This window comes from Lycorma delicatula, chromosome 7 (genome assembly GCF_047948215.1).
Source record: "Lycorma delicatula isolate Av1 chromosome 7, ASM4794821v1, whole genome shotgun sequence".
Lineage (NCBI taxonomy): Eukaryota > Metazoa > Arthropoda > Insecta > Hemiptera > Fulgoridae > Lycorma > Lycorma delicatula.
The window spans coordinates 29422289-29494377 of NC_134461.1; the positions used below are offsets into that span (position 1 = coordinate 29422289).

A 72089-nucleotide genomic window follows, 5' to 3' on the forward strand; every position below is an offset into this window, starting at 1 on the left:
TGTGACATTAGAGGAAGAGAGCTTAAAGTCTGATGGAAGTAAGGAAGAAAAAGAAACAGATTCTGGTGATACAACTTTTGAACAAAGCGTTTCATCTGAGCTTCATTTACTGACTCAAGAAAACTGATCTCACTGATTTACTGATCTCATATGAGATTTAAAGTTATCCAAAAAACAGTTTGAAATGCTTGCTTCCTGGCTAAAAGGATGGAATCTTTTTTAAAAGAATACAAAGGTATGTACGTATTGTAATAGTCATTCTGAATTTAAAGACTATTTTTCTGAAGAAAATGGCATAGTGTTTTGTAATGACATTTCTTCTCTTATGCGACACTTTGTAATGAACATAACCCAACAGAATAGCACTTGTTCATTATTTCCTCTAAAGTTAGTTTAAAAGCTGTGCTTCTGCATAATGGCAATAAATTCCCATCTGTACCTGTAGCTCACTCTGCTAATATGAAAGAGACATATGTAAACTCAATTTATATTGGAAAAGCTTCAATATGCAGTATATGAATGGAATATCTGTGGTGATTTGAAGGTAATTGCACTTATTCTTGGTCTGCAGCTTGATTACACAAAGTAATGTTTTCTGTGTGAATAGGATAGTAGGGACAGAAACAACCATTTCATTAGAAAAGTATGGTCTAAACAAACGCTAATCACTCATTCCTGAATAGAAAAATGAAAAATCTACTTCTGTTATATATCAAATAAGGATTAAAAAAGAATCTTGTCAAGGCCATGGAAAATACTTCTGGTTTCATGTATTTAAAACAGAGTTTCTAAAATTAGTGATGCAAAAATTTATAGAAGGAATATTTGTGGGTGCACAAATACGATTACTAATGCATGATGAAAATTTGAGGAACTATTGAATCCACTGGAGAAGAAAGCAGTTTGGCAAGCATTTAAAAATGTTACTCAGAGTTTTTTGGGAAATCGAAAGTGTAAAATTACTGTGATGTTGTCAATGATCTTATAAAAATTTGGGTTGTAGTATGTAAAAAGTACACTTTCTGCACCACACTTAAAGTTCTTCCCAGAAAATCTTTGTGCAGTGAGTGATGAGCACAGGGAACACTTTATCAGGGATTTCAGCTATGGAAAAGAGGTACCAAGGCAAATGGAATCCTGATATACTGACTGGTTATTGTTGGTTGGACCATCATAGGGATGCTCCACAGGCGAAGTATAGCAGAAAATCATCATTTCTTACTTTGTAGGTGAGTCGCATGTCTGAATAGAGAAAGTATTAAAATATTTGAAATTATAAATCCCTATTTCTCAGAAACCTTGCTTGATGGGGAAAAACTGATATCATATTTGAATTCAGGTGAAAAAATATTAACAGAATCACATATTTTTCTTACCGAGACAAAAAATAATTATTTTTTGTTCTCCAGTGTTATAAGCAGTTGGACATACACCAAAATGTTGATTTCATTAAAATTTTAGAATAATTCTCTGATACAGATATTATAATTATCTTACTGTGTTTGTTATTTAGTTTGCACTTATTGTTGTAATCTTCAAATCATACTTAAGAGCTGTATTCTCCCCTGTTTGGCTCATTTCTTAAAATTTGCTTATTGTTTGTCACTTCTTCACTTTTTGTGGAGGAAGTTTAATGCGAGTTTTTGGTACTTAATTATTATAATTGATTTTAATGTTTTTGACTATTAGTTAATGTAATGTGATGAAATTTATTCAAGATGAATTACTTTTTATAAATTGGAGATTCTTGGATCTTTGTATGTTTTAAAGGCTGAAAATATACTAACATAGACATACTATGCTGTAATTTAGATTTATTTGTAATTTTTATTTAGTCTTTAATTTTATTTTATTGGATGCTTGTGCTTTAGTTTATTTTCCATCTTATAATTTCTGTATGTTATATTCTTTATTTTCCAAGTTTATTTCATTACTAAATTTTACTTGCATAGTTAATATTCTCTTCTTTTATTATAATGGGTTAAATAAGTAATTTTTTGTAAATTTATAGTCTACTGTGGTTTACTATCTTCAAAGACGTGTTAGAAATCTAAGAGATCAATTACAGAGAAGAGATCTTCATTTAGATTTGCTAAGAAGAAAAGTTGCATTACGTGAGGATTGCACTCGTATGCGATCACTTTTAGAAGCTGAATGTGATGATGCAAACCTTAGGTAATTTTAGTTATTTATTGAGAATAACGAGTTCCTTGGTTTCTGTTTTATAAAACAAGATAATATTCTAAAACATAATAATCTTAACAAAATAACTTAAATTCTCTTATGCTGTCTTTATTTTATGATTGCAAGGGTTTTGCGGTTAAAAAAAAAGAAGAAAAATCCTTACAATAAACGTAAATAAATAAATAAAGAATAGTATTTAAATTAAATAAACAATTCAATTGATCGCTACATAATTTTTAAAATATTGAAAAAAATTTTCATCTGATTTGAATAGTGTAAACTTTCTTTAAAAAGATTCAAAAAGTTATAGAAAATAACAGCCTGGGTGTTGGGTACCACCTTGGACTAGTGCTTTGGACAATAGCATGTGTTTGCAACTCGTTGTCGGGGATGGCCAGCTGCAATGTCTAGGGATGTTGGTTACCCCTTAGAACATTTATTGACAACTCCAGCACTTTAAAAATCAAATATCCCTATTACAGAGGCCTGGTAGTCAGAAATGTTTGCCTCATTATACCTGACATAGTTCTGCTTCCTGAGAAGGTAGCAGATTCTGCTTGCTAGGAATTGAAAACCAGCATGGTTTTTTTTAATTTCATGATTTAATAATCTGTACTGCAGTCAGAGTTGATCTGTCTTGAATGTGTTGTAAGGAGACCTTACAATACATTCAGCTCTTTAGTCAGTGGAATAAGAATTATCAGAACCTACTGAATCGAGGGTATAGCATGCAGAAAGGATATAACAAAGGATCATCTTGTTTATCGGTATTGTAGCAAACATGTTAACACATTTTTATGATGTACTTGTTTTTAGGATTAACAAGAAATGACAACATTTTTTCCAGCCAACTTTTTATTAATGGTCTGATGATGTCTAAAAGTAGTCACTGAAAGTGCTTTAAGTACCTTTATTTTATATAATAATAAAGCTTTTACATTTTTTTATCTGTTAATAATTATTTTGTTTAATTTTATAGTTGTATATTCAGACATACAGATGCGGTTTGTTCAACCATTCCTTTATTAAATCTGATTATGATAATTTACTGGCGTGGCTTCATTTGCTTAATTTGACAGTAATTATTTTTTAATGATTATAATTAACTTGGTTTACCTTTCTCCATTATATTTAAAAACAAAAATTTTTTTAGACATAGGTTGGCTTAGAATATTGATGCACCACAAAACAGCTGGTTTATAATGATTCTAACCTCAACACCATTGGTGGATATAAGATTCCCTTGTGTTTTGATATACTGCATTTTGACATTTTCTAGAAATAGTGAAATCATTGTGTTTGAGGAAGGTACAGTAAGTTTAATTCATTTTTGGTACTTTTTAGGAATTTGACAGAAAAAAAAATAAAATAAAAATTTGTTTTTAATTAATGTAAAATAACAATAATTAACATTATTGAATTTAGTTTACAAATTACTTTTATTAATAAGCTGTATGTAATTCGTGTATTTAGCTTAAATTAGATGAGGTTAGCGAGTGAAGCAAGCATAGGTTATGTTTTGTTAGCTTATGTTGATATTTGTTTATTAGGTGTACCATTAGTCACTACACATACATAACCTACACTAACTTTTGCTTGCTAGCCTCGTTTAATTAATGTTAAATATACAAATTATATAGTGAGGTGGTGCTATCAGCAAGACGCTGATAGTAATGGTATCTATCTTGGTCATCATTGTCTAACTGAGAAATTAAAAAATTTTGAAGCCTATCCAGATAAACTATACTATTTATGATTACCTTCTGGAAGAAGAACGGGCTGTTGTGTTTGGAAGAACTTTTCAACTAAGGTCTGGTGCCATGAGTAAATTGTATGCCTACTAGGAGGCTCTTTTGTTCTCTATGAAAATTACACTGAACTGCAGTTGCTGAATGCAAATCATGAAACCAAAGCACACAGCGAGTACGTTCTCCACCAGTAAACATATCCATTTTTACAACACTTAACAGCACTGGTGGCTGAATTTAGTACTAATAAACTACGTGAGTCAAAACTTGATGTGTTTTGCTATGAAATGAGACTTCAACCAAATCTGTAGATTCTCAGTAAATTTTTATATGCTTTTAAAGTTAATTCCTTTTTGATCCTGGTATTTTTTCGGTATGGTAACTTGTAAGGCCATAAGACTTATCTTATTGCTTAAGGCCATAGGAAAGCAGAAAAGCTTGTTATTTAAAGCTATTACTTAGGTTATTAATTATATTATAATGTAATAGCTAAAGGTAATTAATTTATGACAATAGATTTTTAATTTCATTTCTTGTATTATTTATCATTTTTCTTTCTTTGTTGAATAGAGTAAAAAAGTTGAATAAACAGCTCGATAAACTTCAATTGCAACTTGCAGAATCCAGGTCATTAAGTACAGATTTAAAAGTTCAACTTACTGAAGCCTGTGATTATAAGATAATAATAAAAAGTAAATACCTCATTGAATTTAATTAATAAGTATTAAAATTTTCAGTAATTGATTTGTGTTACTAATACCGTAAAATGTATACAAGATATATTTCTTCAAGTGTTATCATGCCCTTTGCCTTTATTATTAAAATTAATAAATTAATTATGCTTGGAAAGTGAAGGTTTGAGTTTGCTTTTTATTTATTTTCTTAAATCTGAATTTTTATATACGAAGAAATTTATTCAAGGGTAGTAGTTGATTTGGGATGTTAATATATGGGAAATATTCCTGTAAACATAAGTTAGGAATTGCTTTGTTTTAGGAATGTAACTAGTGAAATATTTCACTCTGATCATTGCACCAAGAATGAAATTAAGCTATACTAAACAGTTCTTGGGATTCAAAATTAAGGGGTAAATTAGTTGGTTTTCATTTTTTTTTGGCCTGAAAAATTGAATAAAACGGATCCCAGAACTACATCTTGTCGTTTTCAAGAAAACTTTCACAGTCTAAAAAGTTTTATTTGAAAAGAACTTTTTTTTTGGTTTGTTGAGATTAATTTTGGTAAATTACAACTGATAAATAAAAATGTAATAAATAAAAAAAGCAAAACTTGTTCAAAACTCTATTCTGAGGAATTTTACATAAAATGAAAAGAAAACATTTGATGATAATGGAAAAATTGAAACCTTGAAAAACGGTAGGATTATTCTTCTTTTGGAGAAATCTACTGATAAGGTGTTTTTTTTGCTCACTCCTACACAAGTGAAATGAGGAGCAAACCTATTTTTATTTATTTTTTTTTTATACGAATGTGTTCATTTGAGTCGAAAACAACACTAAAGTTTGTTAGGAATACTTTTCCAAGAAGGTTAACAGAGTATTGAATTTACTGTCTCATCTTTTAAATCACTTATGATAGAAGATGTAAATTCAGCAAAAATGATAATTCCAACATTTTATACATAAAATATAATATGTTGGATTGTTTTTAACCACCTCTAAAAGGGGGAAACTGGAATTAGAGTATATTTGATATTTCCATTGATGTTCTGGTCTGGTTGTCACCAAAGCATGAATTCAGTTGTGAAAGTAATTTAGCCTTTGGAAAGTAAATATTATGAAATCTTGTAATAGGCAAAATAGGAAGGCACACTCTAATTTCCATGGTTTCAAGAATTCCCTTTTATATTTTCACCCAAGTGAGGTAAATTAGTTAAAGGGGTTTTGCATTATCAATTAATATTCTATAAGTGCTGGGAACATTTAAATTGATATTTTCCTACTAATTGTTGAGGTACTAATTCTATGTACATATGAAGAATAAGCCAACTAAATTGCCCATTACAATTTTTTAGTTTCAGCCATTTGTTGAATAGCTTGATTGTAAGAGTTTAGTGAAATTATTTATGAAGAGTTATTTAGGAAAGGAAAGAAAAATTAGTTTGGTTAACCATTTCCAAAGGATTATAAAAGAGATTTAAATTAAGCATAACATTTGTTTATCCAAAAAACAAATAATTCAGCTAGTTGTAAGTGCAACATATTGTTCATTTACACTTATAAAATTTTTAATGTAAAATGGTGCATGCTTATATTGTTCTGATGGATCTGTTTGAAAATTCCAAGTTTTCAAAATAAATGGTTATTTTCTGTGTAATTTTACTTAATTAAAAGTATTTTACAGATGACAGCCTTGGAAATAGGAAAGAAAATAAATGAATTGCGAAAGAGGTTACTTGATTCAGAAATGTTACGGAATCGTTGTACTCATAAAGACCAGGTGAGTTAAAGTTTTATTATTTTTCTTCTCTTGTCATAAACACATTGAATACAGTTAAAATTAATATTAACTTATTGCAGGTCATTGGTAAATAAATCATTAGGAAAGTAGTTCCTTAGAAATGCTTACTTCAATTGATGGTTGAAGTTTTTTGATAGAAATATTTGGTGTACTCTATAAACATTTATTTTAGTAAGGCTGTATTATAATGTTTGGATTTTGCAGCTGAACCTGTATCATAGTGAGGGTTATTACAAAACAGATTTTCATTACAATATAGATGATCAACCGATCAGAAACTACTCTTTTCAATCAGTGACCTATCAGAAGTGGGTATTATTTAATTTATCATCTGTTTTTTTACTTTGTTTTTAATCCACTTTAGTAGTTAGCAAGCAGAGATTAATTTGAAATTACATCAGTAGGTAACTGTGTTTCTGTGTTATACTGTTTGTACTTTTGTTAATTATGTTGGTTCTGAACAAAAACGTCTTTAATACTAATCGATATTAAAGAAAAGGCAGAAATTATGACAAATAACTTATTACCACAGAAATGTATATTTAATGTATTTTTTGAAAAATTAAAAATAAAATTCTGTAAACAATGATCCATCATTACAATAATCCTACCTATTCTACCAGCCTGTTATACTATGCTACCTATCCTACTACTCTACCTACTCAACTATTATGTGTACGTATGTATCAAAATAAATTTTGATGTGGTATGAAATATTTTTATTTTTTTTATATTGCACTGATAGACAAAATAATTTTTTTTAATGTTTCCCTAAGTGTGATACCATTTCTTGAATTGCTTTTTTGAGTATATTACGATCTGTAAATACAATTTTTCTATCACCCTTAGTTTTAAATAAATTATGTTTTGAAAAAAATTAAGGGAAAATGTAGTTAAAAATCTGTAAAATTTATAATTTTGCATGGCCAGACCTGTATTAGAATGATTTCACTGATTCTTTTCTATTAAACAGTTTTTCTAATTAATAGCCTCAGGCACATCCTGAGTTAATGTTCTACAGTAATTAGCTAGCATGTTAGTATTCCATTTCTCTTTATGACGGCTTTCAATCACTGAAATATCTTGGTGGAAACGTTCACTGTGTTCGTCACTTATGTCTTCGAGGTTGTCTGGGAAAAAATCCAGATGCAAGTGGAGGAAATGTGTTTTCGAAGACATTACATCCGATAGCTCTGTATGAAGTAAGAAGTTGATTAACAATATCGTGGAAATTGTCGGATTTTTGTTTGCCATGAAAATTTTTGCAAACATCCTAAAATGAAGCCCAACTTGCACTTTCTATATTAATTAACATTGATTGAAATACATCGCTTTGACCAAATCTTCTCTTAATTGAGGACCAAAAAAATATTCCTTCTTTAATTTTTCCTTTACTTACATTCAGAAATTTATGCCTTAACTACAAAAATCCGGGACTATTCTTCTTCATTGCTTTTACAAAATTTTTCATTAGTCCTAGCTTGATATGGAAAGGGGGTAAAAATATTTTTTTTGGGTTCAACTAAGGGGTCGTGAATAATATTTTTCCTATTTGGAGTTAATTTCTCTCATTTCTTCCACTCTTTGGTAACATAATGTTTATCCCTAGCAGCTCGGCTGTCCCATTCACAAAGAAAACAAATGTACTTAGTATATAGCCTAACTGCACGCATAACAAAGTAGCTATAACTTTCAAATCACCAGATATGTTCCAGCTATGTTTTTTATAATTTATTTTTTATATTTAAAATATATTTTAAAATACAGCAAATACTTATTCGAAAAGATTGTTATAAAAACTGCGCCACGCTTTTATTTAACTAAATATTTTCATTACTTTTAATTTTAAAATTTAATAATTATTACATTTATTTATCGGTTATTTATTAGACATTTATATAATTCATTTTTTACTTTCCAGTGCATTTTTATATTTGTTAATATATTATATTTTTTTGTTTAAAATTCTCAGTTTGATTTAATTTTCTTATTTTTTACTTTTTAGAGGGTTGTCTAATTTGTTTCCTTTATTTTATTAATGTTAATATTAATATTAGTTAAATAAAAGCTTTTTTAAAAAATAATTTTTTATATGTAATCAAATATATTATTGTAATTTTTTATTTTATTTTTACTTTTTAGTCTTAATGAACAAAAACTTTTTACATCCAAAAAAAAAATATTCTTAATATTTATATCAGAATATTATTGTTTGTTCAAGCTTGTTTGGTTTTAATATTTGAAAACATTACTCAAATGTAATGTACATGTCACTCATGTACGATGTGAAGTTAAACTTAATATAAAATCATAATGAGGCTTTAGATTCATTCAAGATCAGCATTATTTGAGAAAAAAAAATGTTCAAGAAAACACATTTAAACTTGTGATTTGTACAAGTCTCACTTGAGAACTTTACACAACTTTTTTACACCAAATTTTCTGACTGCCATGGTTCTGGGCTTAAAATGTTCATAAACATACTCATCATATATTATAAACTACAGTAATATACAAATCTGCGTTTGAGGCAAACAAGATAGAAATTCCCGGCTGTAAATTGTAACATACAAAAATGAGAAAAATGTTACACGTTACATTATAAACATTAGAAAACTTTTGTCATACTAGTTATAAATTATACACATATGAAAGAATGCTATTACTTTTTTCCTTAATCAACTTTCTTAAAAGGTCATAATGATTCTCTAATAAGGATATTGTTAAGATGTCTTTCCAAAATATAAATCTGATTGAAAGATTTTTGATAAATGTTACAAATATTAATTTTTTTCTTTATGTGGAAATTAATGTGTTTTAAAATCACAACTGCAATTAAAAAACTTTGGCAAAATTTACATACATAAATTTTCCTTTCGGGATGTAAATTAATACGCAACTTTAAATTAGAAAAACGATTAAACATCAGAAGTTATAAATTAATTTTTCTCTTTTATATGAATATTAAGATGTCTCACTAAATTGTATTTAACATTAAAAGACTTCTGACAAAAGTTACAAATATAATTTTTCTCTTTTCTATGAATACTAAGATGTCTGTTTAAAGAGCTTTTGCGATTAAATGACTTTTGACAAAAATTACAAATATAATTTTTCTCTTTTTTATGAATACTAAGATGTCTGTTTAAAGAGCTTTTGCGATTAAACAACTTTTGACAAAAATTACAAATATAATTTTTCTCCTTAGTATGAATATTAACATGTGATTTTAAAGTAGAACTTTGACTAAAAGACTTCTGACAAAAGTTACAAATATAATTTTTCTCCTTAGGATGAATATTTAAATGTGATTTTAAAGCAGAACTTTGATTAAAAGACTTCTGACAAAAGTTACAAATATAATTTTTCTCCTTAGTATGAATATTAACATGTGTCTTTAAAATGTCTTTACGATTAAAGGACTTCTGACAAAAGTTACAAATATAATTTTTCTCCTTAGTATGAATATTTAAATGTGATTTTAAAGTAGAACTTTGATTAAAAGACTTCTGACAAAAGTTACAAATATAATTTTTCTCTTTTCTATGAATACTAAGATGTCTGTTTAAAGAGCTTTTGCGATTAAATGACTTTTGACAAAAATTACAAATATAATTTTTCTCTTTTTTATGAATACTAAGATGTCTGTTTAAAGAGCTTTTGCGATTAAACAACTTTTGACAAAAATTACAATCATAATTTTTCACCTTAGTATGAATATTTAAATGTAATTTTAAAGTATAACTATGATGAAAAGACTTCTGACAAAAGTTACAAATATAATTTTTCTCCTTAGTATGAATATTAAAATGTGTCTTTAAAAGGTCTTTACGATTAAAGGACTTCTGACAAAAGTTACAATCATAATTTTTCTCCTTAGTATGAATATTAACATGTGTCTTTAAAAGGTCTTTACGATTAAAGGACTTCTGACAAAAGTTACAAATATAATTTTTCTCTTTTTTATGAATACTAAGATGTCTGTTTAAAGAGCTTTTGCGATTAAATGACTTTTGACAAAACTTACAAATATAATTTTTCTCTTTTTTATGAATATTAAGATGTCTCACTAAATGGGATTTACTATTAAATGACTTTTGACAGAAGTTACAAACATAATTTTCCTCTGTTGTATTAATATTATTAAGATGTCTCTTTAAAACATTTTTAAAATTAAATGACTTTTGACAAAAGTTACTATTATTTTTTTTCTGTTTAGTATGAATGTTAATGTGTCTCTTTAAATAACAGTTACATCTGAATCTTTCATTGCAATATTCACAAACCAATTCTTTTCCTTTTTGCTCGAGCAACTTGTTTTCACTACTTATATTCTCTATTAAATTTTCTATTGTTACATAACCGTATGTAGAATTACATTCAATGGAGTTTTCACTTATAATTCCATCATTTAACGAATTATTTATTCTCTTATAAGTAATAAAATTATTGGTACTTCCCTTGGTTCCTTTATCCATAGCAACCTGCAAATTAAGTTATTTTTTGTTATAATTATGAATTAATAAAAAAATTACAATAACATTAAGAAGTGTTATCTTTCAAAAAGCCACAAAATATGTTGAATAATTTAAACATATATTCATAATCAACATGGTATTGAATATTAATTAATCATTGAGTTAACTTTAGTATAATAAGGAACTTTACTTATTTTATAGTATGTTTATAATCTTGAGTGAAACTTTATTATGAAATGCATGTTTTAGGAAAACCAGCAAAACTAACTATTTAGCAAATTTATAACAGGTTATATATTTATTACACACATTTTATCTATATACATGCTGATCAGACCTACAAACCCATACATTTTATATACAGGAAGTCTGGGCTGAAAGCATCCAAAACTAATGGCCTACAAGAAAACAGTCACTGTTATCTCTTAAATGTAGGCTCAAACGACAGAATATATCTCAAAGATTTGTTCAGTATACTCTGTCACCAGAATATGCATGTGCAGACAAACCGAATTGAACACAATTGTAGTCCATCAAGATGCAGACCCCCCACAAAAAATGTTCAGTTTATGCTTTGCTTTCAATCAGTTATGTATGTTCAACAGCTTGTATGAACTGAATTGAATGTCAATTCTCCTACATCCAAATCTATTGTATTCCAAGGATACGAATTGGAGACTAGAAGATGGGTTTCACAAACTGGAAATCATCAGAAGGTTTCAGTTAGTTAAGAGACTGTGCATAAAGTAAGCGATACATTCACTGCCAGATAAGTCTATTACGCGATCTAGTTATGGACTGAAGATTCCTCCTTTTTAACTGTTCACGACACCGGTCATAAGCGCTCCATTTGCAAGAATACATTACAGCTGCTTCTTCATATTAAACCAAATGATTGCCGCCCATTATATCAGTTTGCTGCAAAGATAATCACCACATTGAAAACAATCTTAATAATATTTTATTTAGTGATGAGGATACTTTTTATACATTTGGGATAATTAAAGACAATGTCAAATTTCTTATACCGAAAACTCCATACAGTAATCAAGAATGAAAGGAACATACTGAAAGTAAGTGTCGGCTATGACGGGAAAAAATGATGTTATTTTTTTTTTCATAAGAGTCCACTGTGACAGGGCACACATATGTCAACATGTTTCAAAATTTGCTGTTCCTCACATTCCTGGAAGATAGTTTTCAAAAAAATGGTGCTCCATTACACTTTTATGAAGACGTTAGCATGTTCCTGGAAAACACTTCTCCAGACATTCGATCAGACGAGGAAGTCCAACTCAACTGCATGGCCACCTACATCTCTCAGATATCACTTCTCTGGATGTTTTTGCTTGGGGTTTTATTAAAAATTATACCAAAGAAAATATTGAGATTTGAATGATTTAACAGAAAAAATTTTAAAGGTGTTTGGTCCAATAATGGCGCAGATGCTCCCAAACACCTAGCAAGAGTTAGATTATTGTCTAGGCATCTGACCAGCTAAAAAAAGTGCATACACTGAAGTTGACTAATCGACATTAAAACATGACGAGTTGCTAAGTTTAGTAAAAAAAAGAAAAAAGAAAGTTATTAAGTTATTACTTTTGGTTACTTTTAGTCTGGACATCCTGTAGATTATAAAGTGTGTGTATATATATATATATATATATATATATATATATATATATATATATATAAGAAAACAAAGAAAATATTATTGATAATATATAATTATATATTAAAATTAATATAATATATAATTAATATATAATAAATATAATATCTTATAAGATATAAATAATGCAATGATAATAAATTTATAATAACTAAAATAAAAACACCTCATACTGCATGAAATTTTTTTAATTCTTACAAATTAGCACTTCTATGGTACACACCTTTTCATCAATGTATTTAATGGGTTTTAGTAAAGTTTTACATTCTTTTAAAAGGTTTTTAATACGTCTCATGAAATGCATACTGCAAAAGCGCTAATACGTATATTTTCACATATAGGGTGAGAAACAGAAAACTAAACTGAGAGAGCTTGAACTGCAGTTATTTGAACGTTACCTTTAACACTTCTATTAACATCATTATTGGTTGTGAATGATACTACTCTAATCTACTGCTGTCAGTTATAAACTATTCATGGTTCACTGCAATAAGTTTCGTTCCTTAAGTTGTGCTCTGACGCCTTAATAGCTCAAGGAATGGGTTACTATTTTGGAAGCTAATCACTGTTCTTAAATCCTTTCCAGGAACACATCAAATATTCAGAAAAAATAGGCAAAAAAGAAAGAAATTGTTTTAAACAATTTTCAATTGTTAAACAACTGATTTCCAACGACTTTACTATTAAATCCATAGTGGGCGAAAAAAAAATATATATACACAAACAAGTTGAGATACTGTATGTAATCCAAAATTTACATAATGAAAAGTTAACACGTGGAACACCAATTTTCCAGATATCCAACTAACTACACTGCTTAAATTCAGATACTATTTAAATACATATTTTCTTCAAAAGGACTTTTTTATCAATCTTTATTTTACTGGATTTTTTAACTGAATCTTTGTAATTTGTTTTAGTTAACTTTCGTTAAAGTAATCATAAAAGAAAATTTCTACACATTGCTTTTTTAGTACCACTTTACAGTATTTCCTTATACTGTACATATATTCAAAATTTTATTTTAAAATTACTGAAATACATTTATTTTTCTTTATACTTTTTTCTGTAGCGTGTTACCTATAAAATATTAGAATATGTACAGTATGTATAATAGCAGTTTTTTAAATTACCCTTTCCAATTATCAAGCTTTGGCCTTGCAAACATCAATCTGGGTAACTGGTGTTCCACTGAATATAAAATCTAATACCCTTACCCTTTTATTTTCAATTTTTAAATTTTCCGATTTAACCAAGTAGGTCTCTTCAATTGCTAAAGGATCTTTTTCAATATTACCATTAATAACATCTAGCCATTCCTCTTTTAGTTGTTCTAAATCTACTTCCTGTAATAAAAAACAAAATATGAATGCTATAAAGTAAATATGTTTATGATTATTTGTATAATTTATAAAATTAAAATAAATGTATTACTAATTCACTCACCATACACATTAACAGTGCAACCACAGTTAAATTATTATTAGGCGAGTTTAATGTGCAAGGTTTTGTGTGGGAAAATCAGTAAAACACTTGTAAAACATTACCTAATATATTTACCACAGTTTCCACAAACGTTATTCCATGTTAAATCAACAAAACACACAACTTGAGCAACTGGTTTTTTCATAAAATTTTGTATGAATTAACTGCTAGCGTTATGAGAAAATATTGAATTTCAGATCTCTCATAAACTGTTTTGTTTTTACAGATCTTCACATTTGCCGGAAAATGGCAAATTTTGACTCCTGGTAGTAGTGTTAGTACAACATAACTTTACTATTTGTTAAGGTAGAATGATAAACTTGCTCTTATTTTAAAGCTTATTTGATGCTCTTTCATACGATATAGAAATCTATATTTTCATAAATTATGATTTAAGTGTCACCAACGTTTGACCTTGAATTTCAGAAAATCCAGTCTTTAATTATTTAAATATATATATGCTACTTGACATTATATTATGAAGCAGTTGAGAAAATATGAAACAGGGACTGCTTTGGGATCAGGATAAAAAAAAATGTGTCAATGTTTTAGCAAAATTTACTTTTTTAAAAAATTGTAGTTTTATCACAAGACTACAATAAATGTTAATTACGTCAAAATTTTATTGAAAATCATTTCACTTTATACTTAATAGTGAAATTAAGTTAATAATTGTAAGTAAAACTATAAATTTCAAACATTTTTAATTGATCATAAAAACACAAGTATAAAACATAATTATGTATAAAATATAATTTTCAAGACTTATCTCTTCTAATAGAAGATACAATATAAATAATAACTGTACGACTAATAATTAAAATATAATAAAGCACATCTTTAAATAATTAGTTACATTTGTGATTTGTACATTTTGACAGTCTTAAAATCTTGCACATGTACATCCTTCATACATTAATTTCACGTTCTGATAGATAACATACACATGTACACTATGAGTTTCACTGCCACCAACTAAAACGCAATATTTAGAATGTAAAGCAGCAAAGGTAGAAAACCCAATTTTAATACCTGTATGAGTTTCTTTACTGTTGATATATCTCTTTCAGATTAGCCAGTACTAGTTTTTGTTTAACATGAATGTTTGCATAAGGTGATTTGATTGTAACTCAGTCTTTTTTGCCTGGCATTACACAACTTACATCCGATTTATAAAACACCTGAATATATCGAACTATATTTTGATCCAGATACTTTCCAAGTTTAGAGTTCGATAATGACAAAATCCCTTGTTCTTTAATTAGTGGTTTTGCCTGTTGTATCATGAAATTTATTGTTGCTGGGAATTCATCTTGCACTTTTTTTGATGCTCTGACTTCGTTCGTGTAAGAATTTTGATTTTAAGACTTCTATCTGTTGTACAATTAAATTTTTCTTTCAACTCTTCAAAGATTTCGATATCAGGTTCAACTTGAAATGAAGTTTCAGAGTTTTTAGTAACTACATTAAATAATTTTTTAAAAATTGATGACTCAATTTTTGCAATCTTTTTGGTAGGATGTTTTCTCTTGCAACCCTTTAGATTTTACAGCTGATTCCCCAATACTCACTAGACTCTCAATGAGCCTATCTAATGCATAATTTGCTTCATCATAAAGGGCTTCTTCACTATCATCTGCTGCTTCTTCTTCTTCTAAAGCTTTATTACTAACTGAGGCTAGTTTTTTCTGACACTTATCACAAATCTACCAATCACTTTCTAAACTTGGATTTTTTTCAGTCATCCAAGCTAAAACTTCTCTTCAATTTTTAATAACATTATAATGACTTACTTCTTGAAATGGATTAATTTATTACTGTAAAAAGTTACCACACTTCAAACGATAAATAACTTAAACTTCACCTTTTCAGATCATGTAGCCTTGGAACTGGTTATGTACAGCGTCAGTTTTAAAACGCTGTTACAAAATCATTTTATATGGCATCTAAGTCGGTTATTTTGCTTTATATTCACAAAGGAATCAGTTTTATTACACAATTTGAATGACGTTTATACAATGTAAAATATTTTATTTAGACTAGAAAGAATATGACCATTTTTTTCTCAGAGAAATGTGCTTGGGTGTATGTGTGACTTGTGTGTTATAATTGCTAAGAGGATTATGGATTTATTTATTATTTACAAAAATAGCTTATCTTACTAGTAACATATCGATGTATTAAAACACATAATAAATTATGATATACGGCACACAAAAAAAAAAAAGAAGGAATTTGTGGTCATAAATACGTCACTTTTACTTGAGGTCTATAAATATCTTTTCAGACAAATGATATGGGTAAACATGTAACACATATCGATTCGTAATGAATAACAGTATACAATAAAAATGGTTTTTTGTCAATCTGAATAGCCTTTTGAGTGGTGGGGATTTTTATAAAACGTAGTTTTCTGAATCTACTTTCACTTATACTAACATATGTTACTAATCTGTGATTTATGACACAGGTTTTTCATCATATTTTGCCCAATTTTCAACAGATTTTCTTGAAAGTATTATTATTAAATCAGCAAACTATGTTTCATAAACACAAAGCAAAAAAAAAAATGTCACTAATAAAAAACGTGATAGAAATGCGTAAAAAAAAATTCTGCAATTAAATTATCATAATTTTTGTACAGTTTCAATTTTTTTTGTTACAGGCATAAAAAATATAGAATCGTAACGTTTTTTTTTGTCAGAATCTGTTAAATCTCTTTAATATACTGTATGTTTTGAATTTTTTTTCACAAGAGGGTATCATAAGACTATGAAGGGAGGCAATCAGATACAAACATATTTTCACGGAGCGCTAATCAACCGTGGATCATTGTGATGGGAAAAGGTTAAAAATAAAAACCTGTAATTAACCACACAACACTTAGCAATCAATAAATGAACACTGAATATCTTAACTTCATGGCAGGTACATCTATAAGGTGTTCATACTTTCTTACATGATGTTATTCCAAAAATAAATTGTTTAAATTAACAAAATATTTTAGGTCATATTTAATATTGTTTACATTAAAAAAATGGACACAGATTATGACTAAACTGATGATGTAGTAAGCTTCAGTACATTTTCTTTCACAATTTGTATTAATTATACTGACTCACTGCATTACATCATCATTAGCCAATTTTTTTAGTTGAAGTATACTATTTCTTATTACAAGAAAAAACAAATGAGGTAAAACAAATATTACCTCATTACTTTCAGTTTCTTTTTGAAAGACGTTTTATTTGATTTTGCAAGTTCAGACAACAAAAATTTAAGTATTTACCACCTAAAAACCCCCAAAAAAGGTTTTTTTTTGATAAAACATTGATACACATTCTTTTCTCCTAATCCCAATCAGTCCTGGTTTCAAATCTGCACAGATATTTTATAAAATAATGATAAATAAAATATATTTTTCATAAAAGATGGAGGACCTGTTTTTCTGAAATTTAAGGTCAAATGCCAAACACAACAACATTGAAATAAAGATTCATGTAAACATAGGCTTGTTGTATATTATATGAAAGAGTATCAAATAAGCTTTAAAATAAGTTAAGTTTAACATTCTACCTTAATAAATAACAAAGTTATTTCAATCTAACATTATTGCCGCTAGTCAAACCATTTTTCAGCAAATTTGAAGGGCTCTAAAAACAAAATGGTTAATGATAGATCTGAAATTCAGTATTTTCTCACAACTATATCAAAAGGTTATTCACATAAAATTTCTTGAACATCCCATTCGGTGGTCGCACCTAGTTGATTCAACATGGAAGGACCCATATTTTGAATTCTAATCTTATACCAGGTAAATACATGCCCGATTATAAAAATATAAATTTTACACAAAATATACCAAATGAATTTGATTTCAAATAATATATATATATATATTTTTTTTATATTGCCAAAAAATCTTGAAGCTTTTACACAGAACATGGAAATGGAATTTTGTAGTGTAAGAAAAATACCATGCTTGATTAGAATTTGATATTCATCATGATGAAGAAATTTTTCCAGAGGAATTACAACAATGGATTGTCATATACCAAAAGTACTTATACAAGAAATGCAATTTTCATAGTGTTTTTCTAGTGTACTTATTATCACTATTATTATTAACAAAATGTTCCATAAGCTCCCTAAAAAATATAAAACTACTTGTTATAAATAATTATTTCTGAACAAAGTGTGTGTAATACTCTTAGTTATAAAAATCTATTATTAAATTACACTTTTAAAGTTGAGGAATCTTTACCAAATGATTACAAACATTTTTAAATTTGCTAAAAAAAAAATGACGATAGGTCTTATCCACCTCATATGCTTTTGGAAAATAAGTATGCTAATACTGAAGAACATTTTGCTAAAAAAAAATTTGGGTGTGTACCAACAATGATTTTTCCTAGTGTAATGATCCCTGCAGTAAGATTATATTAACTGAGAATGATGTTGAAGAGGTCATCTGACGAATTAATGATTCCTCTTTTAGTGAAGAAATGCTCTGCCATTTTTGTGGTTTTTAACGAAGCTCTTCTCAACCATTCATTAAGCACTCTTCTTTTTCCTAGTGTTTGAAAAATTTGCTACATATGCCCATTATTTAAAAAATGTGCGACATTAAGATATCAATAATTATCACCTTATCAGCAAATGCAATGTGTTTACAAACCACACAGATAAGTTACCTTATAATAAATTACACCTTGCAAAAAAAATTATAGTTTCACTAAAGATGGTTTTTTTGGAAGGTAAATCTACACAAACAAACTTGTGTGTAATGGGAGATACTTGATGCGCTAAATGATTGTTATTTTGATGCAATTTATACTAATTTTTGCTGAGCATTTGATTTAGTTAACACCCAACAACTTATTTAAAAATTGCTGTGTGTGGACTGAACAAAATAAATTGTCATCTTTGATACATTCATTTCTTTCAAACAGAAGTCCGTATGTTAAAAAAATAATTTCATCTCTAAGCCTATTTATGATAAATCTGGAGTAAGACATGGCATTCATTCGGGTTCTCCAGGTTTCCTAATATTTATAAATAGAAGATGTAGATTCACATCTTTCAGTCACCATCATATCTAGTTAGTTCATTATGTATTTTTTATTAAATTGAATGATAACAAAAGTAAATAAGTAGAAACTTAAATTAGATTTTTCTCAAATTTCATTTCATCAAAGAAATATATGAGAAAAAAAATAAATGAGTAAAATTATAAAGATTTAGAGAAAAAATAAAGGGCATAATAATATTATTGTCCAATTAAATAAAGATATAATAAAAGATTAAAAACAGTATTTCAATACAATTAAAAAGCTCTGTCTAACTGCTAAAAATGAAAGGAATATCCAAGAATTCAGACAGAAATAGGCCAACAAATGAAGAAATCTTGTTTTCACCCTATCAGGAAATGCAATATTTTTGTAAACCTTGTAGATAAGTTATTTTATAATAAATTACACCTTGCAAAAAAACTTATAATTTTTTTTTTTCATACGAATTTATTATCTATGGAAAATTACAAAAGCTAATAAAAATATATACATTTTATTTTTTTAAATGTGTATGTTGCAATTTTTCCGACTAGTCAACAAACAATAAAGCAACTCTACCATGGCCTTTTACCATCTTTTACACTCAGGCCTACCATTCCTGTGACGTATGGTTAATTGAACCCCTACCACCAACGCAAATTATTAGTATGCACGGTTTAGTTTTTAAATCCATATAAAAGCAACTAACTTTTACTAGGTTTAAACCTGAGAACCTTTGACTTGGAAAATCAGCTGTTAAACAACTGATTTACGAGTAAACCACTAGACCAGCTTGGTGGGATAAATATATACATATACACATTCACGCACACTCGAGTTAAGAAATAAACTATATATAACCCAAAATTTATTATGTAATAATAATGAAAAGTTAACAGTTTGGCACCAATTTTCTAGATGTCCAACTAACTACAATGCTTAAATTTGAACTAGGTAATTTAAAAAAAAAAACTAAATCATTACTTGAAAAATTTTAAATATAATTAAATATTAGAATGATACGTATAGTATGTAATAGCCGTTTTTTAAATTACCCTTTCCAATTATCCAGCTTTGGCTTTGCAAAGGTCCATCTGGATACTTGGTGTTCTACTGAATACAAAATCTAAAACACCTACCCTTTCATTTTCAACTTTTAAATTTTCTAATTTAACAAAGTTGGTCTCTTCAATTGCTAAAGGATCTTTTTCAATATCACCATTAATAATATCCAGTGGTTCCTCTCTCAGTTGTACTAAATCTACTTCCTGTAATAAAAAACAAAATATGAATGCTACAAAGTAAATATGTTTATGAATATTGGTATAATTTATAAAATAAAATAAACTGCAACTCTAATTCACTTACAACACACATTAACAGTACAGCAACTGTTATATTATTATTATTATTATTATTAGGCGACTTTAATGTGCAGGGTTTTGCGTGGGAAAATCAGTAAAATGTTTCTTTTGTAAAATTTTAACATCCAAATTTAAATGTTAAAGTGCTGCTACTCACCTTAAGCTGCTTTATCAAATAAGCTGTTGAACTGTTGCGGTAATTCTAAATCAATAATAAATGCCATGTTTCAAGTAAATTAGAGAAATAACTACGATAAATCTAAAAAAGAAGTCAAAGATTTCTGGGAACTCCTCAACCAACAATAAACCAAATAAATAGAAATTACACAAATTCAAATAGGAGGTTTTAATATCCAACTGGGCAGAGAAAGAAGGTACAGAAATAGCGTCAAAAAGAGGACGCCACAGAAAAGAACCAACAAATATGGACAAAAACTTGTAGAACTCTAAAAGACATATCACCTCACATCTAAATCGACATACTTTAAAAGGAAAAAAATAAACTTAAGACAAGGAAACATACAATGTCCTGAGAGAAATAGACACTGTTATAACAACTAACTAATCAAAATAAAGATAAGATTCAATCCACAAAAAAGAAAAAAAAACAGGGAGAAGAAAGACATCACCCACATCAAGTAACCGGAAGTGAGAAGTATCAAGGAGAACGAGATAAAAACAAAATTAAGACGTTCTGGAAGAAATCATTCAAAACACTAAAAAACATAATGAACAAACTAAACTGGCACCTAAAAATCCCCATAAAAAGCATCTATGGTGGAACTATGAGTGCGATAAAGTGTATGAAGAAAGACACAGAGCACGGTTAAAGTTCCAAAGCCACAAAATGGAAGAAAACGTAAACCGATTGAAAACCATCAGAAAATTGTTCTCCAAAACAGTAAGGAAAATAAATAGGCAATCACCAGAACTCCCAAACTGAATAGAAGAAACTATCATAAAACCAACTCTTGAGATTATTACAAAACTACTACAAAGGTAAAACAACTACAAACAACTTTAAAGGAACGAACTCCCCAACACTGATGCTAAAAGATAAAAATGATAGACAAGCACACAATAACATAGAAATCGCAGAAATAATGGCAGAAGCATTCAATAAATTATTCAACTGTGATGATCCTACAGAACCCGTATAAATAAACACAAATATACTAATTAAAACAAAGACAGAAAAGATAAACAACCCCCTCCCACAGTGAACAATACAAGGACATATGAAATGTCATCACAGAACTTAAAAATTATACAAAATCTTCTCAAGAAATCTTATACAACAAAATTAAAGACCTATAAGAAGAACTAGGTGACTATCAGGGAATATTAAAACCATGAAGAAGCTCCCCTAAACAGATAACACTAAAGTTAATGATGGCATATTATAAGAGAATGAGCAAACCACTAGCTATAACATTTATATACTTTAAAAAAGCCTACGATTGTATTCACAGACCCTCGCTGCTACAAATGCTGACATTTAGGACTCTACCCAAAACTAATGAAAATGGTAAAACTAACTATAACAAACATAACATCTAAAGTACAATTTAGAGAATTTTCAGACCCATTCACGATACGCACAAGGCTGAGACAGGGAGATGGACTGTTCAATTGCGCCTTGGAATTCGCAATGAGGAGTGGTATGAAATAAATACCAAAAACACAAACATCGGAAGAAAGAAAGAAAACATAAAACTAAACTGCCTAGGCTTTACTAACGATCTAGTCCTCCTAGCAAATAGCATCCAAGAAGCCAAAACATAAATAAGATCACCGCAGGAGATACCACACAGAATAAGCTTAAAAATCACTTTAAAAAAACTGATGTTAAGTAACTTTCCACTTACAAACAAAATATCAGTAAATAATCAAGAGATTAAAATAGTAGAAAAATTCATATACCTTGGAAAAATCATCACATACAACTTAAACAAGAAAACCACATGCAGAAATAGAATCGACAAACTGTCAACAGCACAGAACCTCACTAACAACACACACAACAAAAAAATGCCTCTCATGGCCACCAAACTCAAACATTACCAGTCATCCAACTGTAATAATATAAAGTAGTGAAACTATATTCCAAACAAGCCACACAGCAGACATAGATAAAATTCTAAAACTCGAAAGAATAGCAAGGACCTGCAAAAACAAAAACTACTACACAGAAGGGCACTGAAGGATAATATAGAACGAGGCAGTTTATAAGGAAATGGAACCTGTAACAATCACAATATGAAAACAGAATTCCACATGTTAAAAAAATAATTTTATTTCTAAGCCAATTTAACTTAAATCTGGAGTAAGACAAGCTACACATTTGTGTTCTCCAGGTTTCCTAATTTTTATAAATTACATTAGTTTAATTTAATTATATTATGTTATGTTACATATACACGACTGAAGAGCTTAGTTAAAAACCACAAAAAATTGCAGAGTATTTCTTTACTAAAAGAGGATGAATATATTCTGGGCCCATTAAAGAATTATTAATTCAGCGAATGACCTCTTCAATACCACTGAATACGTGACTAACATCACATCCAGTTAGTTCATTATATAATTTTCGTCATTAAACTGAATGATAAGAAAAGTACTTAAATTAGTTTTTGTAAAATTTCATTGTCAAAAAAAAATTTGAAAGAAAAAATAAATGGGTAAAATAACATTTAGTGAAAAAATAAAGGGCATAAGAATAACATGGTTTCGCACTAAAATAAAGAACAAATAAGGGATTAAAAACAATAATTTAAAATCTCTATCTAATTGCTAAAAATTAAACAAAATAAAATCAAAGAATTAAGACAGAAATAAGCCAGCAAATGAAGGATCTTGTTTTAATTTTTTTTTTACAAATTTACTATCTATGGAATTTACAAAAGCTATTACAGATATGAGTTTTATTTTCTTAATGTAAGCGTTATACAATAAAATGAACAACAAAGCAACATCATCATGGTCCAATTGGATCAGGATAATATGTAAACAATGTGTAATTACGTACTCAGGCCTACCATTCCCGAGAAATATGGTACCACCAAAACACATCAGTATGCATGGTTTAGTTTTTAAATCTATATAAAAGCAACTAACGTTTAGTAGGTTTGAACCTGAAAACCTTTGACTTTGAACATCAGCTTTAAAAACTGATTTACAACAAGATAACCACTAGACCAGCCTGAGGGATAAAAATACACACACACACACTCTCTCTCACAGAGAGAGGGGGGAGAGAGAGAGAAAAGTAAAGAAATAAACTGTATGTAATCCAAAATTTACACATTAGGTAATAATAATGAAAAGATAATACAGTGGAACACCAATTTTCCTAGTCTAACTAACTGGACTGCTTATTCTGACTAGGTAATTTAATAAAAAAAAAAAAAAGAAAAAAAAACATTATTTGAAAAATTTAAACACTATTCAAATAAATCATTGCTTCAAAAGGATTTTTTTATAAATCTTTATTTTACTGGATTTTTTTAATGAATTTTTTTAATTCATTTAGCAAAAACATACACATATTTAGGTCTTTGTTACACTAATTAAACTAACAAATTTCTACACATTGCATTTTTTGTACCGCATTACTGGTTTTTTCTTACAATGTACATATATTCAAAATTTTATTTTAAAATTACTGAAATACATTTATTTTTATATATATTTTTTCCATAGCGTGTTACCAATTAAATATTAGAACGATATGTACAGTATTTATAATAGCAGTTTTTTAAATTACCCTTTCCAATTATCCAGCTTTGGCCTTGCAAAGGTCCATCCGGGTAATTGGTGTTCCATTGAATACAAAATTTAATACACTTACACTTTCATTTTCAATTTTTACATTTTCTAATTTAACCACGTTGGTCTCAATTGCTAAAGGATCTTTTTCAATATTACCATTAATAACATATAGCCATTCCTCTTTTAGTTGTTCTAAATCTACTTCCTGTAATAAAAAACAAAGTATGAATGCTATAAAGTAAATATGTTTATGATTATTTGTATAATTTATAAAATAAAAATAAATGTATCTCTAATTCACTCACCATACACATTAACAGTGCAGCCACAGTTAAATTATTATTAGGTAAGTGTAATGTGCAAGGTTTTGTGTGGGAAAACCTGTAAAACATTACCTAATATATTTACCACAGTTACCATACACGTCATTCCATGTTAAATCAAAAAGGCACACAACTTGAGCAACTGGTTTTTTCATAAAACTTTGTATGAATTAACTGTTGATAGAGTTTTGAGAAAATAATGAATTTCAGATCTCTCATAAACAGTTTTGTTTTTACAGATCTTCACATTTGCCGGAAAATGGCAAATTTTGACTTGTGGTAGTAGTGTTAGTTCAACAACATAACTTTGCTATTTACTAAGGTAGAATGATAAACTTGTTCTCATTTTAAAGCTTATTTGATGCTCTTTCGTATGATATACAAAACTATATTTTCATAAATTATGATTTAAGCGTTTCCACGTGTGACCTTGAATAACAGAAAACCAGTCTTTAATTTGTTAATATATATATATATATATATATATATATATATATATATATATGCTATTTGACATTATTCTATGAAGCAGTTGAGAAAATTATAAACGAGGACTGCTTTGGGATCAGGAGATAAAAAACAAGATATGTCAATGTTTTAGCAAAATTTACTTTTTTAAAAATTAGTAATTAGTTTTATAACAAGACTGCAATAAATGTTAATTAAGTCAAAATGATGTTGAAAATCATTTTGATTTTAAGTGAAATTAAGTTAATAATTGTATGTAAAACAATAAATCTCAAACATTTTTAAGTGATCATAAAAACACAAGTATAAAATGTAATTCTCAAGACATTATTCTATATTATTGTATCTGTTCTATTAGAAGAGATACAATAATATAAATAATAACTGTATGACTAATAATTAAAATATAATAAAGCAGATCTTTAAATAATTAATCTTAAAATCTTGCTCAGTATACAGAAAGTAAGGCAAATCAATAAGAATTTCAAATTAAAGTTTTATAAATTCTTAAATTAACAGTTTCACTCCAGTAGCAGTTATTTTAAATAAATATTTTAGTTTATATTAATTTTAACAATAGTTTCATAAAATAAATCAACAGCACTTATGTATTGATTAATGCTAATGGACTGTCTTTTTCTGATTAGTCTCTGGAATGTAACGAATTACTTCAGAGGATGATATGTATGAACGAAAAATGAAGTTTAGTCATGTACAATCTCAGGTCAACCGTTCCTAAGATGTGTGATTATAATTGAAACTCAACCGCAAAAGGAAAACACCGTTATTAATGATCTAGTATTCAAATCTGTTTAAAAGAAAGTTCTAAGGTTCAAATCCTAGTAAAGGCAGTACAGATGTTCAGAGGTGTACTTTTATACAGATATGAATTTTACTACATCAAGGATATTGGTGTTGGGTTACAATTAACTGCCTATCTCAGGAATGGTCGACCTGAGACTGTACAAGACTACACTCCATTTATATTCATATATATCATCCTCTGAAGAAATATCTTACAGTGATTCCAGAAGCTAATCACAAAAAGAGAGAATGGTAACGTACTAATTAATTTTTCAAAGTAATGCTTCTAAATAATTAAATTTTTTATAAAGATTTAATAAATGTAATCTGATATTTTCATTGGCTTTTAATTATTGCTACTTAAAAAATTATACCAAGAACATTAGTATAGAGTTAAATTTTAAAAGTGTTTATTTGGTTATTTGAAATACCAAATGAAGTTTTTCATTTGCCCAAGTAATTTCCTTTTCAGATAATGTTTATCTATGTCAGGAAACAGTTACGGATTAATTCTGTTAGTATTTCCTGTCGAGGTAATATTAGAATATCACTGTGTGCTGGAAAAACATAAAAAGGAGATGGACCTTGAAAGTGAGGAAAACTTACTTCCAATTCTTCTGTTGATTCTTTTCTAGATAATACACAAGCTAACCACGAAGCACCATTATAATGCACAAGACAAAACCTTTTATATCAGAAATTTAAGGAAAACCAACTTCTCTTTCATGCAAAACTTTAAGTTGTTCATATTCTTCATTTCTGGAAATAATTTTTGTTTTAAAATATCCTTTCCCGACTGGTAAAAAAGCATGCAACTTCTGAGTACCTGAGATTGCCATCGTTTTGCTAAATAATTTTCTTCTTCCAGATACTTTTCATTTCAAACAAATATGAAATTCATATTTTTAATATTTGACCAAGCCTAATAATAAAGCTGAGTGACTGTTGTTACTTGATCTTGCTATGGGCATTGTAAACTTGCTTTTGATGTTAATCTTTTCTTTTAAGACTATCACCAAAACCAACAAATGCACTTTTTTATGTGATGTGGCAAACAAATGCCATTCCGCCCCTGCACCAAAGTCATCATCATCATACATTAAATTCACAAAATTTTTACGATTTTTATATTGTGCTGCTGAGCCATCTGAGAAGTAAATTAGTTTATTCACAATATTATACTTTTCTTTTAAAAACTGAATTAGTTTTTACCTTTTTTAAGGTGACCCTTTCATTTTCAACATTTAAATTTTCTAATTTAACCAAGTTGGTCTCTTCAATTGCTAAAGGATCTTTTTCAATATCACCATTAATAACATCTAGCGGTTCCTCTTTCAGTTGTACTAAATCCTGTAATACAAAACAAAATATGAATGCTATAAATTAAATATATTTATGATTATTTGTATAATTTATAAAATAAAAATAAATTGCAACTCTAATTCACTTACAACACACATTAACAGTTCAGCAACTGTTATATTATTATTAGGCAACTTTAATGTGCAAGGTTTTATGTGGGATAATCACAAAAACCTTTCTTTTGTTAAATATTAACATCCAAATTTAAATGTTAAAAATGCTAAAGACAGCAACAAAATTCTAGCAAGTACTTTGAAAAACTATTAAACTATGAGGAACCTAAGGTAAGATTTCAATTCCAAAATTCATGCTGAATTGACAAATCATAAGGAATTGACAACATATAAGGAAATAAAAATAGACAAACTCATCAAGAAAATAAACAAGGTAACAAGTGATGGCTTGATTGGAGCAGAATTACAAAAGGATCATGCAAACAGCAAAGAAAAAACTTAAGAAAGAGACATGGAAAACTCAAAAAAATTCCATAAGATTGGAAAAATGCATTAATACATCCACTACACAAATATGGAAATGATACAGAAGTAAATAACTACAAAAGGATTAACCTCTTACCTATGACATACAAAATCCTTTCAAAAGGACTTCAAATTAGAATCTAATTAATCGCAGACTAAGGCTAAATACATTTATCAAAAAGACAGAATTCATAACCGTCCAAGATTTCCTAAAGTTCCTAAATAATAAAATATGGGAAAATCAATAAAGTCAACAAATTTAAATATATGGGAGAAATAACCCAAATTAATGGTTTAGATAAAAAAAGCCAATCAAGCACAAATAAGAATATTAAAATAAGCCTACCAACTAACAAAAGATATCTTCAACAAAAAGAATATCTCAGAAGATGCCTAAATCAGATACTAAAATAATCAAGTAGTAATAAGTAGAGATGCACCTGTTTACATCAGATGCATATTCAGTTTAAAAACAGACAGCTTAGTCCAACAGAATAAAAAAAGGTAAAAACTTGAGAAAAGTCCTATGACCAATAAGAATACAAATGGAAATTACGAATACAATGAAACCAAGAAAATGCCAATATCCACCTGAAAAAGAAGAGCAAAATCATTTTTAACCTTCACAAAACCGATCTTCTACCACATTTACAGCAAAAAGAATGGAAATCAACAATAGATTTCAGTGGTTTCAAATGAAATGAAAATATTTGAAGGCGATAGTACATTATACAAAAATGTTAAAGATTTCAAATAGAAGGATAAACAAAAAACCAGAAAAACACAAAGAATGAGAAATTAATGCAAAATATTGCTTCATAGTCCTCAGATGGCCAAACATAAAAAAAAAGCTTACATGCTCAGATGATTTATCAGTTTCAGTCATGTGGGGTGGTAAAAAAAAGCATGTCATTTCTGTTACATTTTCTTGTTCAGTCTCTAATTTAATATCTTTATTAAGAGGCAGAGCTTCATTAATAAAAGTATTATTTGCAGGTGCAGTCATTATCGGTAAAAAAAAAAGAAAAGAAACCAAATAAAAATTAAAAATATATCCATAATAAAAATATACATTTATAAATACTATTATAAACACATCTCTTGTAATTACTGAATGACTGTTCTTGTTTTATGGTAGCTTAAATGAAGTTATGTTTGATATTGATGCAAGTGTTCTTAATGAAAAGAATGAGAACAGTGAAATAATATTAACATAATGATTACCACGTGCAGCTCACCTTAAATCTATCTGTAAGGCCATGTGACACAGCTTGTGGCTCACTGATTCTTATACAGAGTAAAGACGTTACTGAAAAACCCAAAATGACTAGGAAATAATTTGATTTCTAAAGAAGAAACAACAGCTGAAAATTTGAAGCTGAAACAACAGATAATAACGAGGATAGCTACCAAAACATTCCAGTTATCAAAAAGGGTACTGTTTCTCTTTTTCAAGAAACACTTTAAAATTATAAAGAGGCTATATAGAGTGTCAAAGCATCTGAATGAAATGAAGCGATAGGTAAAGAAATAAATTCTTTTCATCAGAATCAAACATAGCAGCTACCGAAGAAATGTCCAGATTGCCAAGGGTGGATAGGTGTTTACTGTCAAAACTGATTTGGATGACATAATTAATTATAAAGTAAGACTCATTGCTAAGGGCTATAGACAACATCCAGCGAACTTTTCGTTTACTCCTTGGAAAAAGGATGGAACATAACGCTGTTTCATGTAAAGACATCGTTCCTCAATGGACAACTAAACAAGAATGTACTCAAGCGATAACCTCAAGGATATGAGATTGAAAAAAAATGTATGCAAACTATGAAAAAGTTGTTACGGCCTTAAACAAGCTTCAAAGTGTTGGTATAAATACTTAACGTACTTCTTATAACAGTGCGTTCTGGAAGAAAGCAAGAATGATCCTTGGATGAATCACATTAAGAAATTGTGGTGTTTTTCATGTTGATAAGTCTTATTATAAGGGTGGATAGGTGTTTACTGTCAAAACTGATTTGGATGACATAATTAATTATAAAGTAAGACTCATTGCTAAGGGCTATAGACAACATCCAGCGAACTTTTCGTTTACTCCTTGGAAAAAGGATGGAACATAACGCTGTTTCATGTAAAGACATCGTTCCTCAATGGACAACTAAACAAGAATGTACTCAAGCGATAACCTCAAGGATATGAGATTGAAAATAAATGTATGCAAACTATGAAAAAGTTGTTACGGCCTTAAACAAGCTTCAAAGTGTTGGCAAGAATGATCCTTGGATGAATCACATTAAGAAATTGTGGTGTTTTTCATGTTGATAAGTCTTATTATAAGTCCTTCTTCAACGATCATGAGCATAATAACAAAGTTAAATTCTGAATTTGAATTATAATCACATGAAGTGGATAATTATCTTCATATAAAGATTACTTTAACGGAAAAATTTATACAGATAGACAAGTTATGCAATAGATATGACCATGCAAAGATAATTTTACAAAAATATAGTTTTGACAACTGTAAACCATTACTTTTACCACTTAAATTTGGTTGTAAACCTGGAAACTCTCCTCTAATCTCCCGGTGGACATTATAGGGAAATGGTTGGAAACTTAAATTATTTAGCTTCAGGCACACACACCAGATTTAAGATTTGCCTTAATTATTGCATCTAGAGCACAGTCAGGCAATAAAGGACAATTTTAATTTGGTAAAAAGGAATTTTCAGATATTTGAAATTATTTCTGAAGATTGCATTAGATACAGTAAAACAACCAGTAGAAAATTGAGGCACACAGTGATGTATAAACTATGTTAGTGACAATGTGACTTCAAGATCAACTAGTGGAACTCTCCTTAATTCTTTAAAGACCACTTGGACAGTTTTTCATCAGGTTCAGTTTATGCTAAAAAGACCAACACCTGATTTTTTGTCAATCTCATTTTGAGTGAGAAAGATGAAATTTCGTCAGTATCAAAATGATTTTTGTACTAATCACATGTTTGGGTGTCAGGACAGTCCACTTGATAGATGACATTTGTTATTGTTTAAAGTCAAACATAACATCGCAATTAATATTTGGAAGGTAAACAAAAATAATCACTTTGAACTTAACTGTTTATGCTCTTATTTTTATAAAACATTTAATCATGTTTGTTGTACAATATACAAAATATGTTTATTTGTTATTGTATTGAGTTGGCCATGAAATCATAGTTTGTTCAGAATGAAAAGGAAGCTTTATTTTATTTATATTACAATACTGTATTTATTCGACTGTGTCATAGTATATAAATAAGCAGAGAACACTGTACGTTTATCATTGTTTCTGATGTATGATATAATACATAAAATGGGTGGTAAATTTCAAACACGATTAAGATTGATCAGGATCTTAGTAATGTTCAATCTGATAGTGATTTGTGTAGACAGTTTTAAAAAAATTAATTTTACAAATTTGACAAAAATTTAACAATTTCTAGTCAAATTAGGCATTGTACAGTTTTTTTACCAACAATATATAAGCATGTGATATTTTTTTAAACAATCTCCAAAAAATGTTCGATCCTGTTAAAATACTGTGGCAGACCAGTTCTGTGGAAAAGTAAATTGCAGAAATGAGTATCACTCTCTTCTACGAAAGCTGAATGTTTCTGCAATAGAGACAACCAAATGGTTGGTTTGGTTGACATCAAGTTAAAAGGAAGTTTGTGCAATTGATGTTAATTCAAAGCTTTATTAATCAGTGTGCCATTAAAGTTACAAAAAAAACCCGATGTTCCACAATAAATACTACCATTATGTGAGGAAACTTGTGAAAGGAGGAAAAGCTTCATTGTCTGAAAAACAGGGGCAGTACGTACATTTACAAAAGGATTATCATCTGGTTAAAGCAATGAAGACTCTCATTAGAAATAAAATTCAATATGAATTATAAAATTCTGTGCCCTTGAATTATGAACAACGAGAGGCAATATCATGAAGTATTAATATTTACGTAAAATGAATTTACATCACAGGATTAAGTACACACTATCGATTTATCAGTACAAAAAATAAATCAAACTTAAATTCCCATTAGAATAGTGTAAAATTACTTACTTAGCGAGATAAACAATTAAAACCCCCAACGAAAAAATAAGACACAAATTAAAATATTTATCTTTGTCACAATCCTTCTACAGAAATTGTAGCGTGATCAATGATGCCAACACATCCAATTTTATATGAAGATAATGCACATCAGAATTAATAATTTTTTTTCATGAACATTTAAAAAAGTTCAATGTAAAAAGCAAAGAATTTACTGAAATTTTCAAAAAAATTTTAGAAGGTATTGTTATCTATTAATTTATTAAAAAAATATGATCTTGCATTTAATAATAATGTTTTCGTTCATCATAAAAGTAATACAACACAAAAACAAAAAAAGCATAAAAATTAAATAATATTAACGTAAATATATTAAACAACCGTTATACATTATATATATATATATATATATATATATCGACTAAATTCTTTAATCTATCAATTCGTCGACGATTAATTTTTACAATCGACTATTCCGATTAATATTAGTCGAGTAGTCGTATGGAGTTGACTTAGCCGAAGACGTAATTCTTCTACTAATATTAGTTAGTCGGGAAAAGTAAGTATTAAATAAGGCGGACCCATACCAACAAAGATGACGCCGGCTTTATTCATCATTGTACAATTAATTACAAATAAGTCATTCACTCACATTAATATGCCATCACAGTTTCTATTTATCTGATAAATATTTAGTACAACGTATCTTATACTAAACGACGTGTTTACTCTTTGTCTTTGCTGGATTCATTCTTATTTTATAATTATCTTTCTATGTAGTTTGATAGTTTTTTTTTTTGTAATTGTAAGTTGGTTACTCTGCCCCGTTCTAGTTGTTTAGAAGGTTTTGGTTTGCTTGGTACTTTTCCCGCCACCACCCCATTCGGTCGCCCTAAAACAAGACCAAATGTCTGTGCCACAAACGGCTACTGAGCCTCAAAACAGTTAAGCGACCAGTGTCCTAAATAGCTCCTAGAGTTTACCTAACAGCGTGAGCGGACTGAGCGCGGTGCCATACACACCGGCTTACGTGTCCCAACTGCTCACTTGTCATATATTAACTAAAATGGGCAGGCGCACACCCCATCAATTACTAAAAATATATATAACATCGATAAATTAATACTTACTTCGTCTACACAGCAATTCGCTGCCACGCCTAGGTTGCTGAATGCCAGCAAGTACCTGCCCACCATATTAAAGCGCTTGGGCCTTAATTAGCTTGCGGTCAGCCATATATATCTCTAGGTTAGCTTCACACAGCAGTGCGGTAGGAGTCTTTTCTCTTAGGTAAACTACTGATGTCGGTTGAACATAGCAACCGCATCAAGGAACTCCCACACGGTCCGACAATGTGGTTCTCACCGCTTGTGAGTGGCCAATTTTCCCTTTCACCTCTAAGTTCCAGGGTGGCCCGGTCTCTGCACTGATACACTGATAGTGTTTATAAACTGAACAGACTTTATTTTTTCTTTATTATTATTATTCTCACAAGCAAAAGTTTAATGAACACAGGGGGGTCCAGTAATTTATCTTCATTTAATTATTTATTTTATTTTAAGTTACATTTTTTACTATTTTAAATTTGACTTAGCTAATATTACTAAATTTTATCATTATTTTGGAAGTCCATAATATGTACTACCATACATCACTATCATACTTATTTTTGTATAATCATATGACTATCATTATTTTGTATAATCAGTTCTGTAATGAAGTAATAAAATAAAAAATAATAAAAACCTTTTATTTAAATGAGAAAAATATTTTGGTTTTAGTAAATTCCTTTAGGTATAGAAAATATATAAAAAGTTTTTCAATAAATCATTAGTAGAATAATGCCTTTATCATTTTTTTCAAGAGCTTTATGAAGTTCTGAAAAAATAAACATTTTTCTGAAAAATGTTCCAGTTATAGTTTCTGTCGATAAAAAAGTACCTAATTCAAACAGATAATGATAGATTCAGCCCTACAATTGAAAAATCAGAGGACTCTGCAGAAATTCTCTCTTGAAAAACCAAATATATTACAAATGTCCCAGAAATATTTCTGAAAGTGGGCCATCGCCATGATAAAACAAAATGAATAAGGGATGAATTACCTTCTTAGCTTTTTATTTCTGATGAATCAATTTATTTCAAACTAATTTACAGGTACAAAATAAATTAAACAGTAGAAAACTTACAAACCTATTAAAGACTATGACGTAAAGTTGTTTATAGGTATCAGTTTACTATTGGGAATAAAACCGCTAGCTGCAAGGATTATTGGATCTCAGCAAAAGATTTATGTTATGAGTGTAAATCGCTTTGGTCACATAGACCTCTAAATGATAACAACAATACGCAAAAACGGGTAGATCCTGATTATGATAGACTTTTTAAAGTAAGGCCTTTTATTTCTCTGATGTCTGAGAATTTAAAAACATCCATTTCAGTTTGTTCAAAATAAAGGCAGTTGAATCTATGTTCAAAGGCATACTTAAGCAATATTTTTTTTTAAAAATCAATTAAAATAGGCTACAGGCAGTAGAATATAGCTGACAAAACTGGTTATAAGAGGAAATTTGAAATTTACAAAGGAAATTTTTTTTTTATTTTTGGACACACAATGAAGAATAGTAATTATAGGCCAATATGATTTATTAGAAGTTAAAAATATAAACTGTAAATCTTAAAAATTAAACAACCGTAACATAAAACAAATAAAATTAATAATTAAAACTTGGCTATATCACAATGAAAAATATTCCTCACCCAGTACAGCATAGGTGTAAAGTGCCTATGACATATCCTAAAGGTGAAATAAAATAGCAATAGTAAAAATGCACAAACAAAATTACAATCTGGTATACGCCAAATAGCATAAATATACAAAACACTACAATATTAAACTATTCGAATACAGATGCAAGGTCTTTAAGAAATTACAAGGCAATCTATAAAATTTCATATTATTTCTAAGGTTAGCCCTAATTTAAATTTCCGATGCAATGCTGCATTGTAAGGATGTGGTGTAGCATTAGTTGGCAATAGCAGCAGAGACACAAAGGGTGCATCGCGCTGTGTCATGAATGTCCATGATTGAGTCTAGTGTATCCTATTAGTAAATGGCAAATAATAACCTCTTCTGATAGTTTTTTCTGCATGAAGAGCTCCATGGTGACACTGTTTACTTAACTAGGTTAAGTTTATTGCTGATGGTAACATTCCACTCACTTTTCTACTCATCATCAACCATCCTCTTCAGAAAACAGAAAAGTCATTCATAACAATACAGTTAGTGAAAGCAACCTGCAAACAAGCTGCTGTTGCGGAGTATCAGCATGCACATTGGCTGAAATTCTGATACGCTAGGGATCCAGCAGAAGCTCCCACTTATGTTATATTAAATTATCCCATTCTAATAGACACTGAACTCACAGAAACAGGTAGTCTGAAGTATTAAGTTACTAATTGCCTATAAGGAACTCATGGAATCTGAACAGAAAAATATGTGATGTTGGCTGTGATTAGCGTTTACTATAGCTGTGATTAAAGCAAATGATATATTTACGTGATCTTCGTCAAATCCACTTTGCTATAGTTCATTCAAAATTAAACTTTGGATTGCATTGCTGGGGATCACTTATTGTCTATCTTCTTGTGATTATAATTTTGCAAAATGCTATTGTACAGGTAATGTGTAGTACGACTAGGAAAACATTCTTTCACCTTTTCTTCAGTAAATATCTGTATTTTGCATTAATCTCTTTGTTTATAAGGTCTTCTAACCTTTTACAAATGAAGTGGTAACATTGGGGTGGAGATAACTAAGGATGAAAGCTATAATAACTAAGCAGACTTTTACAAAAAATGTTAAACCTTTTACAAATGAAGTGGTAACATTGGGGTGGAGATAACTAAGGATGAAAGCTATAATAACTAAGCAGACTTTTACAAAAAATGTTACTGTTCCAAGGCCTTACTGTACATTGTTTTAAAAACCTAATTTTTTACACCTATGTTCTTTAACTGTCTGCTGGGTAGTGTAAGAAATACCTATAATCTTAATTTAATTTTTAGAGTGCATTTTCTACTTTACAATTGATGAGATGGAAGCACTGTATTCAGTTATGATTTTGTCTTCATGAAAGAGTAATCAACTTTATATTTAAATGTTATGTTAATATGTATAGTTGGTGTCAATATTGTGTTGAGTGTGCGAGACAGGGTGGAAGAGAAAGTTAATTGAAGAAAACTGGGGGTGGGTAAGAAGTTAAGTTTTTTATTTTTTTCTAATAAATTATAATTGTTGATTTGGTACTCCTACCTATGGCCAAGCTTTTGCTTTGCAGGTAAAATATTTTCATATGAAACTACAGTTATATAAAAAAAACAGTGGGCTAAAGTCACCTGAACTAGTAGTACTTGGTTCCACATTTAACCTCTTCCTGGGTGAACTGCAGGTTTTTAAACTGACTATCAACGTAACTATTTATAGACATTCACACCCATTGCTTACTTGAAACTACAATAATTCTAGCAATGAAGCCAAAAAATGAGCATAAAATACTCTTATGGGTGCTAAAAATGTGGAAATTGTTAATTATTCTGAGATAATGCAAAAATAAATCAAAGATAATCTTTCCAGGGACAAAAATCACTAACTGTAATCCCAAAGTTGGAATTTAGGTTTTACCTGAAAATTTACTTGAATTAAGGGAAAAAATGAAAATTAAAATAAATTACCAGACTTTGTATACTACCTCCTCTTAACCCACTATACATTACTTTGAATCATAAGGTAAATTTGAAAGGATACAATGGTTATAAAACTGCCTGACTTCTTACCAAGCAGTATACTAATTTCATGTTGTAAATCTATTCCAATGATAAATTTACCTAATTATTTTCAGTATCTAAAATATTACAAATCACTACTGCCAAAAAAAAAAAAAAAAATATTGCTCTTTAACATAGGGTAATTAGTGTGTGGATAATAATTTTGTATATATATTCTATGACATTCCTAGTAAGGATATTTCCTATGACATTTTTGTAAGGATAACAACTCAGGGTCTAGTACATCTAAATCACTTAATGACTTAAGCCATTGAGCTTCTACGGTGGAACATACATATACCCTAAGAACATTACACTCCTTTCTGGGCAGTCGTGTAACTATTGAGATTCAGCAATATTCTTTCTCAAAATGAACTTTACTGCAAGAAAAATAAAAATACCATCTAGTAGAGGGAGATTCAAATCCGTTCTTGCCAAGTCTGTAGCCTCCCTCTTTCAACAAAAATCATTTCAATCAACAAGGCAGATTGTATTTTGGGAAAACAAAGTTTTAACAGTGAAATACTTTCTGCCTTCAAAAAAAACTTACATTATGCAAGGGAAGTTCACATATTGAGGTCTAGTAAGGAGAACAGGATTTCAAAGTTCTGTAGCAATAGAAACAACCTGCACATTATTTTTTAATGTTTTACTTCCAATGACTTTCTAATTTGATACTTTCGCTTAATTATAGACCTGAACACACGTCAAGCTGCTTTCAATCAATAAAACTTCACAAGTAATGATATTAAACATTTTTTTCAACAAACATTTGTAGTATATGTTGCAAAACTGCTTGACTTCTTACTAAGTCAATACACGTTTTATTTTTTAATGTAAATCTATCCAATTCATAAACTTACTCTCAATTATTTGCAATTTCACATATTAAAAAAACCATTGCTCTTTCATTTAGGATAATTAAAGGGCATGCAGGTGACAATTTTGTACATAGTATAATTTTTTTCAAGGTTTTTGAAACAAACATAAATGTATAGCCTATGACACTCCCAGAAATGTAAGGATACCAATGTGGAGCACATATCTAAATCAGTTCAACTGTTGAGCTGCAACAAACATAAAAAAATCCTAAATATATTACTCCTTTTCAGGGTGTGTAAAAATTAAGATACACCAATATTCGATGTTCTTTCTCAAAATGGATTTACTTTCAGAAAAATAAAATCATCTAGTAGAGATTCAAATCCCTTCTTGCCACATTAAGTCTATAGCCTCTCTTCTGCATGCTTAATCAATAAAAATCAGAGAATTGCACTGTTAAAACTGTTTTTTGAAAATACTATCTGCCTTCAAAACACTACACAATATGTAAGGGAAGTTCATATATTGACTAGTGAATCTTGTGCTCTAAACGGAACAAAGGGGTCAGTCAACAGGAACTCTGAGATCTGTAGCAACAGAAATAAATCTGCAAATCTACTTCCAATTAATATTTTACAAATTATGATATTTTGGTCAGGTGATTTTAGAATAATTAACTCAGCTTCAAATAATGGGCAGGCAGTTGTAGGTTTCGTAATGAACAAGAAGATAGGGAAGAGAGTAGAATATTTCAAAATGCATAGCGTTAGAATCATTGTAATAAGGATAAAATCAAAACCTAAACCGACGATTGTTAACATCTGTATGCCAACAATCGCCCAGGATGATGATGACGTAGAGTGTGTATACGAAGAGATTGATGAAGCAATTAAACACGTAAGAGGAGATGAAAATTTAATATTAGTTGGAGATTGGAATGCAAGCATTGGAAAAGGCAAGGAAGGAAATATAGTGGGTGAATACGGGCTGGGCAAAAGGAATGAAAGAGGGGACAGACTTATAGAGTTTTGCACGAAGTATTATTTAGTAATTGCCTACACCAAATTTAAAAATCATAATAGAAGAATATACACTTGGAAAAAGCCAGGCGATACTGCAAGGTATCAGATAAATCATATCATGGTTAAGCAAATATTTAGAAATCAACTCGTTGACTGCAAAACTTACCCTGGAGCAGACATTGATAGCAACCATAATTTGGTGATAATGAAATGTAGATTGGGGTTTAAATACCTGAAGAAAAGGTGTCAGATGAATCGGAATTTAGAGAAGCTTTTGAGGAAGAGGAGGTAAAGAAGATATTTGAGGAGGATGTCGCAAGAGGTCTGAGTAAAAAAGATAAGGTAGAAAATGTAGAAGAAGAATGAGAGAATGTTAAAAAGGAAATTCTTAAATCAGCAGAAGCGAACTTAGGCGGTACAAAGAGAACTGGTAGAAAACCTTGGATTTCAGACGATATATTGCAGCTGATGGATGAACGTACAAAATATAAGAATGCTAGTGATGAAGAAAGTAAAAGGAACTATCGACAATTAAGAAATGCTATAAACAGGAAGTGCAAACTAGCGAAAGAAGAGTGGATTAAAGAAAAGTGTTCAGAAGTGGAAAGAGAAATGAGCATTGGTAAAATAGATGGAGCATACAGGTAAGTTAAGGAAAATTTTGGGATACATAAATTAAAATCTAATAATGTGTTAAACAAAGATGGTACACAGAATTGTAATACGAAAGGTAAAGACAATAGGTGGGTGGAATATATTGAATTATGCGGAGGAAATGAATTAGAAAATGGTGTTATAGAGGAAGAAGACTAAGTTGAAGAGGATGAAATGGGAGAAACAATACTGAGATCTGAATTTAAGAGAGCATTAAAAGATTTAAATGGCAGAAAGGCTCCTGGAATTGATGGAATACCTGTAGATTAGGATTGAATAGTATTGCGGTAAAAGAAATTTGTATAGATTAACAACGTATGCATATTTTTAATAAAACGTACAATACCAGTAACGCCTTTTAACAGTAAACATGTAATATTACAAGTAATTTTTGAGATTTAATATCTAACAGTACATCGACTTTCTCAAGTAAACGAAAACTTGAATTTAATAATTTATTAAATCGTCGATTTATGAACTTCTAGCGCTACAATGATGAAATAAGAAACGCTTCCAGATTTTGAAGCTCTATTATTATGTGATAGGTCTTATTAACATGTGACGGATGTTGTTCTTACAATTCTGTTGTATAATTTTACCAACAGGTATGAGATTTGTACGTAGTATGAAAAACGATTACATATCAAACTTTTGTAAAAAGCGAATCATTAATTGACGAGGTCACATGGTTATTTTATAGAGACAACTCATCCCAATTCTGTAGATTAAATAATAAAAATATTACTTATAGCCATTTAAAAAATATATACAAAAGTACTTATTTGGGAGGAAATCTTTTTCCCTAGCGCACGAGCTCGTCCTCTGAAATTCATCACTTCATATCACTTCATTAGAGTCCATCTTTCGATGTAATTACGGAATTATTCTATGCTAAATAATCGACAGTAGAATCGATAGCGATAGGAATTATCGATATTGTAGACTGTGCCTTAACCTATGCTTAAAAACTTTTGATAGTTCTGTTTGTCAGCTTTATAGATTGGTATTATGCCTAAAAATATTAAAGATTTCACTCTAGATGATGTTTACGTTGATATGGAAGGAACCAGTGTTTCAGAAATAAAACGTAACCCTTTGTTTTCAGCAGTTGCGGATAAAGTTTTAGAAAAAAGCATAATGCACGCAGGATTTGAAACCCTCGAACGTGTTCCATGTTGTTCAGAAAGTTTAATACAACAAAAAATGGAGAAAAAAGTGAGTTTTTTTGTAATTACTTAAGATTTGAATTAGGATAACTGTATTTAAACTATTCATACAAAGAACATGTTAAAAACCAACATGTTAATCCGCAGTATTAGCGCACGTACCGCATCTGTAAACTTTGATTGCTATTTTAATTTACAATATTTCTGAATGCTAACACTGTGCATCGTCTAAGACCAAGCACGTAGTTGCTAATTCAACTGTTTACTCTGAGCATAAAAATCTACACTTTATAATGAGCATAATTCAAGTATTCATTGTAATTTTGCAAATAAGCATTTTTCTTATACAGTTTCTATGCACGGGACAGTTAAAAATCAGTGTTTAAATGAATCTTATGTTACTAAAAATAAGTTAACACATTCGTAAAATGATTTACTAAAATTAATGATTTTTATTTTTTTATTAAATTATATTGTTATAGATAATAATCATATTATAATCAAACATATATAATTTTTCAAAAAATCTGTTACAGAAAGAAAAATCAAAAACAAAAGGTCCTGATTGGTTCAATATGAAGACACCTGCTATGACAACTGAAATTCAAAATGATCTTAGAGTATTACACATGAGATCTGTTTTGGATCCAAAGCATTTTTATAAGAAAAATGATATCAAAGGATTGCCCAAATACTTTCAAGTAAGATTTTATATTCTCAAATTTAAGTAAATATATATATATATATATATATATGCACACACACACATAATACATATATATCATAATGTACTTTAAGATATTCTAGAAACACTGGTATACATTGCAGAGTATACCAGTGATAGAAACACTTTGCAATGTGTTTCTTGTACATACAAAGTAATGAGTTACTGGGAATCAGTATGTAGTTAAAATTTTACCAGTTACTTACCATTTAGAACTAGCAAAAGTTAATTATATACTAATTATCTCCACCCACAGAATGTAAATTATTGATCAGTTAGACAGAATATTGTGAGTGTCAACAGAATGGCAGTGATCATTTCTGTATCCTAAGATAATTATTTAAAAGGACTGAAGGAGAATTCCATCTAAGCATTCAAAAATGTTTACTGAATGAACTACAACTATCTAACTTAAATCATGTATAAATTGTTGAATTTTGGCTTCTCAGATAGACAAAACATTTGCTAATTGTGCTGGCAGTAGGCTTATTCTCTAATGATAGTGGTTGTAATGTCAGATACTTTTTTAAATCTAAAAGTGCATTGTTAGGATATTGACAAGTAATATAGAATAATAACATTACTTTATCAAATCAAATACAGTGAAACCTTTTCAAAATGGAAACCAATGGGATCAGTTTTTCCATTTTGGACCGGTTTCAGTTTTATGCAGTTACAACAGTAATGATGAACATACTGTGTATGCTAAGTAATAATGTGTCATGCCAAGAATACATGGGAACTTACCTTAGAATGCTGTAATCCACCGGAATAATACAGTATATAATTTATTAAAATAATCCGATTTGTAGGCTTACCGGATATTTTTATTACACAATTAATGTTACACTAACTACGAAAATGCAATTTTTCTAAAATACAGTATGTATGATTAAATTACATTTTTATCACAATTATTGGTGTGATTTCCACGTGTCAACCAATTGTGTACCTGCTTTGTCTTTTCTTTAAGGGCATGCTACTCTAAAGAATTACGTGCTTTTACCTAAATACTCTAAAAATTCAGTACAGTTTTTTCTTATGGCAAACTTCTGTAAGTCACTTAAGTTTTAGAGTGCATCAAAGTACGAGTTTATTTTGACAGGATCTTCTATGTTACTTATTGACTCAACATGTTTAGTATGGTCTTCATCTTCATCAGTTGGCGATTCAATGTCATCATTATCTTCCTGATAAATTCCATACATATGATAAATTTATCATATACTGATAAAACTACCTTAGTTGCATTGTTAGCCATAATATTGGTAGCCAAATCACTGTCAGAGTTTACATATTTATTGGCGTTTATTTCAGATTCATTAGTGCTGCACAGATCTTTTAAAATTCTCATATTTTCCTCTGCTTCATCTAAGACTACAGCTGTTGCATTGAGACGTGATAAGAATTTAGCTTTTTTATAACATTTTGTTATGGTTCCCTCTTTTACGTACTTTACTGACATATGAATCCAGTAGACAGAATCAAGTACTAAAATTGATTTCATAAGCTCATTAGCACTCTTCCCACTATTCATTTAGTAATCAGTTGCAATATCATTCTTCTGTAGAAAATTTTCATGATGTAAATCACATCCTGATATGATGATTGTATGATGGTTATAGTGTTAGGTGGAAACCAGTCTTAATTTAACAAGACAAATTGATATGAGGATGACAAGTTGCATTACCAAGGAATACCAGAACACAACGGTTTTGAGTTTTCATTTTAGAATATAATTGTTCAGTCACTCCTCCATTATAGAAGAAGTTATGTGAAAAAACTCTGTGGTCTTTCCAATTTACCGATGACGAGTGATTTTAGAAGTTACTAGCCATGTATACACAAAGAAGGACAGTAAGGCGTTCTTTTGACTTCTTTATACAGACATATTTTTCTCCTTTTAATGCTAGTGTTTTAGTCTCCAAAGCTCTTAATATTATTCCTGTTTCATCACAGTTAAAAATGTCTTTTTGATCATAGCCAACTACAATGAGAAAGTTTTGTCTTCTGTCCCTTAACTGCAGACTTATCGACATCTTGCTTTTCCACAAACTTTATTCCAAATGATATGTCTATTTTTAAAACCTTCAAGCCATCCATTAGAAGATTTAAAATTATGTTTAATTTTTTAGCTAACAGTAAAGCTTGGCATTGTAAAATAGGAAAATAGGACCAGAAATTGGCAAATGTTTAGATCTACTAACAAACTATTCCCACAAGTTTGTTTATTTCCTCATATCCAGTAATTAGTCTACTGTCTTTTCATATTCCCATTTTATTTTACTTGTCCATAATTTCCTATTTTTTAAAGTGTAGATTTGAGTTTTTCTGCCCTTAAACTTGTCCATTAACTGACGTGCAGTCAATTAATCTTTGCGATTTAATTTAATAACTTTTAACTTTTTTGTTTTGTGTTAAAGCATTGTTTTTATGAGACAATTTAGTGAATTTTAAAACAAAAACAAATTTATAAAATTAGGATAAACCGATACACATACACAGTAAGGTACAGTAATAAGATACAAACACAATACTCAAAAATACAATAAAATACAAGCACATAATTATTGTTACGCAGTAAAAAACTAACACTAACGTCGGGCAACTCTGCATACACAACTAGTTTCTAAGCAAGTAAACCCTATTGCAGTACTGTCAGGAAAGAAGCATAGACAAATTATCACACAGTAAACGATGACATATATATGTATATATATATATGCCATCGTCAAATAAATATATATATATGTATGTAATTTATTTATCAATACTAACAGGCCATGATTAATAAAATCAACAATGACATTATTTTTGTGGAATGTGTATAGCACCACTATAGTTGTTCTCTGCTTGTATGTTCAACCGCCAATTCACGTACATCTGTCATAGCTTCCTTATAGGCTACTGTCATTTTCAATCACCTTCTAAGAATTCTGATGAAATAATCAATTTTCCTTTCTTATTATCCATAGTTCATGCAGCATATGTTCTGTATTATTCAGGGTGTCTAACTTTCCGTTTCCATGTTGTGGAGGTTCCGTATTATACAGGATGATTTACATTGATTTTTCCACTTTTTAATGGGAACAATATTATTTCCTAAAATGGGAAGGTCTTGTTCAGGGTCCGTTTTGAACAGGTTTCACTGTGTATTGTTTTATTTTAAAACATCTTAATAAAATGCTAAGCTTATCTTCATTATTAAATATTTATTATGTCTACGTATATATTTATATATATATATATTAAACATCTTTATTATATATACCTATTTGAATTATATAATCTCTTACAGAAGTCAGAGTAAATTTTTAACACAGAAATGGGCTTACCATTGTTTGGCACCCAAATTATGAATCATATTTAATAAATTAAAAATGTTGAACTTGTTGAAATGTTGTACACAGTTTATAAGTAGTGTACTACATTTGAAAATAATTGCTTAATCCTAAAAAAAATAAATAAGAATCTCAATCTTTATCAAAGCAGAAGCAGAAAATAGAACTTTTTTTCTTGTAACTTAACTTAATACAAGACAAGACTTAAGTTAGCTAGTTGTAATATATTTAATAAATTACTCATCAATTTATAAAGAAAGGTCTTTCCACCAATTTATTTAAAATAAAATTAAGCAGTTTTCTTTTACAGAGCCAACATTACTCTGAATAATTTTTTTTTTTTTTTTTTTTTTTTGTCTTCAGTCATTTGACTGGTTTGATGCAGCTCTCCAAGATTCCCTATCTAGTGCTAGTCGTTTCATTTCAGTATACCCTCTACATCCTACATCCCCAACAATTTGTTTTACATACTCCAAACGTGGCCTGCCTACACAATTTTTCCCTTCTATCTGTCCTTCCAGTATTAAAGCGACTATTCCAGGATGCCTTAGTATGTGGCCTATAAGTCTGTCTCTTCTTTTAACTATATTTTTCCAAATGCTTCTTTCTTCATCTATTTGCCGCAATACCTCTTCATTTGTCACTTTATCCACCCATCTGATTTTTAACATTCTCCTATAGCACCACATTTCAAAAGCTTCTAATCTTTTCTTCTCAGATACTCCGATTGTCCAAGTTTCACTTCCATATAAAGCGACACTCCAAACATACACTTTCAAAAATCTTTTCCTGAGATTTAAATTAATTTTTGATGTAAACAAATTATATTTCTTACTGAAGGCTCGTTTAGCTTGTGCTATTCGAGCACATTAATAATTTTTTAAATAAATGATTTAAAAGAATGAATTAAAACTCATTTTTCTGTTTTTAATATTTTCATGTGAAACTTCAAGCGAATTACATAGAGAACTTAAGATTTTATGAGCTGTTGAATTAATGCAAATTTCTACATTCCAGAATCATATATCATGCTCAGTTAATAGTTAACAATCATTTAACATTGTTTATCTGCATTTTTATTAAGACAAGTTTTCTTGTGAATGACTTTCTTTCATATGGGTGATATTTTTTAAAGCTATTTATATTTTAATTAAAAATAAAGTAAAATATTTAAAACAAAAGAAAATAAAAATATACTTTAAAAGTGCACTAAAAACAAAAAAAAAAGAAAAGTTATTTAGTTCTTTAAATTTTTTATTTTTTAATCGAAATAAGGATTATTCAGTTATTCTCATTTGTTTTCAATGAAAAACAAATTATAATTGTGCCTATATTGACTAATTGTGCTTATAATAAACAGGAAACAAGGTGCATTTAATACTGTAATTAGTAAAACTGCACTGTTTTTAATTTTTTATACTATATTCTATTTATTTTTTTTTATTTGCTGATAAAATAAGTTTAGTTAAATATTGATATCAGATGTGATGTATGTTATGCTATAATTAATTGTACATGACGTTCAGTAGGAACTTACTTAAGATGGAGTTTACTTTCCTGACTTATATGTACATTTAAATTTACAAATTCCAGCACTCAGTTTACTTGCATTACAGAAACAAATTCCAGTTTGGTACTAACTGTTCTGTTTCTGTCTTTTAATAAGAAATAAACTAAAATAAAATTTAAAAACGATCTCAAATTTATAGTTGTTTCTTGTTTATAGGTTGGAAAATATGTTGACTCACCAGTAGATTTCTACAGTAGTCGCCTACCAAGGAATGAACGAAGAAAGACAATAGTAGAAGAACTGATGGCTGATGCACAATTTCAACAATATAATAAAAGAAAACATAAGGAACTTATTCAAAAATATAAAAGAACACATGCAAAAGCTTATCGACATTCAAAAAGATTAAAGAAAGGGAAAAAACGATAAATTATTTTTATTTTTTGCCATGTAAAAATGTATTTCAATAAACTGAATAAATAAATTTATCATGTCTATTATATTTCATGCTCATTTTGACTTTTAATATTTATAGAGAAAATAAATTTAAATAATTAAAAATAATATCTGATACAGTAATGTTAGTTGCTCATTAAATTTTAACAAATAACTTATTTTAGCCAATTTATCTAATGTGTATTTGATAACTGTGCTTTCACTTGTCACTTTATTATTGATTAAAATGCATACATTTCTGACAGTTAATAGTGTAGTACTTACTATAACAACATTTTTTAGTTATACCTACTTTTTGATTTTTGTTTTTCTTACTTGGGAAAAGGGTCATCAAGAAATCAAGAAATGCAATAAAAAAGGGTGGTATGTTTTTTTTTGTATATGTGTGATTACGCACACACAGATGTGATTGATCAAGATCATATGCATAAGTGTACATTCATATTGATGGTGTCTGGGGTTAACATGGAACTGGGTAGGCCAAAAATGTTCAATTTTGTGTGTAGTCTACAAGACATTGAAATTATTGAATTTAGAGCCATAATTTCAAAAAGGTGAAAGGTAGAGGAGATCAGAGTCTACAGCTTGGTTGGAGCTAGTAAGGGTAGTAATAGGTGAAAAATGAATGTCTTGGAATTTTTTCTAGTTGGAACAGTGACAGCCAGGTTAAAAATTAGAATTGTTTAATCAAAGATCTAACCAGGCAATTTGCACGCACCAGATCATTGATTTTTTGAACACTGGTGTCATCACTTGAAGTCGAAGGCCTTCTTGGTTGAGGGTCATATTCTGGTTGAAATTGACGGCCACTTTTTAATTGTGAAAACTATTTGTAACATTGCGTACGACCCTGAGCATCATTTCCGAGCTTGTTTCAAAAGTTGAAACGTTTCTGTGAAGGTTTTCCCCAGCTTCATGTGAACTTTTATTTTGTATTGTTCCTCCTAAAAATCGCATGTTATAAAAATCACTAACATTTAAACATGTTCCAGTGAAATAACAATATCATGAGAACTAAACAAGATATCAACAATCCAAGAACATGTGATTATAGAGGAGGTTATGCAGAACACTACGCTGCCAACCACATGTCACTAAATATCTCCATTAGCGCATAATTAAAAATGTTTATTTTCTGAACAGACCTCGTAAGATATTGTATAAAAAGTTCACTGTCTATCATCATTTAGAAGTAAATGAATTTAAAAACATTTAAAATTTAAAAGTGGTCATCAAAATGAAAATGAATCCCTCTAGCCTATACAATCCATTGACATTTTCAATGATACTAGTTTGAAAAAAATACAATCCTATTCCTCTTTCTGGGGTTCTAATTAAAAATGTAACAGTTTCTAAAATGTTGAGTGTACAATTCATGTTTTATAATGCGTTACCTCTTCAAAGCAGAGGAGATTATTTTTCTAATCTTCCTCAATTGTACTCACCTTCAGATAAAATATCAAGAATTTTTTATATGTACAAAACTGAATGCTCTACAATGCATCAGTTTTATTACTATCTGCAAGTTAATGTAACTACAGCACTTTAAATCCCTCTATTTAGGCCCACTGGATAGATAAATTATAAAGAGTTTAGAGTTGTAAAAAAAAATTAATAATAATTGAATAAGCTTTAAAATAATATTGTTTAAAGTTTAGATTAGCTGCTCACAACTGTATTAGTCACCCTAACCTGTCTGATGAGTTTCATGCTTGAGAATTTCAAAAATGTTGAAGATTGTCTTATTTTATTCACTGATCATTTTTCTTTTATACAATTTCATTCCATTACTAAAATTTGTTTTCAAAAACCTGAAGAAAAACTAAATGAAAGTAGCCTTTTTTATTACTTTTAAATTCAGAATGATTATTACGATAAGTACATATCTTAATCAGGGTTTTACCACAGTTATCCGTACAGACAAATGCTGGGGCAGTTGCTTTTTTTTATCAATGTAGTAGATATCTATTCCTGAAGAGATATACTGCATTATTATATACCGATTTAACTCGTTTAAATAAAAACTCTTGGAGACTAGAAATAGTATCACCATGGAACTTTTTAAATCAAAGATGAAAACTAGTCTCTCATTAACGGTGAGGCTTTATGGTAAAAGCCATACTGCCAGAGTGAGTAAATGGGAATCGGTTGATTCATTCAACTGTAGCCAACAGAGTTGATTTTCTGTGATTGTAGATTTTCCCACCAGCTAAATTTTATGTTGTGACCATAATGGTGTACAAATACCAACTGCATCAGTAATTGTGCAGCTGAAAGAAGACTGTAGTGGCAAATCAGTTTATCCATATAAAATTTGGTTTTTAAATTTATATGAGGATAGTCAGTACGTACTTGACGGTAGTTATGGCTTAGGTCATATTTTATACCTAAATATAATTTTTAAATTTAGTTTTAATAGTAAAATGGTTGCTAAGATTAAAATTAGCAAGAGTTGCTACAATCAGACTGCAGGTCTATGTTGTTAGGTAGCCAAAAAATGATGACTTCCTTGATGGCAAGAGAATACCAATTAACAAAAGAAAAAATTCATTAAATGTTATCTCCCTCACCTAAAGTTGAAATTGATAATTTTTTATTCCCATAAAAGGCTGCAAATTCTACCCACACATTTTGTAAATTATGCATAGTAAACAATTAAGGACCGAGTAATACATATGCAAGGGAAATATACAGTACACAGGGTAAACGTACTGTTCAGATTTTTATCTTGAACCAGAGTAAAATACATAATTAACAAAATTGTTAATTATTTTTATAAAAATTTCTGTATTGCAGTTCATGAAGTACTTTCAGAACTTTTATTCTATTAATCTGTACACTAAATATTACATTCTTGTAATTTTCTTATATTATAAAGAACTGTTTTAATATTTTATCAAGAATATATTCATAATCAATTGTTAGAACTAAATTAATATATTTGTAATGAACTGTCGAAGCATAAATGTTATTTTCTCAGTCTGTTTTTTTGTATATTCTCCTGAAGTTTTTGAAAAGGTGAAAATGCTTAATATATATTATTAGTAAGAGGCAGATATTAATTATAATAACTTTTGCTTCATAAAATTATATTATTTTTCTCTTTTCTTTTTTTCAGGGAAGAAGAATATCTGATATTGAAGAAATTTGTATAATTATTAACATTTTTTATTATCAAATTTTTAATAGTATTCTATGTTTATTTTGTAATGTTATATGCCAATGTGTTTCAACATAAACATTTTTAATCTGTTCTGATCAAGGTTTTACCATGGTTTCCCTTGGTACAGTAGGGCAAATGCCGGAACAGTTCATTTGTTTTCCATGGAATTTAATTTTTGATGTCCTTACTCATATTCAAAGTAATAAAAGTAAATATTATTTATTTATACTTGTAATTTTATTTATTATAATTTATTTGATTATCTGCACAATCCCAAATATTTAAGTACAGAGTCCAAATTCAAATTTAAAAAACCATCAAATTAAAACTAATCTTGGAAATAGATGTAAAAAAATAATTAAATGTCACACAATTCAATTCTTAAATATATTTTAACACATTTTTATTTATGTTATTCCTTTTATATAATATCCCATTTATAAAAAAAACCCTTCATACTACAGAATCCTGGCTTTAATAACAACACTTCTCCAAATGTATCTGTCCTCAGTCTTGTATCCACTTTGATTCCAGTTTTGATATCCATTAAGATCTTATCTGTCCCAAGACTGTTGTTTATTTTACGCAACAGCAGTGTAATTTTACAGCCATTAATATTACACCTAATGTTCAGCCAATTACATTACACTTAACCCCCAATCAAGAGGACCAGATGATTTTATTATATGGGTTCTCTTTCCCTAGCCTTTGAAGAGCCAACTTCTGACTACAAGGAAGCAGTGTCAGTTCTGGTCTGGTATAGGTACTTCATTTGCCATGTATGTGGTAGTTACCTGGGTTATAACATTACAAACCTGTATTTTAGACTTAAGAATTAAGATTAGATTTTAAGAATTTTGACTTAAAATAACTTAAAACTATAACAACCCTTATCAAAATTGCATCCATTTAATTTCTTTTGGTTAGTTTCAAAACTGGTTATCATGTATCTCTTAAATACTGTAATTGCTCAAAAATAGTGAAGGAGATAAAATATATACATATAATGCTCCAACATCAATACAACTTAATTTCAGTATAAGACTATTTTGGTGTCTAATGTAGTCAACTTTTAAAATTGAAAAATATTAAAAAGATGACATTTTTGGGTAGAGTTAACATAACCTGAAGATTTTACATCAAAATCTTTGTTGTTCACTGACCTTTAAAATGATGTTACAATCCTACTCTTTCTAGATTAGATCACTTCACAGTAGAAGCATTTGTTTTTTCATTCTTACTTCCTTGTGATTGATTACTGAATCAATTTTGACAAGTTTCAGCATGACGCCTGTGTATATATGTATCTCGCCTAATTCAAAAACGATTAGCCATAGAATGTTGAAATTTAGAGAAATTTTAAGAAAAACTCCAAAATCCAGTTTTTTTTTGGATTTTGGAGTTTTTCTTAATTGCAGTAATAAATTAAGTATGAAGATAAAAAATCACCAAAAAAATGCATAAAATAAGTAAGTAGTCATTGCCATGATGCAGTACCCATCTCATTGAATTCACTCATTCTTTGTCAAGAATCAGAGAATGGAGTTCAATGTGATTTGACGTATTTGTAATGAGTAAATGCGTTTACAAAATTATAAAATTCACCATTCTGTTTTGTTGAATAATTGATACAACAAAACCTAATTAAAAAGTTTTAAGTAGCCGATTTTTTTTTTAAGTCATTTTGTTTTCAGGTATATTTTCACAAATAGAGATATACAATTGTCAAGATTAAAAAAAAAATATCATGCCTATGGTGTATAGTCACCTTAAACAGTGACATGGCTGAGGAATTATGCCTTAACACCGCCTTGCAGTATTTTCCTTGACAGTGACCTCTGACTGATTGGAGCTGCAGGGTGAATCTTGCATTGCACATCTGGCAATTCGCAGCTGATTTGAACGCAAGTCTGTCTTCATCAGTGTATTTCATCACTTTTTTCTCTTTTAGGATTTCAATGACTCAAGCAGAAACATTGTGAAGAAATTCCATTGACCTGCTTGCATCTTTCCATCTGTAAACAATAGAGGTCGAGGGGATCACGTTTCTGATGGCCTCCTGCGTAGTAGGATAGATCACGTAATGGACAGATTAGCTCACGGGTATGTGCTGCTCTGTGGAAACACTGTATGAAATTTTGGGGTTGAGACAAGTCAAGAACAGTTTTAAAATGCACTCGAAATCCATGTAATGACCATGAGATATGAAAATCATAGCAGACATTTATAGAAACCAAATTATAATACATATACATTTCACAAAAATTCCAACATGACTTGGATATACAAAATAAATACATTTAGAGATATGACTCATAGGCCATACTTAAATACTAATAATAATGATGTAAGAATGAATAAAGAAATATTTAAAATATAAATGGATATAATAATAAATTCATTGATAAATTAGTTAATAAATAATTAAATAATAAAAATATATGTCATAAAAAAACCACTTCATAAATAACGATAATAATTAAGAATATAAATGTATTTCACGTAATAAATATATTACTTTTAAATACCATTAGAACAGTATTACAAATATAATTAATACATTCAATATAAAAGGACATAAAATTGCATATATACCTGGTAAACCAATAAAATATATTTTACAAAATATTAAAGTTATTAACAAACATAAACTTTGTGGAATCTATAAAATCAAACATAATGATTGTGATTTTATATGTGTAAATTATTGTAGTTAGCAATTCAGAAGCAAGAGATAAAACTTACAATGCACTGCTTTCGCAGTTGTGCAATAAAAACAATAATTTTATCGAATCTAAGTATTTCTCCAGTTTCATCAATTTTTCATTTTACATTTACAGCATATTCAGTGCTACTTAATCCAAAACATTAATTCAGATTATTATGTCTTCACTGAAATCATCATAGATTACTTTTTCCTTCTATACTATTTATCGGACAATTTGTCTCCAATGAGTAATTCTTTTATCTACTTCTGCCACCTCCTAATTCTTTTTTTCTCCAAACATTAATGTTCTATCAAGAGTTGTTAAGATATTAAATTTTGGCTCTACCTTTGCAAAATTTTCTCTTTTTTTTGTCTACCTCATGCAGATTCCTACATTACCTTCTTTTTTAGATCTAGTTACTACTTACTTTATTTTCATTAAATTTCCACGCAATTTTTTTTTACTTATCTAAGTTTTATAGTATTTCTACCAAAACCCTTGGTTTTTTTAATAAATGTTATCTTTCTACTTGAATTCAATTTTCTTACTTAAAATTATTTACTCTGTTAATTTTATACATTTATTTACAATAACCTATATTTATCCAAATTTTTATTTCACATCATTCCTTTTTAGTCTTATTATCAATTTTTTTTTTTTTTTATTTACTACATTTCAACTTACATTTTATCACAACTATACTGTGGTAATGAACATTGCAAATAAAACTGATTACGATGATATCAGTCATACATGATTCTACAAATGCCACACTTCTAATTATCTTTATTGTTCATTTTATTAATGTTGTTTTTATTAAATATCTTTTTAAGCGATTATTAGATTTAAAAACTACTAGTACTACTTGGTTATCCAGTTGCTTATTAATGATGTATGAAATATATGAATTGCAAAATGTGTTTGTTTAATATACTTTCAGAATAAATAAGTAAATTTTTTCACTCATTCAACTGTGTTCTATCTTCTGGTAGGTCCTCGCTCTCAACATTCCTCTATGGTTCATAATTCTATACCAGTCTCTTAGTCTTATCATAATCTTCCTCAGATCTTAATTGAATCTATCATCAAATACCTTCTTTTCCTTTTTTCTTCTCCGTTCATCATTCCCTCAATTTCAGTCTTTGACAAATATTCTCTTCTCGATTGATATCCTAGTACTTCATTTTTCAATAATATTTATTTTCACCTCATTCTTTGAACATAAGGGTTTCTGTTGTGTTCTTTAGAACAGTATAAAGATGTTTTGTAATGTTTAAGTATAAAAGGATCCCTACAGCTACTTCTGTGTCAAAAAATAATTCTACTTAGATACAATAAATGTTGATTTTCATTTACTTTGAAACAGTTGTTTTTTCACCAAGCAAATAGGTTTAAAACATTATTAAAGCTTCAATTGTGTTTCTAATTACATTAACATAAATTAAATCAACATACTGATTTTTCTATCATTCACTGAAGTCTGTAACACATGAGTGTATTAACTTCACTGATCTTCAAAAACCAGTTTATAAAAAGTGTGTCTTAGGCCATTGGCATTTTCCCTTTCTTATACCTATCAACTTCCAGAATACTTAATTGTCAGTTTAGGTAATTATCATACATGCATATAAAGCAACGAAAATTAACTAATAAACAGAAAAAATTACAAAGAAAATAATTTTTTAACAGTAGTTTATATTTTTCTGGCTATTATAGTATAGAATATGGAAAAGTATTTTAATTTTATGTATTTCTCAAAGTTTTGAGAAACCATGTTCACAAGATTTTTATAACAATTAATTGTAGAATATTTTTTATTAATTTTTTTTTTTCATTGTGATAAGTTGTAAATAAATAAATAAGATTCACAAAGAACTGAACTGAGGATGACAAATGTTAATTTCCATACTAAACCAGATGCTACTAAAAGCTATTTTCAAGCCTCAATTTAATTTAACTCTTAATGAATTTTTTATTTGGTTTGTTAACTTCAAGCCCAAACTCACTGATGTAAATTAAAAATAAAATGGGACCTAAGATTAAAATGGGATCTAATTTAAAAAAAAAAAAAAGATTAAATCTCTCTTAATTTCACCATTACTTAACTAATAACTAAACCAATCAATTACATTATCACATAAGAATAGAACATCTAAAAGTGTCAGGATTGCATGATGATCAAGTTCTCTCATTTCAGCATGGAATGTGAATCAGTTGTTATCTGGTTGTATTAATCAATTTTTATTTTTAGATTAATGGTTCCTTTATTGTATCTTTTAACAGCTGTTTAATCAGCTTTGAGAAAATTAATGTCTCAGCCTGGCAAACATAAGATATAACATAATCTTTTCCACATAACTTTGTGAACAAGTGCAGTAGCTACAAACAGGCAATGATGAAATGAACTTGTATCACATATCTGGTAAAGTTGTAGATTATTTGGATTTTCAGAAAAACGAAAGCTAACACAATAATTCAGAATTTTTTGGTAGGTTGAAATAATTATCTAAATGATAAATTATAGTACAGTGAAATCCCTTTATTCTGGACTTGGCAGTACTGAATGCCTTTACATGACACCTTTTATAAAAAGAAGAAAATGACGTAAATGGGGGCAAACATTGGGGCCTTGCAATAATTCTCCAGCTCACACTACACTATTAGTTTATGATTATTTATAAAATACAACACCATACTGATGACACAACCTCCATGTACTCCAGACAAAGCACCCTGTGGAATTTCCTGTCCAAACTAATTAAGAGATATTAAAAGAACAAGACAGATGAAACTAAGAAAAAGTGAACCTAAAGCTATACCAAAGAAATTCTTTCTTTTGTGTCGCATCTCGGGGGAACTACTTTGAAGCAAACAATATCATTATAGCAGAAAAAATAAATTCTCTTTGATAAAAATGTAAATTCTCATTATTTTTTCTTCAAATCTCATTTATGTCCTTTGTGTTACATCTTTGTTACTTCAAATAAAAAAGTAAATTCTTTAGATTTTATTTCATTCACTTTATTTATATTAATTGGATGGATGTTTTTTTTTATTTTAGGTAACTTTTGCAGTTATTCACTATTAAACATTAAAATTACCCTTTTTAATGTCCACTAAAAACGGCAAGCCTACGGCCCACCGCAAAAATGTTACATAGTTTATGTTTCAGTACAATGATTTTATTAAATGTTTGGCAGTTGTAACTAAATAACGTTCATGAATTTAGCATAGTAACAACAAAAACTTTTACAATGAAAGCTTCAAAATCCTGAACATTTTTAGCTGCTTCTCTAGTTGTGATTTTTTAACATGACCCTAATCCCAATGGCTTCCTTTTTATCCCCAAAACACAAATATAATTCAAGATAAATTGTTGGTATTAAGAAGTATAAATCGTTTGACAGATGAATCATTAGTGCGCTGTGTGCAGCCGCCCAGTGCACCACCATTGGTCTGCTCTGTGCAAATAGAAGCTAAAATAAAAATGTAAGCACATATAACACACAAACTCACACACTACCCTTTTTTATGGAGCGATTTTCAATATAAATTCATTTCACTGAGAAATATTTAAGTGTATGTTTTTGCACTGTTTTATCTGAATTTTCCAGTTAGTACCTTATTAATATTTAGAGAAGTGAACATGCATGAACTGGCAATTCAAAATGTTATTAATTGAAACCCAACAACAAAATGATAGCAAGGGAAGATTATCAGTTAAAAAAAATAAATGTGATACAAATTTACATCTTAATTTATGAAACATACTGATTTTCTTTGTATTATGTCAACGTGTTAGACTCGATATAACAGATGTATATTTGATTGCATAAGAATGGAAACTGACAGAAAATGAGAAGGCATGGATCAGCAAGTTTCAGCCGCCCCTCATAATTGCAGAGCTGAATATAAAACTGCAATTCAGCAGGTTTAACATACTGATACAACTACTACAATAAACCTTGTTCTTTTCTGAATTATTCTTAAGGGTTTAATTAATTGAAGCTACATCAGATCTAAGATTTATGGAAAATATATGATTTTTATATTAACAATAATGTAATGATATTATAATTATATTTAAGAATAGTTTTGTCACTTAAAAATTGTTTTAATATTACCAAAGAGTGACTATTCTGAACACTGTGTACATAAATTTAAGTTTATACATAATTTACTGAATAAATTTAAGTTTCAAATAAAATAACACAAATTTCTCACCCCGACTAAAATTCATTTCATTAAAAAGTATTACTATTTTTTTTCATAAATTAAGAAAAAGGTGATAGGTTTTTCTGAATGTAGGAAAAATTGCTTGATAAATACATATTTGTACTAAATAAATACATATGAACAATCCAACAGTATTTTAACTGACAAGATTTCCTAACAGTCATCTTTGAAGATGATAATACTATTGTATACACTTTATGGTTTTAATACTTTGCTGTTGAATAATTTATAAAATTTATTTTTTATCTGTTGAATAATTTATAAAATTTCTCCATGAATCAAAAATTAATAATTTTGTCGAATCATTCAAATAAGTTTATGAAAAAGTCCTCATATCAATGCCAGTAATTGATGTCATTTTTTTATAATTTTTGAGTAGCATTATGAAGAATGTAACAAAAGCATCCTTTAAAAATATTACATTTTCTTTAAATACTCTGAATTTAATTGAACTTCATTTAGCAGAATTAATACTTCACAATATTTTAACTGAAAATCATTTATAATTCACCCACATAGTTATGTATTTGAAAAATGTTGATTTACTGTAGGTGAATTGTAAACGTTTTTCAGTTAAAATAATGGGAAGTAAAAATCCTGGTAAATGTATTTCAATTAAGTTCAGAGTATTTAAAGAAAATGTAAAATTTTAACAGCACGGTTTTATTATTATATACTATTTTTTGGCTATTAATTTCTTGCAATACATTTAATATAGTAATTAAATTATTGATGAATGGAAAGGAATATTTTAATTGACAAATAAATAGGTTATTCCCTTTGGTGGTATAAATAATCCTTTCATTCTTGGTAGTAAAATGGAGTGGTTTTATTTATTTAATTTGGTACAAATTTATCGTTATTCATTCTCAAAACATAACATAATATCTTTTATATCTTTATGCCTACAAATTATATATATCCTTTCCATAAATTGTACATAAAAATGTTAGCTCTTTCAAAAGCTTTCTTAATAAATGGTCATTCCCTAGACACATTCCTTTTGAAAATATAGGATTCTAATATAATTTGTCTATTTTTGTTGTCTGTGCCATTACTACATGCAGACATTTTCAGTGACAAAGATGAATATAAACAAAACTACCAAGACACATATTTAACAACATTCAAAAGTAATATGCAGGACTTAATGTGCATAGACCATATGCATAGAGGTAATCTATACTAGCAGGAAGTTATAATTGTATAGAGCAAGAAGTTTTAATGAAATGCATACAACTTGCAAAATGAAGTAGAGTATGTATAAACTTCTACCTCACATAGCTATATGGTAAAGTACCTATTCAGGCAATACTCGTCCATAACAGTTGGTAGAGGCTGCCACCATTTTCTCAAATTGTGAAGATATCACAATAGAATGGTCAATGTAAAAAAAATTTCTATTACTACAAACAAAAGGATTAATTTTTTTCAACAGCCATGATATTGACACAGACAGCTGAAAAAAAGCTTTTTTAAATTCTTATATGATGGATAAGTTAAATTTAATGTATAATTAAGTACAATTTTGTTATAACATCTATTAATGAAGTTATTTATTGTTGAAATTCCATTACCAGAAAAACATGGTAGTTTTCATGCACATGTTTTTGGATTTTTTTTAAATAAACTGAACTCTAATTTAATTTAAAAGTTCACTGTCATACAAGACAATTATTTTCCATCACATAGTTTGTAAAATACAACTGTTTACGGCAAGTTTCTTCTTTCACAACTACTATGGTGAAGAATACATTATGCAGAATTGTTTACTAATCAAAATTAAGTACAATAGAAAATTAAAATAGTTCCACCAAATAACTTTAAAAAAAGATACTCATTTTTAATCAAAAGTTTAAATCTTTAGAATGAGTATTTTAGTGTATGTTAATTATGTCTATTCTATAATTACATTTATTTTTATTAATCGTATTTTTCCCAAAGTGCATCCAAATAATGAAGAAGTAAAAAAAAAAATATTAATGTAGTAGGCAATCTACCATCGTAGTTAGTTAAGATAGTTTTTGGATGGCACCACTGAAATGCTATATTGAAATAAGAAAATAAATAAATAAAATTATAAATATAATCTGATTGAAGTTTATGTACAAAAGACTACTTGCCAACAATTGTAAACTTACCCTATATTATATTTACAATTTTATTTAATTATTTTCTTATTTCAATATAGTGTTTCAGTGGCGTCATCTAAGAACTAACTAACTACAGTGGTGGATTGCCTATTACATTAATACCAAAAAATTTCATCATAAGCAGATGTTACCCATACAGTTAACCTCAACTAAAACTTGATTTAAAATCAAAATTGAACTTTTTTTTTCTATTCCTAATGTGTATGTTGCAATCTACTCTACTTGTGAAAAAATAAGCAACTGAGAAAGGCTGATATGTAAATAAGGTGTAGTTCTGTAGACTCAAGCTGACCATTCCTAATGTATGAGGGTTAATTGAACCCCAACCACTCAATAAACCAGTATCTATTGTTTAGTATTCAAATCTATATAAAAGTAACTTACCTTTAATAGGATTTGAACCTCGGAATCTTTGACTTGGTTGACATGCAATGACAATTTTATTATTACATCAATCTGGTGAGTTTAATCAAATGTATGAGAAATAAAATTTTAATTAAAATTGGTCAGCTATTCTATACAGCTAAAAAAGTATATATATATATATTTTTAAAATTCTACCACCTAGTACAATTTTTTTATTAAACCACCTAGGGCAGAATATTGAGATATATCTAATTTTAATTTTACCATTAAAGTACTTTTGTGGGATCCCTCATTCACAATCATTATTGAAATGTTTAATTAAATTGCATATCAGAAATTAAAAAATGAAAATTGCATATTAATTTATTATATGAATGCTGCTATCTTGCAGTTTTTATAAGCTTTCCTCAAATACTGTCTGATGGTTAACAAGTAGAAATTTATATTTATAAATGTAATATTTTTTTAATACATTTAATTTTATGTCACCTTTGTTAATTCTAAATTTGTTTTAATATCAGAAATAGAATATTTATATATTTTATTACATATAATGTTTAATATTTTATTATATGGTTATTAGGTTAGTATGCTGGTTTTAAATATTATAAAGTTTTTGTAATGTTTTCAATGATATTATTAGTGTACAAATACTTTTTATATATTTTTCACACTTTTGTGTCCAATTATACAAGGGTAAGTCAATTATTATCCGCAATGTAGTTATAAATTTTATTGCAATACAAATAGGAAACTTACATGTACATAATGTTTCAACATAGTACCCTTGCATTTCAACGCACTTGGTTCATTGTTGTACAAGCTTCCTGATGCCCTCATAAGAGAAGGCTTTCGGTTGAGCTGTGAACCAGGAATGCACCGCTTCTTTCACTGTTTCCTCCGAGGTAAATCGACGGCTCCTTAATGCGTCTTTGAGTGGACCAAACAAGTGGTAGTCAGAAGGGGCAAGATCAGGGCTATACGGAGGATGAGCCGGTACTTCAAAGTTGAGTTTCTGGAGCGTTTCAGCAGTGTGGGCGGCAGTATGTGGACAGGCATTGTCGTGCAACAACACAACACCTTTCGACAGCAGTCCTCGGCGTTTGATTTGAATTGCAGGCTTCAACTTGGCAGTAAGCATCTCAGTGTAACGCGCACTGTTTATTGTGTCCCTTTTCTCATAATGTTCCAGTACTGGGCCTTGTGAATCACAAAAAACCGTAAGCATCAGTTTTCCTGCGGATGGTTGGGTCTTTACTGCACTCTACTTTAAGAATAAACGGTTTTGAAATAAGATACAGCCAGTTCTAGTCCCAAATCAACAAGAACCACATTCCCCTTGTCTGCCTCTCTTATCGCCAGTCACTGTCCAGGAACTAACTATTTAGTTGTTTTCAGTTCATGTAAAACAGAATTTCGGTAAATTTGCTTCTGTAATACCATTTCAGTTTTACATTCATTTGAATTTTTTTCTCTTTTTATTATCATATAATGGCAAAAACCAGTTTCAAATTTAATCAATTTTAGTATTATACAATAAAGAAAATTTAACTGTAACTGAATATTTCATGCACTTATCTCACTTCGCCAAATTAGCAGAAACAACATTATAAATATAATTGCGAAAGTATAACTGTGACATGGTACAAGGTCTGTTCAGAAAGTAAACCAAAATTTATTTTTTTATAACTTTAATATTAATTTTACAGATTATTGGTCCCTGTCCCCTTCAAAGTATTCTCCTTCCCTATTCACACACTTTTCCCAGTGGTGTTTCCACTTCACAAAGCAGTCCTTGCATAGCTTCTTTTGAAATGAACTTTAAGGTCTGTGATGAATTTGCTTTAATGTCATCAATAGTCTCAAAATGACGTCCTTCCATCACTGATTTCAATTTCGGAAATAAGAAAAAATTACAAGGAGCCAGGTCTTGTGAGTAGAGAGGGTGAGGGAGGACAGTCATCAGATTTTTGGCATAAAAGTGATCAATTGACAAAGTTGAGTGTGCAGGCACATTGCATTGTTGTGGTGAAGGAACCATGAATTGTCTTGCCATAACTCTGGTTTCTTTTTGCAAATTTTTTTGTGTAACCATTGTAAAATGACTTGATAGTGCTCACCGTTGACAGTTTCACCGGCAGGCAAGAATTCAAAATGCACAATTCCATTAAGACTGAAAAAAACAGAGCATCACTTTGACAAAGTATCTCAATACTTTGTTGCTCGATACTGACGTTGCTTTCTTGGGGTGCGGAGAACCTTTGCCAATTCATTGTGATTGAACTTTTGTCTTGATGTCGTAGCCATAAATCTAGCTTTCGACCCCTATTATGATCCTTGACATGAATGTTTCATAGTCATTGGGTTGTTCAAGAAGTTGCTGACAAACATCCGCTCAATGTTCTTTCTGCTGTTTGGTCATCAAAGAAGGAACAAACTTTGTTGCAACTCGATGCATGTTCAAATTTCCAATCAAAATGTCACGGCATGAACCAATTGAGATAACCTCTTCTGCAGGTTTTGCATTGTTTTTAGAGTGACACGTTTGGGAAGAAGAACTTTCATCCACACATTCTTCTTTCTGAGCCATTGTTGGAAGTTGTAATAGTGAATACACTTTGTCTTAACATGTAGAAATAACTATTACTTATCAGCCAGAATCCTGCCAAAGATTCAAACTGAATCTATATATGTAGTGAATAAACTGCAGGCTAAGATCATAATTAAGTAGGATTCTGGAAAAAATAATTATTAAATAAGAAAATAAAAATTATTAATCTTATTTTTAAAAATCAAAAAGATCATTGGAGTATCAGCCATTTTTTGTCACCCAGCAACCATTAAACAAGTTAACAGCTGATGAAATTATGAACTTTCAAAGCTTGTTATTTTTACTCAAATAAGCAAAATTGTTAAGAAAAATGAAATTTTTGTTGAAAGAAAGTATGTGAGAAGTATAACTATGTTAATGATAATTACTAAAACCAAAATCAAATTGCATCATAATTAACATTAAAATTTTCAAAATGTTAATTTTTCTATTTACAGCACTAGTAATAGGAATGACACTGCTTGTTGTGGTAAGTAGTATTTGTTTATTTAAAAAAATATCTCATTGAATTTCGTAAGTTGGGTAATTTTATTCATTCTGTATTGGATAACTTGCTAGGCTGAATAATGTTTTGAATACATTCAGGCCACTAAGTATCAGCTAATAATCAGCATTACATTTATTATCTAGAATAACTCTAAAAACATTTTCCATTAATAATTACTTAATTTTTTAAAATGGAAATTATACATTTATTATAGGAAAAACTCTAGTTTTCTTTATAATTATAAATAATGTATTTCAAGTTAATACCCTTTGTATGTCACCCAGAGGTGACATACTGCTATGTTCATATAGTTATTTCCCTTTGCAATTTAAATCAAGGAAATACCTGACTAAATTCCACTTCTGTTACTTAACTATTTGGTTCTTGATTATGTTTGCTCTTAATTAGTTAAAAAAATTGATTAATAAATGACTTAATTATATACTTTATGACTTAATAGTTATATATTTTATAACCTGTAGTCTGTAAAACTGCCATATACTGTAATCTATAAATGTTTGGACTTAAGAAATTAAATGTTTATCACTTACTGATTTTTTTTTTTGTACCTGCCAAGTACTTGATCATTGCTTTCTTAGAATTTATTATTTAATTTTTTTTTGTAATATGATAAATAATATTGTAAACTATTATATGTGTATTGACAGAATTCTACTATCCCAGTCATTGAAAATAGTGAATTTCTCTGCTACAATAATCTATAGTTAAATAATTCTTTTTCCTAATATCTGACTCTGCAATCTGTTCGTAAGAACCCCCTCCCATCATTGGCCCAAGAACCCCCTCCCTACTCTGGCCCAACAAGATAAGGATGATATACGACATGTAAGTGAGGTATAGTCTTATACAGTTTCAGGTTGACCATTCCTGAGAATGTTTGATTAATTGAACCTCAACCACCAAAGTACACTGGAATCCACTGTCTGGTATTCAAATATGTATAAAATCAATTAACTTTTACTAGGATTCAAACATCAGTACCTTCGACTTCGAAAATCAGCTGTTAAGTTTGTCACTAGACCAATCAGACAGGCAGTTAAATAATGAAACTAGAAGCTATTTTCATACCAGAAGTTATTTAAATATATTCTTGAATGTAATTTATAGATAATTTAAATTGCTTCTCTAACCAGTTGTGTAGTGTTTAAATTTTATTTTTTCTTTAATTTTTCTTCCAGTGCTATTATTTACTGTCTTTATCAAATGTGAGAGGTTTAAAATATATCTAGATTGATTTTTCTAATTGATATATATGTTTTTAACATTTTGAAACGGGCATTTATTTTCCATAGTATTATTATTATTACACACTTTCACAGCTTTTTCTTTTGCCAGTGACATTCCCTAAACTCTGAGTAATTTATACCAATGAGATTAGGCTTGCTATTGTTGACTAAGTGCTTTCTGGGCAACATGGTAGGTGTCAATTATCATGCTTCTTTGCATTAGCATGTGAGTCTTCCACCAGATCTGCAAAGTAGATGGTATTATTCCCTCCGCAGATTTAATTATTGGGATTATATAAACTTCTTTTTGATTCCACATTTCTTTAATTTCAAAAGCAAGATCTGTATATTTCTGCAGCTCTATTTGTGTTTAATGTTGATGTTACTTGATGGGATGGCTACGTCTATTAGGTAAGTTTTATTATTAAGTTTTCTTTCTGGCCGTAGTGTAGATTTTTAATATAGAGTGCTCCTTTTCCACCTTCCTTTCTCGAGAGCATGAATCTTTCTTTTGACGAGTGGATGTGGTGGGACTTTCTTGGTAGAATATTTTTCTAGTGAGTGTTCAACTCGTATATCTCTGTTTCACTGTACTCTATTATGTCTAATGCATACATAAGAACTGGTATGGCATATGTGTTCACTGCCTTCACTTTATTTCCTCCATTAAGTTCCGATTTTAAAATTAATTTTAATCTCTTTTCATAAGTTTTCCTTAATAGCTTTATGCTCCAATTTTATTGTTTAATTGCATTCTAGGTACTTGTACACGTCCTCTTCTTTCATTCCTTCTATGTTACCTTGGGTCTGCAGGTTGTAATTTTGTACCTGGTGGAACTTTCCCTTCACAATGGCATTTATCTCGCATTTACTTATTCCTAGCTACATTTTAATGTCTTCACTGAACATTTCAACAAGTTTGAGCTGTTGCTGCAGCTGATGTTAAGTCCCTCCATAAATCTTTAAATCGTCCATATATAATAGGTGTGCCAGTTTGTAATATTCTGCTTGAGAGGGGATTGACAGCCATACAGAACCAGAGCGAGCTTAGGGCATCCCCTTGAAATATTCCTCTACTTACATTTATGGGTTCTGTTTGTATTTTTCTTGTTGCACTGTTTGTGATTAGTATTGTGTTCCAAGCACTCATTGCATGCCTCAAGAACCTATTGTCTTTTCATCAAATTGATAGGTTTCTAAGATCTTCATCAGCCATGAGTGCTCACACTATGAATGCCTTTTTATAGTCTGTATAGGCCATCCACAGATTTCTTTTAGTGCATTGGGCTTGTTGCGTGGTTACCGTATCTATGATTATTTGCACTTTGCCCCCCTCTCGGCTTTTGCACATCCCTTCTGCTCCAAATGGAAGACTTTGTTGGTTTCCAGGTGCTTGTATATTTTGTTGGCAATAATTGCTGTCAGTAATTTATATGTTGTCTGAAGGCATGTTATGGGTCTGTATTGATTTGGGTCTTTCGTGTTATTACTTTTAGGCAAAAGGAATGTTATCCCCTCTGTTAACCACTTACGTGTTTTCTCTGGTTGTTCAATTATAACATTATATGCCTCTGCTATTTTAGCCAAAAGTTATGCACTTTATCTAATCCTGGTGACTTTCAATTCTGAATGTGCTAAACTCCTTCCCTCACATCGTTGAGTGTGATCTTACTATAATTCATTGTTTTGATGTTTCTCCATTTTTCATCCTCTACTTTTATCCAAGTGGCATTTTTATTATGTTCTCGACCAGATGTTCTTCCAAAATTCTTCCACTTGTTCTTTGGATGGAAGTTCAAAGTTGTTGGTTTTCTCCTCTGAAAATGTTTGGTAAAATAATCTCTCATTTTGTTCAAAGTATTTATTTTCTTCTCTTCTACTGTTTGACTTCTTATATTGTCTTAATCGTGTTGTGAGGGCAGCTAGCTTTTGATGAATGAGGTTATGCACATAGTGCAATAACCCCATTCATCAAAAGTTATAGTTGTTTTATATGAGGGGGCTCAAAAATAATGGGATGAAGTTGTGGTTGTGGTAAGGTTGTAGTAGTTCACACTTCTGGAAGAGTAGGTACAACCCTTCTATGCATGGTGGCACTGTACCAAGAGGTTTTAAGATGCTACAGAAGCACAGTGAATTTTTAACATAACTATTTTCCAATTTCAGTAGAAATTTGGTGACTGAAAATTATGAGCAATGCACAGTCGTCAAGTTGTACTTTCCTTTTATGAAAGCATGTGATGGAAGTACTTGAAATGATTCAAACAGCTTACAAAGAATCTGCATTGAGCAAAACATATGTTAAGTGGTTTCATGCTTCAAAAAAGGAAAAATATTAATTCTTTGTGTGATCAGGGATGACAAAGGCCCTGCCCTCACCAAACTCACTGTGCAGCAGTTTTTGATAAGAAATGGAATGGCCTTCTTGCACCTTCTTCAATATTCACACTTATCTCGCACCTTGTGACTTCTTTTTATTTCAAAAGTTGAAAAGTGATCTCAAGGAAAAGTATTTTTGAATGGTAGAAGAGGTGAAACAAAAAACAGCTGATGTCTTGAAAGGCATAACAAGTGGAGTTAAAAAATTGTTTTGAGCAATGTAAAAACATGCAGACCAAGTGTATTGGATGTAATGGAGAGTAATTTGAAAGTTAATAAGAAAAAGATAAATCTAGAAATATTTCTGGCTAAATTCAGAAAAATGTGAAAATAGACTGAAAAAATAAAAGGAAGACAAAAGCTATGATATACAGTTACTTAATAACTGTGGAGGTAAACAGTGTACTTTTTTATACAGTTTTTACTTTAAAGAGATCCGTATAATTGCTAATAAATACTTATTTTCAGTGAAAATTTCAAGGCACTAGGAAAAGATTTCATTGCAGATAGCTTCCAACTCAATGCAATTTCAATTAGTCTGGTTTTAAATGATAATAAATTAATTCTACACCCAAATTCATAATAAGTGTAATAAAAAACGAAAAAAAATTGAAATTGTATCATTTTATTAACAGTTTATTTTAATTTGTTTCAGTACAAGAAGGATAAAAATGAATTTAGAAGAATGGTGAGATTAATAACCAAATATTACGCATTTATTATAATCTAGCTAGAAAAAGTTTACTTTTTATTAAAAATCATGTATGGAAAAGGTTAAATATAAGGTGAAGCTACAAAGTAAGAAAACTGTATGACCTACAGTTTTGTAGAAACTAATTTACTATACACCATTTTAGTGTGAGGTGACAACTTCTAAATATTTAGCTGTCCAATATTCAGAATTACACTTTGTATGTGTTAGTCTATTTTATATTTAAGAAAATAACTTGTTTAAATTTTGAACAATTTGTTAATCTATATATATATATATATAGTTTTCTGTTCACCAAATATTATTGTAACAATGAAGTAGATGTGATTCAGAAATACAGGTTGTGTTTAATAATTTAAACTATGGTAATTTGTAATAAACTTAACTATGGTAAGTTGTAGTTTACATTTCATAACATATGTAATTAAATTAAAAATAACCCATTGATAACTTTCAATAGAATGATAGCATCTCTTTTCAAATGCTACAAAATTCAATTATCACAAAAATGATAAGAAGTTATAATTGAAATAAATACAATACAGCTATAACTTTTATTGCTATTGTTTAACAATTTTAAGATTCATAGAAATAAAATAAACTAAAATTGTAAGTCATTTTCTTTTGTTTACCTGAGGAAGTGAAGGAAGCTATTGAGGTAGTAGAACTGACTCTTAAAACAGTTGAAATGCAGGTGCAATACACTTATTGAAAGATGAACATGGATTTTTGAAAGTCTAATTATAAGAATCTCTCAGACTATTCTGTGTAAGATGGTTTACCATTCTAATAATTAGGAGATCCCTGTAGTATACAATTGGATTATTTATCAGATATTAATAAACACACTATAAAATATATATATATATATATATATATATATATATATATGTAAATTAAATGCAATGATTAAACTGTATATTACATTGGCCAAACCAGCCATATGTTCATTTGTAAATAAGAAAGAATAATACAAGTATTCACCAAAATATACACATTTAGAAAGGTTATTAACCACATCATGCAAATATTACACATGATCTCTCAACACATTGGCTGCCACAATGTATTTTGTGAACCATTTATCAGGGGCCACTAAAGAAAAACACAAATTGGTTGTGGTAACTTAATTGTAACACACAGATAGTGCCAGTATGCAGGCACTTGCCACATTCCTGTAAGATATATAAAAATCAAGGGTTACTAGCAAACCAAGGAAAGACAGAATGAATAATATTCAAATCTGAATGAGGAACCACTGTTAATAAATGTGATCTAAGTGTAATCTGAAGAGGACTAGCAGCCAAATGTTGACTTTGAAGAACTAAATTTACAGCAAAGATATGAGTGGAAAAAGCTACTAAAATAGTTACTTAAAACCATGCGCTATGCTATGTATGGTACAAGGGTATCCTACCATTTAAAAAAAAGAGTAGAATTTACAACAGAACCATCAGCAAAAACTCCCTTATGAATAACCTGTATATAATCTTCAAATAGATCTGAAAGCACAACTTCTACACAATTTAAAAGTAAGTTGTAAATAGTTTTAACATTTTGGAAACTGTTAACATGTTTCATCATGCTGATCAACAAATTTACTACGAGATATTTAAAAAAAATTTAAATAAGTAATAAGTATTCCAAAAGAGTTATGTACATTTTTAGAAGAAACATAGACTGAACTATATGAAAAATATTGCAGTGGGAAAGATAAGTATAAACACATGGAGAATTGTTTATGTTATATGGAAGGTAAAAAGAAATATTATTAAAAATTATATATATTTAGTATTATAACACATTCAAATATAAAACGCTTATAGAAGTGTTCAGAAAGACTGTTATATAAATTTTAGGAAACTAGTAATTTCCTTAAAAAAGACTTTGGAAGACTTTTTTGACTGAGAATATGTTAAAGATAAAATAAAAAAGGGGGGAAGATTATGTTAATGTTCTGAAAGAATTTTCAGTTCAATAAATTAAGAAAGCAAGAAAATATGACTCAAAATTGTATACTCCCAGGAGGTTTTACTTCAAAATCTTTGAGTGAGCGAGTAAGAGTCTAATAAGGGTTAATAAATGAACCAACATTATCTTAAACTAAGAGCAATCTTATCAAAGGAATAAATTCACAGATAAGTGTATTTTAAATGAATAAATATTAATTTTAAAATAATAAAGCAAAATAAGGTTGAAACATTCTTGGTGAAACTCAAAATATCTATTTCAGTCAACTATTTTCTTTTATTTATATTTTGTTCTGAATAATAGTTAATTAAAAAAAAATAAAAAATAGGAAATGATAAATGATGATATTAATAAAATAATATCAGCTAAAATAATATTATAAATAAAATCATTTTATAAAAAGTTAAGAATATGCCAGTATAATGTAATTTCAGGATTTTATTTATGATGGATATTTAAAGTGTTTTAAAATGAAACATTATAATGTGCTGTTTTCATTTCATTATAGCTGCACTTTGTATTTCAACTGTTCTTTAAATCAAATATACTAAAATAGTGTGTATTACAGCAGCACTCACAATAAAATTCATATCAATACATTTCAAAAACTGTTTTCTCTGTTTAATTTTTCTTTTCAACATTATTGAATCTTGAAAATTTTAAATTTTTACAAAATGTAATTATTTAAAAAGATATTCAAGTGGATTTACTATGTTTTTATTGAGGTTGCACATTTTGTTTAATATTTGGTTCTTCTGCTGCACCTTGATGAAAGCAAATAAGCTGATTAAAAAATGAAGAAATTTAATGAGGAAAGTCACTAAAAACACAAATAATAAACAAGAATTACATGGATTTATTAGCAGTCTACCTAAGTAAATGACAAAGAGAGGTAATGACTATTTGTCATATGATTTAAGTTTAGAATAGTTTTTTTATGATTTATCATGTTCCTCATCAAATCATAATGTAGAAAAAAGAAAATCATAATGTAGGCTAAAATGTTTAATCAGGTAAAGCTTTTTTATTAAGAAGAATGCTGCTTGATAAAAATATAACTTTATAAGAGAAAGAAAAATGAAAGGTGTAGATCCACAGTTAGGATATTATTAATTAAAGATTTTTTCAGGCATAAATATTATTGTTATAATTAATTTCACTTTTATCCTACACATCTTGTACTTTCTTATTTATACATTATGCTTTCCTTTTTGAAAATTAAGAACTAAACTTTTAACTATAATTAGCTTCATTATACACATTTGAAAACTATATTAAAAACGTATAAGCTAGATTAGCTCTGCTATTGAACAAAAATTAAGAGTTAAAATAACTTAAAAGAATATTGACTATTCACAATGTGTGAATAAAAATGATAATAAACAACAGAAAAACTGGCGCTCAACTTTTTAGAAAATGACACTGCCAACTAGATATTATTTTCCCTTGATTTTTAAACGTATGATTAACGGAATTTATTATTTTTTTAAATGTTTTTTATGAAGCTAAAAAATGTGAATTAATATTGAACTAGTTAATAATAGTAACCGGGTATTGTAATTGATAAAATAGATAATTAGTCTTCATTTAAAAAAGCGTTGATCGGAATCACGGTTATGAGATTTATTAAAATTTCAAGAAAATTTGCCAATTGTACCGTAACTGTAGCACATAAATATGAAATAACTGTGAGTATAAAGAAAAAAAACCTCAACGTAAGTAAAATACTTAGCAAAGTATTTTATTTATTTGTAGGGAAATATTTTTTGCCCTTAAAAATGATTTGTAAACCTAATAGTAAAAGTGGCTTGTACGTCTTCAATCTAAAAATTAAGATTAGTAAATTGTTTTTGCAGGAGATAAATAAGTACAATAGTAGAGTAGACTTTATTGTAAGCCATTTTCTTAGAATTAAGTAATTTTTATATCTTTTTACAAGTAAAATTACCTGTTTAATTATTATATATAATGTTAATTGATTTACAGTTGGCTTGTGGTCGCTGTGGACTTCCTGGATTGCCAAATTTAAAATACAATTCCCCAGTAAGTAACTGAATATTATCAGAAACTCATATTATTATTATTATTATTATTATTGATGGAGAAGGGTATTGTGCATATTGACTCCAGAGGGAATTACGTTCTAGACATGACGGCACGTACTGGACTCGTGCTCAAGACGACGTTCCACCTTCCAGGATATTCGGAGACCATTTCGATATTTCCCTCGCTTCCGAAGAACTGGTCAAGCTCATCCAGTACTGAAGGGTGCCCGTTATTCACGATGGAGGCAGTCCTACGGTCGCTGAAGACCAGGAAATTCCCTTGTCCCGATGATATAGTGGGTGAAGTCCTTAATCTGGTTAGCGCTGTGTACGATATGTCTGCTTCTAGACATCTGCAGTCCACTATGGAGCGATGTGCTTTGGACACTGGAGCATTCATCCCACATGACTCGATATCTCCTCAGAATGGTGGTCACTTACCTGAGGTACCGCAGTCTTTTATGAGACTGCAGCAGACTAGCGTAGGACCACCATCACGTGTGGGGGGGGGGGGCGAAGGGATCGATCCTGGGGCCTGGCCTTTGGAACGTTGTCTACGACGGCTTGCTGAGGTTGGACGGTCAGCACCTAGCTGGACGACCATGAGTTCTCTCTAGCCCTCAGCAAGATGGAAATCGTGGTTAGCCGCCGACATAGCTGGGAGTGCCGTAACGGCCCTCAGCCGGCTTTATGGTGAATGTCGGCGGACCGAAAGCCAGCAGACTGCGACTGTTGATGTCTACGGTGCATTTTGCCCTCTTAATACGAGGTCAAATTGTGGGCCGAGGCTCTAAGATGAGAGAAACTGGAAGTGGCTCGTGCAGGTACAATGCACCATTGCCGTGTACGTCGCTTCCGCGTATTGGACGTTTCCGTGTCTGCTGTTCTGGTGGTTGGCGGTGACATACTCGTTACTCTTTATACTCGTTACTCTTTTGACAAGGTAGCGCCAGGCGGCCTACCTACCTGGCAGGCAGGTGAAGATGGGGAGACCGTCGCTGAGAGGAATGGACCCGCACTTTCCTCGCTTGGAAAACCGCGAAATTGATTCCTTCTGATTTTAAATCTTTTTGGTCAATGGGTTTATTAAATTTTTGATTTTTTTCTTTAAAGTAAATCAAGAGAACTTTGAGTAAATTGAGTTATGAAATCAAGAAACAAATTCAAAAATTTAATAAGTTTCTAATGAAAACATACCCTATCTCTCTTTGCTCTGGTCCGCTTTTGGGACACTCTCCCATATCGCAGATTTCTCAATACCTCCATTCTCAACTTAACATCGGATATTTTAGCTAACCAGGGCTCAATGCTAAAACGCCTATCTTGGCGAAGTAAAACACCTATCTTGGTGGCTATCTAGCCACCAGGGTTGCTATTCTATCTATACATCCACAACAGCATCAGACTGTCTTAGCCATCCTCTGCACAGCTAAGAATCTCAGGAAGCCAGCAACTAATGTTCCATTCCCTTTCAGTTTCTAATTAACTTGCAGATCAAAACCAGAGTTGATCCTCACAAGTTCTCTAACTATTTTACCATGTTCAGCTTTGTACCTGGGCAGATATACAAGACACGACAATCATCAATGACCCTACAAGCCTACAATCCAGAAAGCCTGAATTCATCAAATTAAATATGGTCAATCTATCTTGAAAAGCACAATGTCCAGAAAGAAATTGTGTAATTGGGAATTGGGGAAAAATTGCTGATTGGGAAAAATGCACC

General features: G+C 29.4%; 3 protein-coding genes across 3 annotated transcripts; 2 read left to right on the top strand and 1 right to left on the bottom strand.

Annotated features, from left to right (window-relative positions):
- Positions 1–1070: 1070 nt before the first annotated feature.
- LOC142327955 (coiled-coil domain-containing protein 170-like) lies at positions 1071–6391 on the top strand. The gene is made up of 4 exons (XM_075371376.1): positions 1071–1190; positions 2012–2175; positions 4503–4624; positions 6294–6391. Exons 1-4 carry the CDS (start codon positions 1071–1073, stop codon positions 6326–6328), a joined length of 441 nt encoding a protein of 146 aa, XP_075227491.1. The 3' UTR covers positions 6329–6391.
- A 182-nt stretch (positions 6392–6573) lies between these two features.
- Positions 6574–28673, bottom strand: LOC142327956 (uncharacterized). Its single transcript, XM_075371377.1, has 7 exons — positions 28524–28673; positions 27039–27176; positions 24311–24436; positions 20236–20364; positions 13778–13906; positions 10186–10894; positions 6574–6620 (listed from the first exon to the last, which is right to left on the bottom strand). The coding sequence occupies exons 1-7, from the start codon at positions 28671–28673 to the stop codon at positions 6574–6576; spliced, it is 1428 nt and encodes a 475-aa protein (XP_075227492.1).
- An 11348-nt stretch (positions 28674–40021) lies between these two features.
- On the top strand, positions 40022–46317 carry LOC142328049 (deoxynucleotidyltransferase terminal-interacting protein 2). The gene is made up of 3 exons (XM_075371501.1): positions 40022–40303; positions 40791–40955; positions 46046–46317. The coding sequence occupies exons 1-3, from the start codon at positions 40097–40099 to the stop codon at positions 46256–46258; spliced, it is 585 nt and encodes a 194-aa protein (XP_075227616.1). The 5' UTR covers positions 40022–40096; the 3' UTR covers positions 46259–46317.
- The last annotated feature ends 25772 nt before the right edge of the window (positions 46318–72089 follow it).

What these genes read in the sequence shown, in the direction of transcription:
- LOC142327955 (XM_075371376.1), top strand. Translation starts at nt 1,071, where the DNA reads ATGAGCACAGGGAACACTTTATCAGGGATTTCAGCTATGGAAAAGAGG. An exon ending in ATCATAGGGATGCTCCACAG is followed by an intron (nt 1,191 to 2,011) that starts GCGAAGTATAGC and finishes GTAAATTTATAG; the next exon opens with TCTACTGTGGTTTACTATCT. An exon ending in TGTGATGATGCAAACCTTAG is followed by an intron (nt 2,176 to 4,502) that starts GTAATTTTAGTT and finishes TTTGTTGAATAG; the next exon opens with AGTAAAAAAGTTGAATAAAC.
- LOC142327956 (XM_075371377.1), bottom strand. Translation starts at nt 28,673, where the DNA reads ATGACTGCACCTGCAAATAATACTTTTATTAATGAAGCTCTGCCTCTT. An exon ending in AAAGGGTCACCTTAAAAAAG is followed by an intron (nt 24,437 to 27,038) that starts GTAAAAACTAAT and finishes TTTTTATTACAG; the next exon opens with GAAGTAGATTTAGAACAACT. An exon ending in TAAAAATTGAAAATGAAAGT is followed by an intron (nt 20,365 to 24,310) that starts GTAAGTGTATTA and finishes TTTTTATTACAG; the next exon opens with GAAGTAGATTTAGTACAACT.
- LOC142328049 (XM_075371501.1), top strand. Translation starts at nt 40,097, where the DNA reads ATGCCTAAAAATATTAAAGATTTCACTCTAGATGATGTTTACGTTGAT. An exon ending in AACAAAAAATGGAGAAAAAA is followed by an intron (nt 40,304 to 40,790) that starts GTGAGTTTTTTT and finishes AATCTGTTACAG; the next exon opens with AAAGAAAAATCAAAAACAAA. An exon ending in GATTGCCCAAATACTTTCAA is followed by an intron (nt 40,956 to 46,045) that starts GTAAGATTTTAT and finishes TCTTGTTTATAG; the next exon opens with GTTGGAAAATATGTTGACTC.